At 40.4% G+C, this 72,089-nt stretch overlaps 5 protein-coding genes across 6 annotated transcripts; all 5 read right to left on the reverse strand.

Moving 5' to 3' along the window:
- Positions 1-488: 488 nt before the first annotated feature.
- Positions 489-1,412, reverse strand: LOC101545838 (olfactory receptor 8D1-like). The gene has a single exon (XM_004605134.2). It carries the CDS (start codon positions 1,410-1,412, stop codon positions 489-491), a length of 924 nt encoding a protein of 307 aa, XP_004605191.2.
- Positions 1,413-14,935: 13,523 nt separating this feature from the next.
- LOC129403600 (olfactory receptor 151-like) lies at positions 14,936-15,862 on the reverse strand. Its single transcript, XM_055132895.1, has one exon. It carries the CDS (start codon positions 15,857-15,859, stop codon positions 14,936-14,938), a length of 924 nt encoding a protein of 307 aa, XP_054988870.1. The 5' UTR covers positions 15,860-15,862.
- Positions 15,863-29,467: 13,605 nt separating this feature from the next.
- Positions 29,468-30,391, reverse strand: LOC129403505 (olfactory receptor 151-like). The gene has a single exon (XM_055132193.1). It carries the CDS (start codon positions 30,389-30,391, stop codon positions 29,468-29,470), a length of 924 nt encoding a protein of 307 aa, XP_054988168.1.
- Positions 30,392-43,936: 13,545 nt separating this feature from the next.
- LOC129403506 (olfactory receptor 8D1-like) lies at positions 43,937-44,860 on the reverse strand. The gene has a single exon (XM_055132194.1). The coding sequence runs from the start codon at positions 44,858-44,860 to the stop codon at positions 43,937-43,939; it is 924 nt and encodes a 307-aa protein (XP_054988169.1).
- A 12,894-nt stretch (positions 44,861-57,754) lies between these two features.
- On the reverse strand, positions 57,755-64,094 carry LOC101536821 (olfactory receptor 151-like). 2 transcript variants are annotated; one of them, XM_055132587.1, is made up of 2 exons: positions 64,054-64,094; positions 57,755-58,673 (listed from the first exon to the last, which is right to left on the reverse strand). In XM_055132587.1, exons 1-2 carry the CDS (start codon positions 64,092-64,094, stop codon positions 57,755-57,757), a joined length of 960 nt encoding a protein of 319 aa, XP_054988562.1. The 2 variants fall into 2 exon arrangements, with proteins under 2 accessions (XP_054988562.1, XP_004622269.2); XM_004622212.2 differs by lacking the exon at positions 64,054-64,094 and having other exon boundaries at positions 57,755-58,678.
- Between the last annotated feature and the right edge of the window lie 7,995 nt (positions 64,095-72,089).

A 72,089-nucleotide genomic window follows, 5' to 3' on the forward strand; every position in this document is an offset into this window, starting at 1 on the left:
TTGTGATAGATACTAAGATTTTTAAAATCTATGATTTTTAATACACTTGAGAAAAGGTGTATGTACAATAAATGTAAATGCAAGGAAAATGTAAGGCCTCAGAAAGGACCATCAAATTTCCAATAAACAAATTATTTTAGCATCTAAGGTTAAGCACTAACATAAATCGATCCATAGCTTAATCAGAAGTAAGAGAATATGCTCCATGTTAATGTTTCTTGGAAGACATTTTCAAATAAACCCACTTCACATAATCAATGAACACGGAATAATAACACAATGCAAATGCGTGCTCTATTAACAGCTATGAGATTTTGTGCAATATATCTCAATTACTAAGATCTGATATATGTTCTACAGGAAAAGAAACTAGGGAGCAAATCTTTGATAGAGATACTACTTTAATGTCTTCAAAAAAGAGAGAGCATAATCACAGTATCCTCATAACCTAAAGTGGTTCTGAACTGCAGCAAAGGGGGTTGAGGTCTTTAACTTTTCCCTAATGTGCTTCTCAGCACATTCTTTACATCCTTATTTCTCAAGCTGTAGATCAGGGGATTCAGCATGGGGATCACTGTGGTATAGAACACAGAGGCCACCTGCTCCTGGGCCATGTTGCTGGAGGGTGGCTTAAAATACATAAAGATGACAGAGCCATAAAAGATCCCAACTGCAGTCAGGTGTGAGCCACAGGTAACAAAGGCTTTGGACCTGCTCTCAGCAGAAGAGATCCGAAGAATATTAGCAATAATAAAAACATAAGAGATGATAATGGTCGAGGTTGATATCAGCACGTTGAATCCACCCACATAGAACAACAGAAGCTCATTGACATGGGTGCTGGAGCAGGAAAGCTTCAGAAGAGGGAATATGTCACAGAAGTAATGGCGGATGACATTGTCCCCGCAGAAGGAAAGCTTAGTCATGGCAATTGTGTGCGTTAAACCAACCCATGTCCCCATGGTATAGACCCCAATCACCAACATACTGCACACCTTTGGGGACATGGTGACACTGTACCGCAGAGGATTGCAGATAGCTACATATCTGTCATATGCCATTGCCGTTAACATAAAAAACTCTCCTATAGCAAAAAGACAAAAGAAAAAGAGCTGGGTCATACATGCAGGATAAGAAATAACATTTTTCTCCCATACAAAGTTTCCCAGGAGTTTTGGGGTGACAACTGAGGAATAAAAGAGGTCTAAGAATGACAAATTACCAAGGAAAAAGTACATGGGAGAGTGGAGCTTGGAGTTGAAAGCAATCAGGAGGATCATGCCCAGGTTCCCCACTACAGTGACCCCATAGATGCCTAGAAACAGGAAGAAGAGAGGCAGCTGGAGTTCTGGCCGGTGTGTTAATCCTTCCAGGACAAACTCAGTCACAATGGAGTGATTGCATCTGGTCATTTCCTTCAGGAGACAGGGAATGTGTGACTAGGAAAAAGAGAAACCACAGAAATTAAGAAAGTGCCATTCATTAGACTGATCATATTAAGTAGTGGGACAGAAGAGAAAAGCATGATCATGCAATTGAAACATATATTGTCTAACAAACAAGAGCTGGCCCTTGGGTGCCCTCAAAGAATCTTAGAATTGGAAGCACTAGGCACCTAACAATTACAACTGGGATATCTTAAAGCATAGGCATATCATTGGTCTTGTTATCAAAGATATTTTTTAAAAAGTATTTCTGTGGCTTCATAGAACCATTTTATGTTTAGTTCCTGTTCAGCAAGAACATTTCCTCCAGCAACAAGAGGCCAAGGAGTTAACATATACAAGAAAAGGATGACATCCAGGGAATTTCAGGCCATGATTAACTCTAACTATAGATGGTCTTCAACTTCATAATGTGTTGCTGGATTCCTGGGAGTAGCTGGTTCTCTCTTTTGCTCTTCAGAAAAACTCTTTGACTTCATTAAGTCTAAGATTTTCTCTGACGAGGGCACAAGGAGTAAAAGAAAAAAACAGCTTTCCCCTCTGCTCCACTCTGCCAATAGACAGAACACTGAAACCTCGGTTCTTCTTTTCCGTGGCATTGTGAGGATATAGTTAACAAACGGGGTTGAACGCTGTTATTATATGCTAAGAAGGTTACCTAGATAGGCCATATCACAGGGAAAGACTGGAAAAGAAGACTCAGAATCTGTCTATGGCCTGAACATTATCAAAGTTTTTGCCTTTTTGGCTTTTTCTTTTTTTTTGTAATGTGAGATAGTCTCATACTGCCAAATGGCCCAAGAAGCCCCATAATTCTATTTTGGTCTAGTTTGATTCTTAGTGCTAACATTGCAAGAAAGAAAGAAAGAGAGAAAGAAACAGACACAGAGACAGGAAAAGAGATAGAGACAGAGAGACGAGATAGAGACTGAGAAAGAAACCAAAGGGTGGCATTTGGGAAAGAAGAAGAAATAAAGCCTTGTCTCACCATCTCCAAAGTTGTCTTTCTGCTCCAGCTGTGTCATGCAGTCACTGTGTCTCTTCAGGGAAAGCCCTTCCACTGTGCTTTAAGCTAAAATGAACGAATCTGGACAATCTGTAAGATCTGTTAGAGCACTAAGGTTTAGAGACAATGGATGAATGATTATCTCTTCCCCTTCCATTCTTTTATTCTGTGCCTCCCTTTCTAAGCAAAGGAATACTTGGATGTTTTATTTGCAGGACTTTGGCCTCCAATGAGATGAGTGATCCCAGTATTCTCCAAGTACCCAACATCCAAGAAATATTCTCAGAGGGTCAATTACCCACAGAAGATAAAAAGTAATTATCAAGTTATGTCTGCATCCAAACAAAACACACTCAGAATAAAGGAATTACCAATGTACATGATTTGTACTTGCAAGGAGGAAACATTGGACCGAACATGGTAATGATTTATGTTTGATAGACTGTAAAATGATCAAATGGACAAGCAGAATTTTTATGAGTCAGTTCTCTGTCTATTCAATATAGAGTCCCAGCTTCTGCTCTGTGTTCCTTGAATCATGGCACATTCACAACTTCTCTTAGAATTCTAGCTCTTTTTTCCCCTTTGTTTATATTTTATTCTCTGAATCACCTTGAGATAGAGATATTACAAAGTTGTTCATGATTAGGTTTTAATCATACAATTTTCCAACACCGATCCATTAACCGGTATAATTTCACACCACCAATGTTCTTTTTACAACCACTAAGACAAATTAAGATAAATTCTACTTGGATAATGAGTAATAATGAGTAATGTTCCTAATGAGAACAATTATATATATATAAATAACATATATCCTCTCTCCAGTGTATACTTTTATAGGAGTTGAATTTTATTTAATTTTATTCATACGTTTATTGTGGGGTTGGAGCGATAGCACAAATTAGGGTATTCGCCTTTCACGTGGCTGACCCGTGTTTTATTCCTTTGCCCCTCTCTGAGAGCCCAGCAAGCTACTGAGAGTATCGCGCCCGCACAGCAGAGTCTGGCAAGCTACCAGTGGCATATTGGATATGCCAAAAACAGTAGCAATAAGTCTCATAATGAGACACGTTACTGGTGCCCGCTTGAACAAATTGATGAGCAATGGGATGGCAGTCTATACTTTTATTGTATTAGGAATTTATCTTTCAAATTTATATGTAACTTCTGTAGCTCTATAGTACATTATGGGATAAAATTAGATGCTTTCCTGATAGATCAAGAATGAGATATTAGGAAGTTTAGCCTCTCCAATTCCTTTACCATTATAGTGGTGCTACAGGAAGTTGACATGTGGCTCAGGGTAGAGGATATGTCCCACATGTATGAGGCCCAGAGATGGATCCTTGGTGCCACATGGAAACACAGGTGGGAATTTTAAAAATAAAGAAAAGGATTGAAATTGAGAGGATAGTATCATTTTCTGATCCAAAATGACATGACTGTTTACATAGGAAATTTAAAATCCTTCTGGAACTAAGTTGTCACAGAAATCCTGCAAGATACAATTTTTAGTATACAAAAGTCAATTTATCTCACATTAAAGACTGAGTAAGTGGAAGTTGAACACACAATGCTGTAACCTTAGGCCAACAAACAAAGGAAATTCTTAACTATATAACTGATTTAAAGGTATATGGTCTACATACTGAGTTATAGAATATGACAGAAAAACGCAAAAGAAGTCTATGACAATGTAGAAGCAATCCACGAACATGAGGAGGGAGAGCCAAGGTTGTTCAGGTGGCATTTCTCATGGATGAGTTTTCTATAGATAGATGTCAATACACTTATGGATCCAGTGTGTCCAGAAAAATTTCAACAAGTGCTTTTTTGGATATTTACAAAATATGTAGGAAGTTCTGGGTAAAAGAACATGCAACCACCGAATTCTTGAAATAAAGGAGCAAAGTCAAAAATCTGGTATCCGACCACTTATAGGTCGCTTACACTAGAGCAGTCAGGATGGTCTCTTCTCAGACCATCTGCCTCTGCTGGCATCACGGCTCCTATTCCAGAACAGGGGGTAGAGTATCCCCCGCATTGGGTAAGTCCCAACTGCCTCCAGACTCGACCTGCACCTTGTTCAGGGCCCACACCAGAGCTCATGTGGCCATACAGCAGATTTATTCAACAAAGGACACATTGCTCACAATTATTCTTCCTGCCATTTGGTGAAGATGGGTCAACAATTAAGACTTCACTCTAATTCCACAGCATCTTCCAAAAACGGTGGCTTACAAAGTCTCATCACTATCCCCCAACACAGCAAGAATACTAGAAAAAAAAACACAGAAAAAACACACAGGTAGGAGCACTCCAAATTTAATGCCTGAAGACAGTATCAACAAAGACATGAACACCAGCTACTTCAGTAAATTCTCACGTAATGTCTTTAGTGACACCATGATGAGTGTATGAATGAGTTCAAAGAAATGATAACACAGGTAGTTAGCAGAGCATAAAGCACAAGAGTACAAATTTTTAAAAGAGTAGTACAATTAGAAAGGACATGGTAGAATATGTATATATATGTATGTATAACTGTCATCCTGTTGTTCATCGATTTCATATGCCTCAGAGACCTGAGCCTTACTCAAACAGGATGTGAACACTATTCGGGTTTCCCAAAGAGGAATCAAAAGAGCTATGCTGGGAATATCATGTCTCACTCAAGTGAGAGAAGGAATCCGGAGTTCTGACCTCCATCAACGGTCAAAAATCAGGGACGCTGTCTCGTTTGCCAAGGAAGGCAACAATCATCAGATGGCCCGGATATGTAATGCGATTCAGAAACGACCGCTGGACTAGAGCTGTTACTGACTGGATTCCACGGGATGTCAGAAGATCTCGTGGCCACCCACCAACTAGATGGTCAGATTTCTTCGTCTAATCCTTGAATGAAAGATTTGAGGCTCTTCCTGTTTCTGGAGCAAGCAGATATCATTGGGCTGCACTAGCTCACGACAGGGACAAATGGAGATGTTACTGGCACCCGCTCGAGCAAATCGAAGATCAATGGGACTACATGTGACACAAGTAATAACTGTCATTCCTGTTGCTCATCAATTTGCTCGAGCAGGCACCAGTAAAGTCTCCATTGTGAGACTTGTTACTGTTTTTTGCATATCAAATATGCCATGGATAGCTTGCCAGGCTCTGCCTTTGGGGCGAGACACTCTCAGTTGCTTACCGGGCTCTCTGAGAGGGGCAAAAGAATTTAACCTGCATCGGCCGCATGCAAGGCTAATGCCCTACCCACTGTGCTATCTCTCCAGCCCATATGTATATATATATATATATATATACATATATGTGCATAGATACATAGATATATACATATATATATGAACACTGAACAGAAACTATAAACAACAGAGTAAAAAGGGACCAAGAAGCCCCAATATGAGAGGGAGAAAATGTTCAGGAAGCAGAACATGGAAAATAGTCTGAAAATAACTGAGCAGTATATTAGTGAACTACGCGATGAGTATAAAAGAAGATATGAGTAAGAATCATAAGAGTCCCTGAAACTCAGGAAGACAAATGTGATGAAAAAATAATAGTGAAAGAAATCATCCATATGAATTTCCCAGAGGATTATGGGCACCAACATCTAAGAGTTGAAAGGGTTCCAGTGAAAATAGATCCAATTAGGAAAACTACAGGCAACATTATACTCAAAACGACAAAAATCCAGGGATATAGACAGAATATAGAAAGCATCAAGGTAAAAGAGAAACTTATATACAATTGAAAACCCATACACATAGAGCAGACCTATCATATGAGACTCTCTGAGACAGAACAATGTGCAAAAATATAGTGCAAGAATCCAATAAAATGAACACCTCCAGAAGAATACGCTATCAAGCTGGCTTAGCATTCAGATTTGAAAGTATGACTCAGAGCTTCAAAAAAAAATCACATCATGTTAGAAAATTCACAACTTGAGCCCAATTTTGTAAGAAACTTCCCAACAAGAGCTTTGAATGAGGCACTCACAAATGGTGCATAATCTACTAGATAAAGAAAGCTCAAAAACATGTAGTAATCAATCATCACAAATTGACTAAACGTATTTACTTTCTTATAATTCTGTTTGCCATTCCTTTCCATGGGGCAAGTAATAGGAAATAGAGTTGTTATACTTACCAAGACCTCTGGAACCCAACTGCAACCACGCTCAAGGCCACTCTTCACATACACAAACAAACCTCAACCGTGAAATAACCGGCAGTGGAACCCATGTGTGCGGGACCCAGGTTGAGATCTCCAAGCCTGCTCAGATCAGAACTGGGCCTCCTCCACCCAGATCCTCCATTTTCCAATAGCTATGCAGTCACACCCACAAAATGCCCAGGCACCATGTAATCCCATCTTAGCCAAAATCGAGAGACTATAAAACAAAGCTTCCGGAAGCACAGTACCTCTAATTGTCGTTCTCCCTCTCGGAGAACACGGCAAGCTACAAAAATCATCTTTCCCACAAGACAGAGCCAGGCAAGCTCACCGAGGTGTATTCAATATGCCAAAAATAGTAACAATGATGGGTCTCATTCCCCTAACCATGAAAGAGCCTCCAATGTGGCACTGTTGGGAAAGACGAGTAAAGAGAGGCTGCTAAAATCTCAGGGCTAGGATGAATGGAAACGTTACTGGCGCCCAATCAAGCAAATCAATGATCAATGGGATGGCAGTGATTCAGTGATACAGTGATACTGACCAAGGGATCAGGCTGGAAGGTGGGTGGAAAATGGGACAATGGTAAAGGGGTTGGTGTTGGAACTCTATGCCTGGAACAGATCTATTATAAACAACTTTGTAAATAAGAGTGTCTTTTTTTATTTATTTTTTAATTGAGTCACTGTGAGAACAGTTACTGGACTTTTAGGATCGAGTCTCAGTCATACTATGCTCAAACACCCATCTCTTAACCAGTGCACATGTTCCATCACAAAAATCCCCAGCATACCGCCCCTCCAACTTCCCCTCTGCCTTTGTGGCAGATAATTTCCACTTTAGTCTTTCCTTACTTTGATTCCATTCAATTTTCAACAGAAAACTCACTATCGTTATTTGAAGTTTTTCCTCCAATAGTCAGACCTGTCGGAATGGCATCATTAGATTGTATGTTTTCTATTGTTGGTAACAAAGAGCATATGATGTTGCACGTTCACAAAAGCTGCGCCCAGTTTGGAATTCTGGTATTAAGTCCAAGGTATTTCTGCCAACAGCCAATGCATTCCAAGATTGGTGTCTGTGGCGCTGGGGTCATGGCTGTTCAGGAGTGGAGGAGCTGCTCATGGGCGATCGCTCGGGGTCTCATTTGGGCAGGAAACAGGGCCGGTTCTGCCTCCCCCATCCAAAGACTCCCCATGCATTCCATCCCATCACTGAAAACTCCTACCTCTCTGTCCAATTGATTTTGAATGGTAGCAGTCGCCATGCTGTCACAGGGGGGAAAAGGCCAAGGGTCAGAAACCCTTTCCCTCCTGGGACTGCATGGAGCCGTGGCTTAGTTCAGAGCCTAGGAGTATGTCTGCCAGCAGCTGCTGCATTCTGAGATTGGTTTCTGTGCCTCTGGACGCTCAGGGGTTGCAGAGCCATTCTTGAGCATATTTTTTGTATATCATGAATGGTTACGCAGCCACTTTTGGAGATGTCCCAGTCACGCATACTGGAGCCCTGTTAGTAGAAGCTCAGTGTCGTCAGGGCTCCATCTGGAGAAGGCATGCTGGCTGTACCTTCTCTGAATGGCACCCCAGTGTTGTTGGACCGGTGTGGGTTCCGGAGCATTCTCCGGCTTGCAATGCTTGCCTGCCCGGCAGGGATTTCTCACTCTTGGCTGCTGTGGCAAGATGGCGCCAAGGGTGGGTCATGGGCATGATATCCTGTGGCAGGGGCAATTGGAAACTGGGCCACAGTGTCTTAAGAAAAATATTTACAGAGACAGTCTAGTCTTAAAAAATAATATATGACCAGAGTATAATAGAGGCATAAAATTAATCCATAAAACACTACATGATTATAAAAGAGTAGAGATTATTCAATGGAAAAGAGACAGTTTTTTCAACCAAGTTTTCTAGAATACTGAAAACCCACGTGCAGAAATGAACTGAGTCACAGACTCCACATCTTCATAAAAATTAATTCAGAGACCAGAATTACAACAAGTAAGCATTTTCTTTGCACACAGCCGACGGAGCTTTGATGCCACCCTGCATGTGATCCTCTGAGCTCTGCCAGGAGTCATCCCTGAGCAGAGTGACAAGTTGAGCATGTGCCCCTGAGCATAGAATCACCAGGGATTGTCCAATAGACAAACAAAAATTCCTATCCACCATATCAATGTAAGTGAAAATACAAAAACAAAGGACAGATGCTTGGATGGCCTAAGACAAGAGTCAGAAAACACTGCAGTTGAGATGAGTTCTAGGATGCTGCAACCACCAAGATATGAGATAAATATAAAGACATAAGACTTTTTTCCATGGAAATCTTCTGCTCTTCCCTGAGAAAGACAATATCAAGTAAGCAAAACTATAACTGCAGTGTGGGAGGAAATCTTTACCATACAACTTCTGAGAAAGTACAGGGGTCTAATATACACAATAAAGACAGGGCAATGGAATACTATGCAGCTGTTAGGAGAGATGAAGTCATGAAATTTGCTTATAAATGGATAGACATGGAGAGTAACATGCTAAGTGAAATGAGTCAGAAAGAGAGGGACAGACATAGAAGGAGTGCACTCATCTGTGAAGTATATAATAGCATCACATGATATTGACACCCAAAGACAGTAGAAAAAACAACCAGGAGGATTGCCCCATAGATGGAAGCCGGCTTCATGAGCAGAGGGGAGAAGGCAGATGGAATGAAAAAGGGATTTTTAAGAAAATGATGGCTGGAGGAATCAGTCTTGATGGGAGATGTGTACTGAAAGTATATAATGGACCACACTTCCTCCATCCTCTGAGAAGCCCACGTTCTCTCTTAAGTGCATTACTCCTACTGTTTTTTCTTTTCGACTTATCCCTTCCTCCTTCCCTAAGAAACATATAAATAAAAACCTGTTGCTTCAAAAAAAAAAAAGAAAGTAGATTATGGACCAAACATTAAGATCTCTCAGTGTCTGTGTTGCAAGGCTTAGTGCCCAAAAGCTGAGATAGAGTATGGATAATATTGTCTGCCATGGAGGCAGCGGAGGCTGGGAAAGGGGGTTATACCAGGGATATTGGTGGTGGGGAATGTGCACTGGTGGAGGGATGGGTGTTTGATCATTGTGTGATTATAACCCAAATTTGAGAGCTTGTAACTATCTCACAATGATTCAATTAAAAAAAAAAAAGATGACTACCGTTACAGACATCTCATCAAACATGTGTGGTGCATTCACTGCATGAGCCCAGAGTCCAGAGTGGTGAGCACAAACACCTGCCTGTATTGTGCCCCTTCGGGCAGATTCTGGATTCAGTGCCTGTCCTGTGCCCTGTGCCTTAGTCTATTGCACTGTAGCACTGTCATCCCATTGTTCATGAATTTGCTTGAGTGAAAAACAGTAATGTCTCCATTGTGAGACTTGTTACTGTTTTTGGCATAATCAATACTCCATGGGTAGCTTGCTAGACTCAGCCAAGCAGGCAGGATACCCTCGGTAGCTTACTGCAGTCTCCAGAAGGGATAGAGGAATTGAATCCAGGTCGACCATGTGCAAGGCAAACACCCTACCAGCTGTGCTGTGGCTGGCTGGAGTAATAGCACAGCGGGTGCCTATCCATTAAATGCTACCTCTTAGGGTCATTTAACTTTTTAACTTATGTTGGTTACAAAAACATTTAAAAAGAAAAAAATTGAATGAAGAACTATGAAAGTCATCTCACCAATCATATGGATACATGCGCGCGCACACACACACAAATGATCATACATATAGACAGTCAAATAAACACACAAATACACAAGTGTGGATAGACATGATTTCATTGAAGCAAAGTGACTCAGGTTTATATGGAAAAACTTGCTAAACTTCAGATGAGAGTTTCTAGTGGGGTACAGAGGAGGTCAGCTGGACCCACTATCAACTCTCTGCTGAGTAGATGAGAGACCTGCTGAGACCTACTGTCTCCTGAGAGAGAAGAGATGCTCTTAGGTCTGTCCATTTCTTCTGTGTAGCTTGTTTGCTTTCCTGTTTATCTGAAGAGTTTTAGTTTATTACCAAACTTTCAAAACAGACTCCAAACTGAATACAATCCTCCAGATTAATTCCGGTTGACATAAAACAGAGAATTTTCCTCCCCACAATTTTCAACTTTTTAAAATTTGTTGCAACTACACTGGTTTATGATAAAAGAATCCTAATGTTCTCACCCTGCCACCAAAAGTTATAATAATGTGAGGTAAAGAATGTGTTAAAGTAATAATGGTAAATATTTAACAATCTACATATCAAATCATTGCATTCAGTCATGTCATATATCAACTATATCCTGATAAAGCTAGTATATACATTGAATAACTTGACTTCATAAAAAATTCCATACCTCCTAAAAAATAGAGACAATTTTTTCTTTTTTAAAAATTTTTTAAAGGAATCACCGTGAGGTACAGTTACAGACTTGCAAACTATCGTGCTTATGTTTCAGTCAGGCAATGATCAAGTACCCATCCTTCAACCAGTGCCCATTCTTCACCACCAGTGAATCCCAGTATCTCTCCCACCACCCAACCCTATCCCACCCCAACCACCCCATCTCTGCCGTAGGGCATTCCCTTTTGCTCTCTCTCTCTCGCTCTCTCTCTCTCTCTCCTTTTAGGTGTTGTGTTTGCAACATAGGTATTGAGTGGCCACCATGTTAGGTCTATAGTCTACTTTCAGCTCCCATCTATATTAGGAAAAAAATTTTAAGTGATTTACTGCCATGTGAAAAATACTTTCACATCAGGTATTCTGAATCATTGGCATGCTATTTGGAAAATATATACCCAGAATGTAGAAATAATTTTTGAAATTGATCAATCAAACAAAAAATAAAGTAACCAGAGCAACAGTACAACAGAGAGGGAACTTGCCTTGCTTGTGGTAGACCTGGTTTTGAAATCTGGCATCCCATATGGTCCCCTGTGCACCATCAGGAGGAATTCACAAGTGCAGAGCCAGGGCTAATCCCTGAGTGCTGGGAGGTGTGGCCAAAAAGAGAAAAAAATTCTAAAAATTGATCCGAAATAAAGTCTGAGAACTTTAGTTGAAAAGATCCTTCATTAAAGATACCCATATGACAACTAGACTCAGGCAGAAAGGGTTCTCAAGAATATTGATTTTATTATTTGTTCCATATAAAATTCATACATATATAATTTAGTTGATTATGTTTTTAAAATCACATTAACTCACTAAAATACAAAAGCACAGACTTAAAATTTTGGTGGTGTGTGTGTAGTTTGCTATCAGAAAACTAAAGATGCATGTAGTTTCACTCTTAAAATATACAGTGTGTTGATCATAAGAAAATGATGGCTGCAGGGATCAGTCTGGCTAGGAGTTGTGTGCCAATAGTAGAAAACGGACCAAACATAAGGACCTCTCAGTGTCTGTGTTTCAAGCCATACTGCCCAAAAGTAGAGAGAGTTGGGGAACATTGTCTGCCATAGAGGCAGGGGGAGGGTGGGAAAGTCTGGGCATACCGGGGATATGGGTGGTGGGGAATGTGCACTGGTGGAGGGATTGGTGTTTGATCACTGTGTGATTGCAATTCAAACATTAAAGCTCTTAACTATCTCACAGTGATTCAATATAATTGAAAATACATAAATAGAGAGTGTGAAATATAATTTCTATGATTTTTTAAAATGAAAAAGCATTCATAACAAAAGTTTCTAAAGCAATGCAGAAATGTCAATCTCTTAAATGGTAGGCGAAAGTAAAATCGGGTGGCCACATAATTTTAGTCTGAAGGAATCTAAATTTATACTTCCAATAGGATTCAGAAATTTCGTTCTCATATACTGACTCCTGTGAATATAAGAAAGGAAATAAAAGCAAAAAGGCACAAAACCACAAAAGGAAGGTGGAGCGATAAGATAGCAGGTTGGCTGCTTGCCTTGCATACTGCCAACCTAGGTTGGTTAACAGAATCTCATATGGTCTCCCTAAAAACCTTCAGGAGTAATTCTGATTGAAGAGCCAAAAGTTACTCTTGAACACTGACAAGTGTAATCCAAAAACTAAAAAAAAAAAAAAAAATACCCCTACACGAAAAAAACTTCCACACAGACATTCATACTGTATTTTACATTGCCCCATACTAGAGATAATCCAATGTCCATCACAGCATAAATGAACATATTATGGCTTATTCGTATGTGTACTCAGGAAAAAAAGAATGGCCTACTGATACATGACATGCATGAAAATCAAAATGATTCAATGGGGGAAAATAAACCCACAAAACTAACACATTGTGTATAGTTGAATTAGCAGGAATTCACAGAAGTGAAAGCGATAGCCAGTGACAGGAAACAGGGATATAGTCAGTTGAGATATTGCAAGCAAATGAGGAAAAGTATAGGGTTTCCAGAAAGGCTCACTCAGTTGAATATAGTAGATATTTCCTGATTGTGGGTGGGTGAAAGAATGAAAATACAGATGAGAAACACCATTGGTGAAAACTGTATCTTGACATACGTTTATTTAATAGAAGTCCAAATATTCCTCTTACACATAAACTATTTGCCTAGATATTTAAGATTGTTGGGGCTGGAGCAATAGCACAGCAGGTAGGGCATTAGCCCTGTACACAGCCTACCCGAGTTCGATTTCCAGCATCCCATATAGTCCCCTAGCACCGCCAGGAGTAATTCCTGGGTGGAGAGCCAGGAGTTATACCTGTGTTGGGTGTGACCCAAAAAGAAAAGAAAAAAAAGATTGTCTTACTCATGTAAAGTTGTAACATAACTGTGTGATTTCCAAGAGAGCTGTTAAAAGTTTGCTTCCCTTATTCTTACTGGTTGGTAATGTTGCTGCAGTTGAAATTTTGTGCCAAGCCAGTGGAACTACATGTATGATTGTCTCTATGTGCTTGAGGGGACATGCAGGATATGAAGCAGAATGAGGATATTTTTTTAGTACAAAGTATGTGGTTAAGCCCAAAACATCACTTTCAGAGAGAACTTTAGAAACCCTGAAGAAGTGCCTCTAATAGGCAGAGTCAATTCATCTGATCATTCCTAAGCAAACCGGAAAGCAATGTCTACCAATATCTCTGTCTGTCGAATCACTTTTCTTCACAATGGAGATGTGAAAAACTGCACCTCCAAGAAGTGCTAAAGCTGTGAAGACATTTATCTCTGTAGAGTAGAGTGCCTCTCCATGATCTAAAAGATTATTTTATGTATCCAGGCACACCAGAGTTACAACGAAGGATCGAAAAGAAGGAATCCATAAGCCGAACATGAAATTCACTCCCTGTCCATAAGTAGTAAAGGAGTGTCTTTGAGACCAGAATAACATGGAGATAAACTAAGAAATATGCTCACTGTCTTTTGTGCAAACAGAGGAAGTCAAAAGGACACCAGAACCAAGAGCAGTGTCTCCAAGGCTGAGGACGGAGGCTTTGCATTTGGGAGCACAGGTGCCAGGCATGGCACCCCATGCAGGTATGCCCTCCTCAGAGTGAACGTCAGGGGACGAACTGAGGGAAAAGTATTGCAGGCACAGTCAGAGGTGGAGAAAGAACATAGAGTCTACCACATCCCTACCAGGGTGCCTGAAGAACTGGTTTCTGGGAAATCGCATTATAGAGAAACAGAAGGGAAAAGTGACTAGAGAGGTATTCTGGGGCTGTCCTTAGGAACATGGTAATGTTTACAGTAACTTGAAGTGTGTAAAGAAAAATTATCATTTACAAAACTAATCTCTGAAAACGCAGAACCCTCTATTACGTCAAGCTTTGCAGGAAAAGGGATTCATTTTTCTCAAAATGTGTTAATGGTTTACCTTGGCTACATTAAGATATTTTTTAATCTGTGGTTTTTTCACACTCTAGATAGAAGGTGTATTTCACAAAAAATGTAATGCAGGGAAAATGTAAGGCCTGGAAAAGGACCATCAACTAACCAAGAGACAACAATTTTAGCATCAAAAGTTTAGGACTGACATAATTTGATCCATAGCTTCCTCAAAGGGAATAGAATGTAGTCCATGCTAATTTTTCTTGGAAGTCATTTTCAAATAAACCCACTTCACATAATCAATGAACACAGAATATTAACACAATACAAATGCTTGCTCGACTAACAGCTTTTGTGCAATCTAGCTCAATTACTAAGATCTGATATAAAATTTACAGGGAACAAACCTAGAGAGCAAATCTTTGAAAGAGATTCTAGTTTTATGTATAAAAAAGAGACAGAGCATAATCACAGTATCCCCATAACCTAAGTGATTCTGAACTGCAGCAAAGGGGGGGTGAGGTCTTTACCTTTTCCCTAAGGTGTTTTTCAGTACATTCTTTACATCCTTATTTCTCAAGCTGTAGATCAGGGGATTCAGCATGGGGATCACTGTGGTATAGAACACAGAGGCCACCTGCTCCTGGGCCATGTTGCTGGAGGGTGGCTTAAAATACATAAAGATGATAGAGCCATAAAAGACTCCAACTGCAGTCAGGTGGGACCCACAGGTACCAAAGGCTTTGGACCGGCCCTCAGCGGAAGAGATCCGAAGAATGTTAGCAATAATAAAAACATAAGAGATGATATTGGTCGAGGTTGATATCAGCACGTTGAATCCACCCACATAGAACACCAGAAGCTCATTGACATGGGTGCTGGAGCAGGAAAGCTTCAGAAGAGGGAATATGTCACAGAAGTAATGGTGGATGACATTGTCCCCACAGAAAGAAACCTTAGTCATGGCAATTGTGTGCGTTAAAGCAACCCATGTCCCCATGGTATAGACCCCAATCACCAACATATTGCACACCTTTGGGGACATGGTGACACTGTACCGCAGAGGATTGCAGATAGCTACATATCTGTCATATGCCATTGCCGTTAACATAAAACATTCTCCTACAGCAAAAAGACAAAAGAAAAAGAGCTGGGTCATACATCCAGGATAAGAAATAACATTTTTCTCCAATACAAAGTTTCCCAGGAGTTTGGGGGTAACAACTGAGGAATAAAAGAGGTCTAAGAATGACAAATTACCAAGGAAAAAGTACATGGGAGAGTGGAGCTTGGAGTTGAAAGCGATCAGGAGGATCATGCCCAGGTTCCCCACTACAGTGACCCCATAGATGCCTAGAAACAGGAAGAAGAGAGGCAGCTGGAGTTCTGGCCGGTGTGTTAATCCTTCCAGGACAAACTCAGTCACAGTGGAGTGATTGCACCTGATCATTTCCTTCAGGAGACAGGGGATGTGTGACTAGGAAAAAGAGAAACCACAGAAATTAAGAAAGTGCCGTTCATTAGAATGATGATATTAAGTAGTGGGACAGAAGAGAAAAGCATGATCATGCAACTGAAACATATATTGTCTAACAAACAAGAGCTGGCCCTTGGGTGCCCTCAAAGAATCCTAGAATTGGAAGCACTAGGCACCTAACAATTACAACTGGGATATCTTAAAGCATTGGCATATCATTGGTCTTGTTATCAAGATATATTTTTTAAAAAGTATTTCTGTGGCTTCACAGAACCATTTTATGTTTAGTTCCTGTTCAGCAAGGACATTTCCTCCAGCAACAAGAGACCAAGCAGTTAACATATACAAGAAATGGATGACATCCGGGGAATTTCAGGCCATGACTAACTCTAACTATAGATGGTCTTCAAATTCATAATGTGTTGCTGGATTCCTGGGAGTATCTGGTTCTCTCTTTTGCTCTCCAGAAAAACTCTTTGACTTCATTAAGTGTAAGATTTTCTCTGACGAGGGCACAAGGAGTAAAAAAAAAAAAAGCTTTCCCCTCTGCTCCACTCTGCCAATAGACAGGAAACTGAAACCTCAGTTCTTCTTTTCCGTGGCATTGTGAGGATCTAGTTAACCAACGAGGTTGAATGCTGTTATTATATGCTAAGAAGGTTACCTAGATAGGCAATATCACAGGGAAGGACTGGAAAAGAAGACTCAGAATCTATGGCCTGAACATTTTCAAAGTTTATGGCTTTTTGGCTTTTTCTTTTTTTTGTAATGTGAGATAGTCTCATACTGCCAAATGGCCCAAGAAGCCCCATACTTCTATTTTGGTCTAGTTTGATTCTTAGTGCTAACATTGCAAGAAAGAAAGAAAGAGAGAAAGAAACAGACACAGAGACAGAAAAAGAGATAGAGACAGAGAGACGAGATAGAGACTGAGAAAGAAACCAAAGGGTGGCATTTGGAAAAGAAGAAGATATAAAGCCTTGTCTCACCATCTCCAAAGTTGTGTTTCTGCTCCAGCTGTGTCATGCAGTCACTGTGTCTCTTCAGGGAAAGCCCTTCCACTGTGCTTTAAGCTAAAATGAACGAACCAGGGTTATGTGAAAGATCTGTTAGAGCACTAAGTTTTAGAGACAGTGAATGAATGATTATCTCTTCCCCTTCCATTCTTTTATTCTGTGCCTCCCTTTCTAAGCAAAGGAATACTTGGATGTTTTATTTGCAGGACTTTGGCCTCCAATGAGATGAGTGATCCCATTATTCACCAAGTACCCAACATCCAAGAAATATTCTCAGAGGGTCAATTACCCACAGAAGATAAAAAGTAATTATCAAGTTATGTCTGCATCCAAACAAAACACACTCAGAATAAAGGAATTACCAATGTACATGATTTGTACTTGCAAGGAGGAAACATTGGACCAAACATGGTAATGATTTATGGTTGAATGACTGTAAAATGATCAAATGGACAGGCAGAATTTTTATGAGTCAGTTCTCTGTCTATTCAATATAGAGTCCCAGCGTCTGCTCTGTGTTCCTTGAATCATGGCACATTCACAACTGCTCTTAGAATTCTAGCTCTTTTTTCCCCTTTGTTTATTTTTTATTCTCTGAATCACCTTGAGATAGAGATATTACAAAGTTGTTCATGATTAGGTTTTAATCATACAATGTTCCAACACCGATCCGTTAACTGATATAATTTCACACCACCAATGTTCTTTTTACAACCACTAAGACAAATTAAGATAAATTCTCCTTGGATAATGAGTAGTAATGAGTAACGTTCCTAATGAGAACAATTATATATTTATATATATATATAATATATCCTCTCTCCAATGTATACTTTTATAGGAGTTGAATTTTATTTAATTTTATTCATATGTTTATTGTGGGGCTAGAGCGATAGCACAAATTAGGGTATTCAGCTTTCACGTGGCTGACCCGTGTTTTATTCCTTTGCCCCTCTCTGAGAGCCCAGCAAGCTACTGAGAGTATCGCGCCCGCACAGCAGAGTCTGGCAAGCTACCAGTGGCATAATGGATATGCCAAAAACAGTAGCAATAAGTCTCATAATGAGACACGTTACTGGTGCCTGGTTGAACAAATTGATGAGCAATGGGATGACAGTCTATACTTTTATTGTATTAGGAATTTATCTCTCAAATTTATATGTAACTTCTGTAGCTATATAGTACATTATGGGATAAAATTAGATGCTTTCCTGATAGATCAAGAATGAGATATTAGGAAGTTTAGCCTCTCCACTTCCTTTACCATTATAGTGGTGCTACAGGAAGTTGACATGTGGCTCAGGGTAGAGGATATGTCCCACATGTATGAGGCCCAGAGATGGATCCCTGGTACCACATGGAAACACAGGTGGGAATTTTAAAAATAAATAAAAGGATTGAAATTGAGAGGATAGTAACATTTTCTGATCCAAAATGACATGACTGTTTACATAGGAAATTTAAAATCCTTCTGGAACTAAGTTGTCACAGAAATCCTGCAAGATACAATTTTTAGTATACAAAAGTCAATTTATCTCACATTAAAGACTGAGTAAGTGGAAGTTGAACACACAATGCTGTAACCTTAGGCCAACAAACAAAGGAAATTCTTAACTATATGACTGATTAAAAGGTATATGGTCTACATACTGAGTTATAGAATATGACAGAAAAACGCAAAAGAAGTCTATGACAATGTAGAAGCAATCCACGAACATGAGGAGGGAGAGCCAAGGTTGTTCAGGTGGCATTTCTCATGGATGAGTTTTCAATAGATAGATGTCAATATACTTATGGATCCAGTGTGTCCAGAAAAATTTCAACAAGTGCTTTTTTGGATATTTACAAAATATGTAGGAAGTTCTGGGTAAAAGAACATGCAACCACCTAATTCTTGAAATAAAGGAGCAAAGTCAAAAATCTGGTATCCTACCACTTATAGAGCAGTCAGGATGGTCTCTTCTCAGACCATCTGCCTCCGCTGGCATCACGGCTCCTATTCCAGAACAGGGGGTAGAGTATCCCCCGCATTGGGTAAGTCCCAACTGCCTCCAGACCCGACCTGCACCTTGTTCAGGGCCCACACCAGAGCTCATGTGGCCATACGCAGATTTATTCAACAAAGGACATGTTGCTCACAATTATTCTTCCTGCCATTTGGTGAAGATGGGTCAACAACTAAGACTTCACTCTAATTCCACAGCATCTTCCAAAAACGGTGGCTTACAAAGTCTCATCACTATCCCCCAACACAGCAAGAATACTAGAAAAAAAAACACAGAAAAAACACACAGGTAGGAGCACTCCAAATTTAATGCGAGAAGACAGTATCAACAAAGACATGAACACCAGCTATGTCAGTAAATTCTCACGTGATGTCTTTAGTGACACCATGATGAGTGTATGAATGAGTTCAAAGAAATGATAACACAGGTAGTTAGCAGAGCATAAAGCACAAGAGTACAAATTTTTAAAATAGTAGTACAATTAGAAAGGACATGGTAGAATATATATATATATATGTATGTATAACTGTCATCCTGTTGCTCATCGATTTGATATGCCTCAGAGACCTGGGCCTTATGCAAACAGGATGTGAACGCTATTCGGGTTTCCCAAAGAGGAATCAAAAGAGCTATGCTGGGAATATCATGTCTCACTCAAGTGAGAGAAGGAATCCGGAGTTCTGACCTCCATCAACGGTCAAAAATCAGGGACGCTGTCTAGTTTGCCAAGGAAGGCAACAAAATTAGATGGCCCGGATACGTAATGCGATTCAGAAACGACCGCTGGACTAGAGCTGTTACTGACCGGATTCCACGGGATGTCAGATGATCTCATGGCCACCAAACAACTAGATGGTCAGATTTCTTCGTCAAATCCTTGAATGAAAGATTTGAGGCTCTTCCTGTTCCTGGAGCAAGCAGATATCATTGGGCTGCACTAGCTCGCAACAGGGACAAATGGAGATGTTACTGGCACCCGCTCGAGCAAATCGAAGATCAATGGGACTACAAGTGACACAAGTAATAACTGTCATCCTGTTGCTCATCAATTTGCTCGAGCAGGCACCAGTAAAGGCTCCATTGTGAGACTTGTTACTGTTTTGGGCATATCAAATATGCCATGGGTAGCTTGCCAGGCTCTGCCTTTCGGGCGGGACACTCTCAGTTGCTTACCGGGCTCTCTGAGAGGGGCAAAAGAATTGAACCTGCATCGGCCACGTGCAAGGCTAATGCCCTACCCACTGTGCTTTCTCTCCAGCCTATATATATATATATATATATATATATATATATATATACATATATATAATATATGCATAGATACATAGATATATACATATATATATGAACACTGAACAGAAACTATAAACAACAGAGTAAAAAGGGACCCAGAAGCCCCAATCCCAATATGAGAGGGAGAAAATGTTCAGGAAGCAGAAGGTGGAAAATACTCTGAAAATATGTGAGCAGTATACTAGTGAAGTACGCGATGAGTATAAAAGAAGATATGAGTAAGAATCATGAGTCCCTGAAAATCAGGAAGACAAATGTGATGAAAAAATAATAGTGAAAGAAATCATCCATATGAATTTCCCAGAGGATTATGGGCACCAACATCTAAGAGTCGAAAGTGTTCCAGTGAAAATAGATCCAATTTGGAAAACTACAGGCAACATTATACTCAAAACGACAAAAATCAAGGGATAGAGACAGAATATAGAAAGCATCAAGGTAAAAGAGAAACTTATATCCAAATGAAAACCCATACACATACAACAGACCTATCATATGAGATTCTCTGAGACAAACAATGTGGAAAAATATAGTGCAAAAATCCAATAAAATGAACACCTCCAGAAGAATACTCTATCAAGCTGGCTTAGCATTCAGATTTGTAAGTATGACTCAGAGCTTCAAAAAAATCACAACATGTTAGAAAATTCACAACCTTGACACCAATTTTGTAAGAAACTTCCCAACATGAGCTTTGAGTGAGGCACTCACAAATGGTGCATAATCTACTAGATAAAGAAAGCTCAAAAACATGTAGTAATCAATCATCACAAATTGACTAAACGTATTTACTTTCTTATAATTCTGTTTGCCATTCCTTTCCATGGGGCAAGTAATAGGAAATAGAGTTGTTATACTGACCAAGACCTCTGGAACCCAGCCGAAACCACGCTCAAGGCCACTCTCCACATACACAAACAAATCTCAACCGTGAAATAAGCGGCAGTGGAACCCATGTGTGCGGGACCCAGGTTGAGATCTCCAAGCCTGCTCAGATCAGAACTGGGCCTCCTCCACCCAGACCCTTCATTTTCCAGTAGCTATTCAGTCACACCCACAAAATGCCCAAGCACAGTGTAATCCCATCTTAGCCAAAATCGAGAGACTATAAAACAAAGCTTCCAGAAGCACAGTACCTCTAATTGTCAGTTCTCCCTCTCGGAGAACACGGCAAGCTACAAAAATCATCCTTCCCACAAGACAGAGCCAGGCAGGCTCACCGTGGTGTATATCTCATTGCCCTGCCCCTGAAAGAGCCTCCAATGCGGCACTGTTGGGAAAGACGAGTAAAGAGAGGCTGCTAAAATCTCAGGGCTAGGATGAATGGAAACGTTACTTGCGCCCAATCAAGCAAATCAATGATCAATGGGATGGCAGTGATTCAGTGATACAGTGATACTGACCAAGGGATCAGGCTGGAAGGTGGGTGGAAAATGGGACAATGGTAATGGGGTTGGTGTTGGAACTCTATGCCTGGAACAGATCTATTATGAACAACTTTGTAAATAAGCGTTTTTTTTATAATTTATTTTTTAATTCAGTCACTGTGAGAACAGTTACAGGACTTTTATGATCGAGTCTCAGTCATACTATGCTCAAACACCCATCTCTTCACCAGTGCACATGTTCCATCACAAAAATCCCCAGCATACCGCCCCTCCAACTTCCCCTCTGCCTTTGTGGCAGATAATTTCCACTTTACTCTTTCCTTACTTTGATTCCATTCAATTTTCAACAGAAAACTCACTATCATTATTTGAAGTTTTTCCTCCAACAGTCAGACCTGTCGGAATGGCATCATTAGATTGTATGTTTTCTATTGTTGGTAACAAAGAGCATATGATGTTGCACGTTCACAAAAAGCTGCCGCCCAGTTTGGAATTCTGGTATTAAGTCCAAGGTATTTCTGCCAACAGCCAATGCATTCCAAGATTGGTGTCTGTGGCGCTGGGGTCATGGCTGTTCAGGAGTGGAGGAGCTGCTCACGGGCGATCGCTCAGGGTCTCATTTGGGCAGGAAACAGGGCCGGTTCTGCCTCCCCCATCCAAAGATTCCCCATGCATTCCATCCCATCACTGCATCCTCCTACCTCTCTATCCAATTTGTTTTGAATGATAGCAGTCGCCATGCTGTCACAGGGGGGAAAAGGCCAAGGGACAGAAACCCTTTCCCTCCTGAGACTGCATGGAGCCGTGGCTTAGTTCAGAGCCTAGGAGTATATCTGCCAGCAGCTGCTGCATTCTGAGATTGGTTTCTGTGCCTCTGGACGCTCAGGGGTTGCGGAGCCATTCTTGAACATATTTTTTGTATATCAGGAATGGTTGCGCAGCCACTTTTGGAGATACTAACACGCATACTGGAGCCGTGTTAGTAGACGCTCAGTGTCGTCGGGGCTCCATCTGGAGAAGGCATGCTGGCTGTACCTTCTCTGAATGGCACCCCGGTGTTGTTGGACCGGTGTGGGTTCCGGAGCTTTCTCTGGCTTGCGATGCTTGCTTGCCCGGCAGGGATTTCTCGCTCTTGGCTGCTGTGGCAAGATGGTGCCAAGGGTGGGTCATGGGCATGATATCCTGTGGCAGGGGCAATTGGAAACTGGGCCACAGTGTCTTAAGAAAAATATTTACAGAGACAGTCTAGTCTTAAAAAATAATATATGACCAGAGTATAATAGAGGCATAAAAATTAATACATAAAACACTACATGATTATAAAAGAGTAGAGATTATTCAATGGAAAAGAGACAGTATTTTCAACCAAGTTTTATAGAATACTGAAAACCCACGTGCAGAAATGAACTGAGTCACAGACTCCACATCTTCATAAAAATTAATTCAGAGGCCAGAATTACAAGTAAGCATTTTCTTTGCACACATCGATGGAACTTTGATGCCAGCCCTGCATGTGATCCACTGAGCTCTGCCAGGAGTTATCCCTGAGCACAGAACCTCAAGTTGAGCATGTGCCCCTGAGCACAGAGTCACCAGGGATTGTCCAATAGACAAAGAAAAATTCCTATCCACCATATAAATGTTAGTGAAAATACAAAAACACAGAACAGAAGCTTGGATGGCCTAAGACAAGAGTCAGTAAAAACTGCAGTTGAGATGAGTTCTAGGATGTGGCAACCACCAAGTTATGAGATAAATATAAAGACATTAGACTTTATTCCATGGAAATCTTCTGCTCTTCCCTGAGAAAGACAATATCAAGTAAGCAAAACTATAACTGCAGTGTGGGAGGAAATCTTTACCATACAACTTCTGAGAAAGTACAGGGGTCTGATATACACAATAAAGACAGGGCAATGGAATACTATGTATACTATGCAGCTGTTAGGAGAGATGAAGTCATGAAATTTGCTTATAAATGGATAGACATAAAGAGTAACATGCTAAGTGAAATGAGTCAGAAAGAGAGGGACAGACATAGAAGGAGTGCATTTATCTGTGAAGTATATAATAGCATCACATGATGTTGACACCCAAAGACAGTAGAAAAAAACAACCAGGAGGATTGCCCCATAGCTGGAAGCCTGCTTCATGAGCAGAGTGGAGAAGGCAGATGGAATAAAAAAGGGATTTTTAAAAAAATGATGGCTGGAGGAATCAGTCTTGATGGGAGATGTGTACTGAAAGTATATAATGGACCAGGCTTCCTCCATCCTCTGAGAAGCCCACGTTGTCTCTTAAGTGCGTTACTCCTACTGTTTTTTCATTTCCACTTATCTCTTCCTCCTTCCCTCAGAAACCTATAAATAAAAACCTGTTACTTCAAAAAAAAAACCAAAGTAGATTATGGACCGAACATTAAGATCTCTCGATCTCTCAGTGTCTGTGTTGCAAGGCTTAGTGCCCAAAAGCTGAGATAGAGTATGGGTAATATTGTCTGCCATGGAGGCAGGGGAGGGTGGGAAAGGGGGGTATACCAGGGATATTGGTGATGGGGAATGTGCACTGGTGGAGGGATGGGTGTTTGTTCATTGTGTGATTATAACCCAAATTTGAGAGCTTGTAACTATCTCACAATAATTCAATTTAAAAAAAAAAAAGATGACTACCATTATAGACATCTCATCAACCATGTGTGGTGCATTCACTGCATGAGCCCAGAGTGGTGAGCACAAACACCTGCCTATATTCTGCCCCTTCTGACAGATACTGGATTCAGTGCCTGTCCTGTGCCCTGTGCCTTAGTCTATTGCACTGTAGCACTGTCATCCCATTGTTCATGAATTTGCTTGAGTGAAAAACAGTAACGTCTCCATTGTGAGACTTGTTACTGTTTTTGGCATAATCAATACTCCATGGGTAGCTTGCTAGACTCAGCCAAGTGGGCGGGATACCCTCGGTAGCTTGCTGCAGTCTCCAGAAGTGACAGAGGAATTGAATCCAGGTCGACCATGTGCAAGGCAAACACTCTACCAGCTGTGCTGTGGCTGGCTGGAGTAATAAAAGAGTGGGTGCCTTAGTCTATCCATAAAAATGCTACCTCTTAGGGTCATTTAACTTTTTAACTTATGTTGGTTTCAAAAACTATTAAAAAGAAAAATATTGAATGAAGAACTATGAAAGTCATCTCACCAATCATATGGATACATGCGCGCGCACACACACACAAATGATCATACATAGAGACAGTCAAATCAACACACAAATACACAAGTGTGGATAGACATGATTTCATTTAAATGGTCATAAGGAAGCCTTCATGAACAAAAAATAGTATTCATGAGAAGCAAAGTGACTCAAGTTTATATGGAAAAACTTGCTAAACTTCAGATGAGATTTTTCTAGTGAAGTACAGAGGAGGTCAGCTGGACCCACTATCAACTCTCTGCTGAGTAGATGAGGGACCTGCTGAGACCTGCTGTCTCCTGAGAGAGAAGAGATGCTCTTAGGTCTGTCCATTTCTTCTGTGTAGCGTGTTTGCTTTCCTGTTTTTCTGAAGAGTTTTAGTTTATTATCAAATTTTCAAAACAGACTCCAAACCGAATACAATCCTCCAGATTAATTCCGGTTGACATAAACAGAGAATTTTCCTCCCCATAATTTTCAACTTTTTAAAATTTGTTGCAACTACACTGGTTTATGATAAAAGAATCCTAATGTTCTCACCCTGCCACCAAAAGTTATAATAATGTGAGGTAAAGAATGTGTTAAAGTAATAATGGTAAATATTTAACAATCTACATATCAAATCATTGCATTCAGTCATGTCATATATCAATTGTATCCTGATAAAGCTAGTATATACATTGAATAACTTGACTTCATAAAAAATTCCATACCTCCTAAAAAATAGAGAAAATTTTTTTTTAATTTTTTTAAAGGAATCACCGTGAGGTACAGTTACAGACTTGCAAACTATCGTGCTTATGTTTCAGTCAGGCAATGATCAAGTACCCATCCTTCAACCAGTGCCCATTCTTCACCACCAATGAATCCCAGTATGTCCCGCACCACCCAACCCTATCCCACCCCAACCACCCCATCTCCGTGGTAGGGCATTCCCTTTTGCTCTCTCTCTCTCTCTCTCTCTCTCTCTCTCTCTCTCTCTGTCTCTCTCTCTCTCTCTCTCTCTCTCTCTCTCTCCTTTTAGGTGTTGTGTTTGCAACATAGGTATTGAGTGGCCACCATTTTAGGTCTATAGTCTACTTTCAGCTCCCATCTATATTAGGAAAAAAATTTTAAGTGATTTACTGCCATGGGAAAAATACTTCCACATCAGGTATTCTGAATCACTGGCATGCTATTAGGAAAATGTATACCCAGAATGTAGAAAGAATTTTTGAAATTGATCAATCAAACAAAAAATAAAATAACCAGAGCAACAGTACAACAGAGAGGGAACTTGCCTTGCTTGTGGTAGACCTGGCTTTGAAATCCGGCATCCCATATGGTCTCCTGTGCACCATCAGGAGGAATTCACAAGTGCAGAGCCAGGGCTAATCCCTGAGTGCTGGGAGGTGTGGCCAAAAAGAGAAAAAAATTCTAAAAATTGATCAGAAATAAAGTCTGAGAACTTTAGTTGAAAAGATTCTTCATCAAAGATACTCATGTGACTACTAGACTCAGGCAGAAAAGGTTCTCAAGAATACTGATTTTATTATTCGTTCCATATAAAATTCATACATATATAATTTAGTTGATTATGTTTTTAAAATCACATTAACTCACTAAAATACAAAAGCACAGACTTAAAACTTCTGTGGTGTGTGTGTGTAGTGTGCTATCAGAAAACTAAAGATGCATGTAGTTTCACTCTTAAAATATACAGTGTGTTGATCATAAGAAAATGATGGCTGGAGGGATCAGTCTGGCTAGGAGATGTGTGCCAAAAGTAGAAAACGGACCAAACATAAGGACCTCTCAGTGTCTGTGTTTCAAGCCATACTGCCCAAAAGTAGAGAGAGTTGGGGAACATTGTCTGCCATAGAGGCAGGGGGAGGGTGGGAAAGGCTGGGCATACCTGGGATATGGGTGGTGGGGAATGTGCACTGGTGGAGGGATTGGTGTTTGATCACTGTGTGATTGTAACTCAAACATGAAAGCTCTTAACTATCTCACAGTGATTCAATATACTTGAAAATACATAAATACAGAGTGTGAAATATAATTTCTATGATTTTTTAAAATGGAAAAAGCATTCACAACAAAAGTTTCTAAAGCAATACAGAAATGTCAATCTCTTAAATGGTAGGTGAAAATAAAATCGGGTGGTCACATAATTTTAGTCTGAAGGAATCTAAATTTATACTTCCAATAGGATTCAGAAATTTCATTCTCATATACTGACTCTTGTGAATATAAGAAAGGAAATAAAAGCAAAAAGGCACAAAACCACAAAAGGAGGGTGGAGCGAAAAGATAGCAGTTGGGCCATTTGCCTTGCATACTCCCAACCTTGGTTGGTTCCCCAGAATCTCATATGGTCCCCCTAAAAACCTCCAGGAGTAATTCCGAGTGCAGAGCCAAAATTTACTCCTGAACACTGACAAGTGTAATCCAAAAACTAAAAAAAAAAAAAAAAATACCCCTACACGAAAAAAACTTCCACACAGACATTCATACTGTATTTTACATAGCCCCATACTAGAAATAATCCAATGTCCATAACAGCATAAATGAACATATTATGGCTTATTCGTATGTGTACTCAGGAAAAAAAGAATGGCCTACTGATACCTGACATGCACGAAAATCAAAATAATTAAATGGGGGAAAATAAACACACAAAACTAACACATTGTGTATAGTTGAATTAGCAGGAATTCACAGAAGTGAAAGCGATAGCCAGTGACAGGAAACAGGGATATAGTCAGTTGAGATATTGCAAGCAAATGAGGAAAAGTATAGGGTTTCCAGAAAGGCTCACTCAGTTGAATATAGTAGATATTTCCTGATTGTGGGTGGGTGAAAGAATGAAAATACAGATGAGAAACACCATTGGTGAAAACTGTATCTTGACATACGTTTATTTAATAGAAGTCCAAATATTCCTCTTACACATAAACTATTTGCCTAGATATTTAAGATTGTTGGGGCTGGAGCAATAGCACAGCAGGTAGGGCATTAGCCTTGTACACAGCCTACCCGAGTTCGATTTCCAGCATCCCATATAGTCCCCTAGCACCGCCAGGAGTAATTCCTGAGTGGAGAGCCAGGAGTTATCCCTGTGTTGGGTGTGACCCAAAAAGAAAAGAAAAAAAAGATTGTCTTACTCATGTAAAGTTGTAACATAACTGTGTGATTTCCAAGAGAGCTGTTAAAAGTTTGCTTCCCTTATTCTTACTGGTTGGTAATGTTGCTGCAGTTGAAATTTTGTGCCAACCCCAGTGGAACTACATGTATGATTGTCTCTATGTGCTTGAGGGGAAATGCAGGATATGGGGCAGAATGAGGATTTTTTTTTTAGTACAAAGTATGTGGTTAAGCCCAAAACATCAATTTCAGAGAGAACTTTAGAAACCCTGAAGAAGTGCCACTAATAGGCAGAGTCAATTCATCTGATCATTCCTAAGCAAACCGGAAAGCAATGTCTACCAATATCTCTGTCTGTCGAATCACTTTTCTTCACAATGGAGATGTGAAAAACTGCACCTCCAAGAAGTGCTAAAGCTGTGAAGACATTTATCTCTGTAGAGTAGAGTGCCTCTCCATGATCTAAAAGATTATTTTATGTATCCAGGCACACCAGAGCTACAACGAAGGATCGAAAAGAAGGAATCCATAAGCCGAACATGAAATTCACTCCCTGTCCATAAGTAGTAAAGGAGTATCTTTGAGACCAGAATAACATGGAGATAAACTAAGAAATATGCTCACTGTCTTTTGTGCCAACAGAGGAAGTCAAAAGGACACCAGAACCAAGAGCAGTGTCTCCAAGGCTGAGGACGGAGGCTTTGCATTTGGGAGCACAGGTGCCAGGCATGGCACCCCATGCAGGTATGCCCTCCTCAGTGTGAACGTCAGGGGACGAACTGAGGGAAAAGTATTGCAGGCACAGTCAGAGGTGGGGAAAGAACATAGAGTCTACCACATCCCTACCAGGGTGCCTGAAGAACGGGTTTCTGGGAAATCGCATTATAGAAAAAACAGAAGGGAAAAGTGACTAGAGAGGTATTCTGGGGCTGTCCTTAGGAACATGTTAATGTTTACAGTAACTTGAAGTGTGTAAAGAAAAATTATCATTTACAAAACTAATCTCTGAAAACGCAGAACCCTCTATAACCTCAAGCTTTGCAGGAAAAGGGATTCATTTTTCACAAAATCTGTTAATGGTTTACCTTGGTTACATTAAGATTTTTTTTTAATCTGTGGTTTTTTCACACTCTAGATAGAAGGTGTATTTCACAAAAAAATGTAAGGCAGGGAAAATGTAAGGCCTGCAAAAGGACCATCAACTAACCAAGAGACAACAATTTTAGCATCAAAAGTTTAGGACTGACATAATTCAATACATAGCTTCCTCAAAGTGAATAGAATGTAGTCCATGCTAATTTTTCTTGGAAGTCATTTTCAAATAAACCCACTTCACATAATCAATGAACACAGAATATTAACACAATACAAATGCTTGCTCGACTAACAGCTTTTGTGCAATCTAGCTAAATTACTAAGATCTGATATAAGATTTACAGGGAACAAACCTAGAGAGCAAATCTTTGAAAGATATTCTAGTTTTATGTATAAAAAAGAGACAGAGCATAATCACAGTATCCCCATAACCTAAGTGATTCTGAACTGCAGCAAAGGGGGGGTGAGGTCTTTACCTTTTCCTGAAGGTGTTTCTCAATACATTCTTTACATCCTTATTTCTCAAGCTGTAGATCAGGGGATTCAGCATGGGGATCACTGTGGTATAGAACACAGAGGCCACCTGCTCCTGGGCCATGTTGCTGGAGGGTGGCTTAAAATACATAAAGATGATAGAGCCATAAAAGACTCCAACTGCAGTCAGGTGGGACCCACAGGTACCAAAGGCTTTGAACCTGCCCTCAGCAGAAGAGATCCGAAGAATATTCGCAATAATAAAAGCATAAGAGATGATAATGGTCGAGGTTGATATCAGCACGTTGAATCCACCCACATAGAACACCAGAAGCTCATTGACATGGGTGCTGGAGCAGGAAAGCTTTAGAAGAGGGAATATGTCACAGAAGTAATGGTGGATGACATTGTCCCCACAGAAAGAAACCTTAGTCATGGCAATTGTGTGCGTTAAAGCAACCCATGTCCCCATGGTATAGACCCCAATCACCAACATATTGCACACCTTTGGGGACATGGTGACACTGTACAGCAGAGGATTGCAGATAGCTACATATCTGTCATATGCCATTGCCGTTAACATAAAACATTCTCCTATAGCAAAAAGACAAAAGAAAAAGAGCTGGGTCATACATCCAGGATAAGAAATAACATTTTTCTCCAATACAAAGTTTCCCAGGAGTTTGGGGGTAACAACTGAGGAATAAAAGAGGTCTAAGAATGACAAATTACCAAGGAAAAAGTACATGGGAGACTGGAGCTTGGAGTTGAAAGCGATCAGGAGGATCATGCCCAGGTTCCCCACTACAGTGACCCCATAGATGCCTAGAAACAAGAAGAAGAGAGGCAGCTGGAGTTCTGGCCGGTGTGTTAATCCTTCCAGGACAAACTCAGTCACAGTGGAGTGATTGCATCTGGTCATTTCCTTCAGGAGACAGGGAATGTGTGACTAGGAAAAAGAGAAACCACAAAAATTAAGAAAGTGCCGTTCACAAGACTGATGATATTAAGTATTGGGATGGAAGAGAGAAGCATGATCATGCAGTTGAAACATATATTGTCTAACAAACAAGAGCTGGCCCTTGGGTGCCCTCAAAGAATCCTAGAATTGGAAGCACTAGGCACCTAACAATTACAACTGGGATATCTTAAAGCATTGGCATATCATTGGTCTTGTTATCAAGATATATTTTTTAAAAAGTATTTCTGTGGCTTCACAGAACCATTTTATGTTTAGTTCCTGTTCAGCAAGGACATTTCCTCCAGCAACAAGAGACCAAGGAGTTAACATATACAAGAAAAGGATGACATCCAGGGAATTTCAGGCCATGACTAACTCTAACTATAGATGGTCTTCAACTTCATATGTGTTGCTGGATTCCTGGGAGTAGCTGGTTCTCTCTTTTGCTCTTCAGAAAAACTCTTTGACTTCATCAAGTCTAAGATTTTCTCTGATGAAGGCACAAGGAGTAAAAAAAAAAAAAACAGCTTTCCCCTCTGCTCCACTCTGTCAATAGACAGAACACTGAAACCTCGGTTCTTCTTTTCCGTGGCATTGTGAGGATCTAGTTAACCAACGAGGTTGAATGCTGTTATTATACGCTAAGAAGGTTACCTAGATAGGCAATATCACAGGGAAAGACTGGAAAAGAAGACTCAGAATCTGTCTATGGCCTGAACATTTTCAAAGTTTATGGCTTTTTGGCTTTTTTTTTTTTTGTAATGTGAGATAGGCTCATACTGCCAAATGGCCCAGCTTTTTCTGCCCCATACTGCTATTTTGGTCTAGTGTGATTCTTAGTGCTAACATTGCAAGAAAGAAAGAAAGAGAGAGAGAAACAGACACAGAGACAGAAAAAGAGATAGAGACAGAGAGACGAGATAGAGTCAGAGAAAGAAACCAAAGGGTGGCAATTGGAAAAGAAGAACAAATAAAGCCTTGTCTCACCATCTCCAAAGTTGTTTTTCTGCTCCAGCTGTGTCATGCAGTCACTGTGTCTCTTCAGGGAAAGCCCTTCCACTGTGCTTTAAGCTAAAATGAACGAACCAGGGTTATGTGAAAGATCTGTTAGAGCACTAAAGTTTAGAGACGATGGATGAATGATTATCTCTTCCCCTTCCATTCTTTTATTCTGTGCCTCCCTTTCTAAGCAAAGGAATACTTGGATGTTTTATTTGCAGGACTTTAGCCTCCAATGAGATGAGTGATCCCATATTCTCCAAGTACCCAACATCCAAGAAATATTCTCAGAGGGTCAATTACCCACAGAAGATAAAAAGTAATTATCAAGTTATGTCTGCATCCAAACAAAACACACTCAGAATAAAGGAATTACCAATGTACATGATTTGTACTTGCAAGGAGGAAACATTGGACCAAACATGGTAATGATTTATGTTTGAATGACTGTAAAATGATCAAATGGACAGGCAGAATTTTTATGAGTCAGTTCTCTGTCTATTCAATATAGAGTCCCAGCCTCTGCTCTGTGTTCCTTGAATCATGGCACATTCACAACTGCTCTTAGAATTCTAGCTCTTTTTCCCCTTTGTTTATTTTTTATTCTCTGAATCACCTTGAGATAGAGATATTACAAAGTTGTTCATGATTAGGTTTTAATCATACAATGTTCCAACACCGATCCGTTAACTGATATAATTTCACACCACCAATGTTCTTTTTACAACCACTAAGACAAATTAAGATAAATTCTCCTTGGATAATGAGTAATAATGAGTAACGTTCCTAATGAGAACAATTATATATTTATATATATATAATATATATCCTCTCTCCAATGTATACTTTTATAGGAGTTGAATTTTATTTAATTTTATTCATATGTTTATTGTGGGGCTAGAGCGATAGCACAAATTAGGGTATTCAGCTTTCACGTGGCTGACCCGTGTTTTATTCCTTTGCCCCTCTCTGAGAGCCCAGCAAGCTACTGAGAGTATCGCGCCCGCACAGCAGAGTCTGGCAAGCTACCAGTGGCATAATGGATATGCCAAAACCACTAGCAATAAGTCTCAAAATGAGACACGTTACTGGTGCCTGGTTGAACAAATTGATGAGCAATGGGATGACAGTCTATACTTTTATTGTATTAGGAATTTATCTCTCAAATTTATATGTAACTTCTGTAGCTATATAGTACATTATGGGATAAAATTAGATGCTTTCCTGATAGATCAAGAATGAGATATTAGGAAGTTTAGCCTCTCCACTTCCTTTACCATTATAGTGGTGCTACAGGAAGTTGACATGTGGCTCAGGGTAGAGGATATGTCCCACATGTATGAGGCCCAGAGATGGATCCCTGGTACCACATGGAAACACAGGTGGGAATTTTAAAAATAAATAAAAGGATTGAAATTGAGAGGATAGTATCTTTTTCTGATCCAAAATGACATGACTGTTTACATAGGAAATTTAAAATCCTTCTGGAACTAAGTTGTCACAGAAATCCTGCAAGATACAATTTTTAGTATACAAAAGTCAATTTATCTCACATTAAAGACTGAGTAAGTGGAAGTTGAACACACAATGCTGTAACCTTAGGCCAACAAACAAAGGAAATTCTTAACTATATGACTGATTAAAAGGTATATGGTCTACATACTGAGTTATAGAATATGACAGAAAAACGCAAAAGAAGTCTATGACAATGTAGAAGCAATCCACGAACATGAGGAGGGAGAGCCAAGGTTGTTCAGGTGGCATTTCTCATGGATGAGTTTTCAATAGATAGATGTCAATATACTTATGGATCCAGTGTGTCCAGAAAAATTTCAACAAGTGCTTTTTTGGATATTTACAAAATATGTAGGAAGTTCTGGGTAAAAGAGCATGCAACCACCGAATTCTTGAAATAAAGAAGCAAAGTCAAAAATCTGGTATCCTACCACTTATAGAGCAGTCAGGATGGTCTCTTCTCAGACCATCTGCCTCCGCTGGCATCACGGCTCCTATTCCAGAACAGGGGGTAGAGTATCCCCCGCATTGGGTAAGTCCCAACTGCCTCCATACCCGACCTGCACCTTGTTCAGGCCCACACCAGAGCTCATGTGGCCATACGCAGATTTATTCAACAAAGGACACATTGCTCACAATTATTCTTCCTGCCATTTGGTGAAGATGGGTCAACAACTAAGACTTCACTCTAATTCCACAGCATCTTCCAAAAACGGTGGCTTACAAAGTCTCATCACTATCCCCCAACACAGCAAGAATACTAGAAAAAAAAAACACAGAAAAAACACACAGGTAGGAGCACTCCAAATTTAATGTGAGAAGACAGTATCAACAAAGACATGAACACCAGCTATGTCAGTAAATTCTCACGTGATGTCTTTAGTGACACCATGATGAGTGTATGAATGAGTTCAAAGAAATGATAACACAGGTAGTTAGCAGAGCATAAAGCACAAGAGTACAAATTTTTAAAATAGTAGTACAATTAGAAAGGACATGGTAGAATATATATATATATATGTATGTATAACTGTCATCCTGTTGCTCATCGATTTGATATGCCTCAGAGACCTGGGCCTTACGCAAACAGGATGTGAACGCTATTCGGGTTTCCCAAAGAGGAATCAAAAGAGCTATGCTGGGAATATCATGTCTCACTCAAGTGAGAGAAGGAATCCGGAGTTCTGACCTCCATCAACGGTCAAAAATCAGGGACGCTGTCTCGTTTGCCAAGGAAGGCAACAAAAATTAGATGGCCCGGATACGTAATGCGATTCAGAAACGACCGCTGGACTAGAGCTGTTACTGACTGGATTCCAGGGGATGTCAGACGATCTCGTGGCCACCCACCAACTAGATGGTCAGATTTCTTCGTCTAATCCTTGAATGAAAGATTTGAGGCTCTTCCTCTTCCTGGAGCAAGCAGATATCATTGGGCTGCACTAGCTCGCGACAGGGACAAATGGAGATGTTACTGGCACCCGCTCGAGCAAATCGAAGATCAATGGGACTACAAGTGACACAAGTAATAACTGTCATCCTGTTGCTCATCAATTTGCTCGAGCAGGCACCAGTAAAGGCTCCATTGTGAGACTTGTTACTGTTTTTGGCATATCAAATATGCCATGGGTAGCTTGCCAGGCTCTGCCTTTCGGTCGAGACACTCTCAGTTGCTTACCGGGCTCTACGAGAGAGGCAAAAGAATTGAACCTGCATCGGCCTCATGCAAGGCTAATGCCCTAACCACTGTGCTTTCTCTCCAGCCCATATATATATATATATATATATATATATATATATATATATATATGCATAGATACATAGATATATACATATATATATGAACACTGAACAGAATCTATAAACAACAGAGTAAAAAGGGACCAAGAAGCCCCAATCCCAATATGAGAGGGAGAAAATGTTCAGGAAGCAGGAGGTGGAAAATAGTCTGAAAATAGGTGACCAGTATACTAGTGAAGTACGCGATGGGTATAAAAGAAGATATGAGTAAGAATCATGAGTCCCTGAAAATCAGGAAGACAAATGTGATGAAAAAATAATAGTGAAAGAAATCATCCATATGAATTTCCCAGATGATTATGGGCACCAACATCTAAGAGTCGAAAGTGTTCCAGTGAAAATAGATCCAATTAGGAAAACTACAGGCAACATTATACTCAAAACGACAAAAATCAAGGGATAGAGACAGAATATAGAAAGCATCAAGGTAAAAGAGAAACTTATATCCAAATGAAAACCCATACACATACAGCAGACCTATCATATGAGACTCTCTGAGACAATGTGGAAAAATATAGTGCAAAAATCCAATAAAATGAACATCTCCAAAAGAATACTCTATCAAGCTGGCTTAGCATTCAGATTTGAAAGTATGACTCAGAGCTTCAAAAAAATCACAACATGTTAGAAAATTCACAACCTTGACTCCAATTTTGTAAGAAACTTCCCAACATGAGCTTTGAGTGAGGCACTCACAAATGGTGCATAATCTACTAAATAAAGAAAGCTCAAAAACATGTAGTAATCAATCATCATAAATTGACTAAACGTATTTACTTTCTTATAATTCTGTTTGCCATTCCTTTCCATGGGGCAAGTAATAGGAAATAGAGTTGTTATACTGACCAAGACCTCTGGAACCCAGCCACAACCACGCTCAAGGCCACTCTCCACATACACAAACAAACCTCAACCGTGAAATAACCGGCAGTGGAACACATGTGTGTGGGACCCAGGTTGAGATCTCCAAGCCTGCTCAGATCAGAACTGGGCCTCCTCCACACAGACCCTTCATTTTCCAGTAGCTATTCAGTCACACCCACAAAATGCCCAAGCACAGTGTAATCCCATCTTAGCCAAAACCGAGAGACTATAAAACAAAGCTTCCGGAAGCACAGTACCTCTAATTGTCAGTTCTCCCTCTCGGAGAACACGGCAAGCTACAAAAATCATCCTTCCTACAAGACAGAGCCAGGCAGGCTCACCGTGGTGTATATCTCATTGCCCTGCCCCTGAAAGAGCCTCCAATGCGGCACTGTTGGGAAAGACGAGTAAAGAGAGGCTGCTAAAATCTCAGGGCTAGGATGAATGGAAACGTTACTGGCGCCCAATCAAGCAAATCAATGATCAATGGGATGGCAGTGATTCAGTGATACAGTGATACTGACCAAGGGATCAGGCTGGAAGGTGGGTGGAAAATGGGACAATGGTAATGGGGTTGGTGTTGGAACTCTATGCCTTGAACAGATCTATTATGAACAACTTTGTAAATAAGTGTTTTTTTTATAATTTATTTTTTAATTGAGTCACTGTGAGAACAGTTACAGGACTTTTATGATCGAGTCTCAGTCATACTATGCTCATACACCCATCTCTTCACCAGTGCACATGTTCCATCACAAAAATCCCCAGCATACCGCCCCTCCAACTTCCCCTCTGCCTTTGTGGCAGATAATTTCCACTTTACTCTTTCCTTACTTTGATTCCATTCAATTTTCAACAGAAAACTCATTATCATTATTTGAAGTTTTTCCTCCAACAGTCAGACCTGTCGGAATGGCATCATTAGATTGTATGTTTTCTATTGTTGGTAACAAAGAGCATATGATGTTGCATGTTCACAAAAGCTGCCGCCCAGTTTGGAATTCTGGTATTAAGTCCAAGGTATTTCTGCCAACAGCCAATGCATTCCAAGATTGGTGTCTGTGGCGCTGGGGTCATGGCTGTTCAGGAGTGGAGGAGCTATTCTTGGGCGATCGCTCGGGGTCTCATTTGGGCAGGAAACAGGGCCGGTTCTGCCTCCCCCATCCAAAGATTCCCCATGCATTCCATCCCATCACTGCAAACTCCTACCTCTCTATCCAATTGGTTTTGAATGGTAGCAGTCGCCATGCTGTCACAGGGGGGGAAAGGCCAAGGGACAGAAACCCTTTCCCTCCTGAGACTGCATGGAGCCGTGGCTTAGTTCAGAGCCTAGGAGTATGTCTGCCAGCAGCTGCTGCATTTTGAGATTGGTTTCTGTGCCTCTGGACGCTCAGGGGTTGCGGAGCCATTCTTGAATATATTTTTTGTATATCAGGAATGGTTGCGCAGCCACTTTTGGAGATGTCCCAGTCACGCATACTGGAGCCCTGTTAGTAGAAGCTCAGTGTCGTCGGGGCTCCATCAGGAGAAGGCATGCTGGCTTTACCTTCTCTGAATGGCACCCCGGTGTTGTTGGACCGGTGTGGGTTCCGGACCATTCTCTGGCTTGCGATGCTTGCCTGCCCGGCAGGGATTTCTCACTCTTGGCTGCTGTGGCAAGATGGTGCCAGAGTGGTTCATGGGCATAATATCCTGTGGCAGGGGCAATTGGAAACTGGGCCACAGTGTCTTAAGAAAAATATTTACAGAGACAGTCTAGTCTTAAAAAATAATATATGACCAGAGTATAATAGAGGCATAAAATTAATCCATAAAACACTACATGATTATAAAAGAGTAGAGATTATTCAATGGAAAAGAGACAGTATTTTCAACCAAGTTTTATAGAATACTGAAAACCCACGTGCAGAAATGAACTGAGTCACAGACTCCACATCTTCATAAAAATTAATTCAGAGACCAGAATTACAACAAGTAAGCATTTTCTTTGCACACAGCCGACGGAGCTTTGATGCCAGCCCTGCATGTGATCCTCTGAGCTCTGCCAGGAGTCATCCCTGAGCAGAGTGACAAGTTGAGCATGTGCCCCTGAGCATAGAATCACCAGGGATTGTCCAATAGACAAACAAAAATTCCTATCCACCATATCAATGTAAGTGAAAATACAAAAACACAGGACAGATGCTTGGATGGCCTAAGACAAGAGTCAGAAAACACTGCAGTTGAGATGAGTTCTAGGATGTGGCAACCACCAAGTTATGAGATAAATATAAAGACATTAGACTTTATTCCATGGAAATCTTCTGCTCTTCCCTGAGAAAGACAATATCAAGTAAGCAAAACTATAACTGCAGTGTGGAGGAAATCTTTACCATACAAATTCTGAGAAAGTACAGGGTTCTGATATACACAATAAAGACAGGGCAATGGAATACTATGCAGCTGTTAGGAGAGATGAAGTCATGAAATTTGCTTATAAATGGATAGACATGGAGAGTAATATGCTAAGTGAAATGAGTCAGAAAGAGAGGGACAGACATAGAAGGAGTGCACTCATCTGTGAAGTATATAATAGCATCACATGATGTTGACACCCAAAGACAGTAGAAAAAACAACCAGGAGGATTGCCCCATAGATGGAAGCCTGCTTCATGAGCAGAGGGGAGAAGGCAGATGGAATGAAAAAGGGATTGCTAAGAAAATGATGGCTGGAGGAACCAGTCTTGATGGGAGATGTGTACTGAAAGTATATAATGGACCAGGCTTCCTCCATCCTCTGAGAAGCCCACGTTCTCTCTTAAGTGCGTTACTCCTACTGTTTTTTCTTTTCCACTTATCCCTTCCTCCTTCCCTCAGAAACCTATAAATAAAAACCTGTTACATCAAAAAGAAAGTAGATTATGGACCAAACATGAAGATCTCTCAGTGTCTGTGTTGCAAGGCTTAGTGCCCAAAAGCTTAGATAGAGTATGGATAATATTGTCTGCCATGGAGGCAGGGGAGGCTGGGAAAGGGGGGGTATACCAGAGATCTTGATGGTGGGGAATGTGCACTGGTGGAGGTATTGGTGTTTGATCATTGTGTGATTATAACCCAAATTTGAGAGCTTTTAACTCTCTCACAATGATTCAATTAAAAAAAAAAAGATGACTACCGTTACAGACATCTCATCAAACATGTGCGGTGCATTCACTGGATGAGCCCAGAGTGGTGAGCACAAACACCTGCCTGTATTTTGCCCCTTCGGGCAGATTCTGGATTCAGTGCCTGTCCTGTGCCCTGTGCCTTAGTCTATTGCACTGTAGCACTGTCATCCCATTGTTCATGAATTTGCTTGAGTGAAAAACAGTAATGTCTCCATTGTGAGACTTGTTACTGTTTTTGGCATAATCAATACTCCATGGGTAGCTTGCTAGACTCAGCCAAGTGGGCGGGATACCCTCGGTAGCTTGCTGCAGTCTCCAGAAGTGACAGAGGAATTGAATCCAGGTCGACCATGTGCAAGGCAAACACCCTACCAGCTGTGCTGTGGCTGGCTGCAGTAATAAAAGAGTGGGTGCCTTAGTCTATCCATAAAAATGCTACCTCTTAGGGTCATTTAACTGTTTAACTCATGTTGGTTTCAAAAACAATTAAAAAGAAAAATATTGAATGAAGAACTATGAAAGTCATCTCACCAATCATATGGATACATGCGCGCGCACACACACACAAATGATCACACATATAGACAGTCAAATAAACACACAAATACACAAGTGTGGATAGACATGATTTCATTGAAGCAAAGTGACTCAGGTTTATATGGAAAAACTTGCTAAACTTCAGATGAGATTTTCTAGTGAATTACAGAGGAGGTCAGCTGGACCCACTATCAACTCTCTGCTGAGTAGATGAGAGACCTGCTGAGACTACTGTCTCCTGAGAGAGAAGAGATGCTCTTAGGTCTGTCCATTTCTTTTGTGTAGCTTGTTTGCTTTCCTGTTTTGCTGAAGAGTTTTAGTTTATTATCAAACTTTCAAAACAGACTCCAAACTGAAAACAATCCTCCAGATTAATTCCGGTTGACATAAAACAGAGAATTTTCCTCCCCATAATTTTCAAATTTTAAAATTTATTGCAAGCACACTGGTTTATGATAAAAGAGTCTCAATGTTCTCACCCTGCCACCAAAAGTTATAATAATGTGAGGCAAAGAATGTGTTAAAGTAATAATGGTAAATATTTAACAATCTACATATCAAATCATTGCATTCAGTCATGTCATATATCAACTATATCCTGATAAAGCTAGTATATACATTGAATAACTTGACTTCATAACAAATTCCATACCTCCTAAAAAATAGAGACAATTTTTTCTTTTTTAAAAATTTTTTAAAGGAATCACAGTGAGGTACAGTTACAGACTTGCAAACAATCGTGCTTATGTTTCAGTCAGGCAATGATCAAGTACCCATCCTTCAACCAGTGCCCATTCTTCACCACCAATGAATCCCAGTATCTCTCCCACCACCCAACCCTATCCCACCCCAACCACCCCATCTCTGCGGTAGGGCATTCACTTTTGCGCTCTCTCTCTCTCTCTCTCTCTCTCTCTCTCTCTCTCTCTCTCTCTCTCTCTCTCTCTCTCTCTCTCTCTCTCTCTCTCTCTCCTTTTAGGTGTTGTGTTTGCAACATAGGTATTGAGTGGCCACCATTTTAGGTCTATAGTCTACTTTCAGCTCCCATCTATATTAGGAAAAAAATTTTAAGTGATTTACTGCCATGGGAAAAATACTTCCACATCAGGTATTCTGAATCATTGGCATGCTATTAGGAAAATGTATACCAAGAATGTAGAAAGAATTTTTAAAATTGATCAATCAAACAAAAAATAAAGTAACCAGAGCAACAGTACAACAGAGAGGGAACTTGCCTTGCTTGTGGTAGACCTGGCTTTGAAATCCGGCATCCCATGTGGTCCCCTGTGCACCATCAGGAGGAATTCACAAGTGCAGAGCCAGGGCTATCCCTGAGTGCTGTTAGGTGTGGCCAAAAAGAGAAAAAAAATTCTAAAAATTGATCAGAAATAAAGTCTGAGAACTTTAGATGAAAAGATCCTTCATTAAAGATACCCATATGACTACTAGACTCAGGCAGAAAAGGTTCTCAAGAATATTGATTTTATTATTTGTTCCATATAAAATTCATACATATATAATTTAGTTGATTATGTTTTTAAAATCACATTAACTCACTAAAATACAAAAGCACAGACTTAAAACTTTGGTGGAGTGTGTGTAGTGTGCTATCAGAAAATTAAAGATGCATGTAGTTTCACTCTTAAAATATACAGTGTGTTGATCATAAGAAAATGATGGCTGGAGGGATCAGTCTGGCTAGGAGATGTGTGCCAAAAGTAGAAAACGGACCAAACATAAGGACCTCTCAGTGTCTGTGTTGCAAGCCATACTGCCCAAAATTAGAGAGAGTTGGGGAACATTGTCTGCCATGGAGGCAGGGGGAGGGTGGGAAAGGCTGGGCATACCTGGGATATGGGTGGTGGGGAATGTGCACTGGTGGAGGGATGGCTGTTTGTTCACTATGTGATTGTAACTCAAACATGAAAGCTTGTAACTATCTCACGGTAATTCAATAAAATTGAAAATACATAAATACAGAGTGTGAAATATAATTTCTATGATTTTTTAAAATGGAAAAAGCGTTCACAACAAAAGTTTCTAAAGCAATGCAGAAATGTCAATCTCTTAAATGGTAGGCGAAAGTAAAATCGGGTGGCCACATAATTTTAGTCTGAAGGAATCTAAATTTATACTTGCAATAGGAATCAGAAATTTCATTCTCATATACTGACTCTTGTGAATACAAGAAAGGAAATAAAAGCAAAAAGGCACAAAACCACAAGAGGAGGGTGGACCGAAAAGATAGCAGTTGGGCCGTTTGCCTTGCCTACTGCCAACCTAGGTTGGTTCCCCAGAATCTCATATGGTCTCCCTAAAAACCTCCAGGAGTAATTCTGATTGAAGAGTCAAAAGTTACTCTTGAACACTGACAAGTGTAATCCAAAAACTAAAAAAAAAAAAAAAACATACCCTTACACGAAAAAAACTTCCACACACATTCATACTGTATTTTACATAGCCCCATACTAGAAATAATGCAATGTCCATCACAGCATAAATGAACATATTATGGCTTATTCGTATGTGTACTCAGGAAAACAAGAATGGCCTACTGATACATGACATGCATGAAAATCAAAATGATTAAATGGGGGAAAATAAACCCACAAAACTAACACATTGTGTATAATTGAATTAGCAGGAATTCACAGAAGTGAAAGCGATAGCCAGTGACAGGAAACAGGGATATAGTCAGTTGAGATATTGCAAGCAAATGAGGAAAAGTATAGGGTTTCCAGAAAGGCTCACTCAGTTGAATATAGTAGATATTTCCTGATTGTGGGTGGGTGAAAGAATGAAAATACAGATGAGAAACACCATTGGTGAAAACTATATCTTGACATACGTTTATTTAATAGAAGTCTAAATATTCCTCTTACACAAAAACTATTTGCCTAGATATTTAAGATTGTTGGGGCTGGAACAATAGCACAGCAGGTAGGGCATTAACCCTGTACACAGCCTACCCGAGTTCGATTTCCAGCATCCCATATAGTCCCCTAGCACCGCCAGGAGTAATTCCTGGGTGGAGAGCCAGGAGTTATCCCTGTGTTGGGTGTGACCCAAAAAGAAAAGAAAAAAATGATTGTCTTACTCATGTAAAGTTGTAACATAACTGTGTGATTTCCAAGAGAGCTGTTAAAAGTTTGCTTCCCTTATTCTTACTGGTTGGTAATGTTGCTGCAGTTGAAATTTTGTGCCAACCCCAGTGGAACTACATGTATGATTGTCTCTATGTGCTTGAGGGGACATGCAGGATATGAAGCAGAATGAGGATTTTTTTTTTAGTACAAAGTATGTGGTTAAGCCCAAAACATCACTTTCAGAGAGAACTTTAGAATCCCTCACGAAGTGCCTCTAATAGGTGGAGTCAATCCATCTGATCATTCCTAAGCAAACCGGAAAGCAATGTCTACCAATATCTCTGTCTGTCGAATCACTTTTCTTCACAATGGAGATGTGAAAAACTGCACCTCCAAGAAGTGCTAAAGCTGTGAAGACATTTATCTCTGTAGAGTAGAGTGCCTCTCCATGATCTAAAAGATTATTTTATGTATCCAGGCACACCAGAGCTACAACGAAGGATCGAAAAGAAGGAATCCATAAGCCGAACATGAAATTCACTCCCTGTCCATAAGTAGTAAAGGAGTATCTTTGAGACCAGAATAACATGGAGATAAACTAAGAAATATGCTCACTGTCTTTTGTGCCAACAGAGGAAGTCAAAAGGACACCAGAACCAAGAGCAGTGTCTCCAAGGCTGAGGACGGAGGCTTTGCATTTGGGAGCACAGGTGCCAGGCATGGCACCCCATGCAGGTATGCCCTCCTCAGAGTGAACGTCAGAGAACGAACTGAGGGAAAAGTATTGCAGGCACAGTCAGAGGTGGGGAAAGAACATAGAGTCTACCACATCCCTACCAGGGTGCCTGAAGAACGGGTTTCTGGAAATCGCATTATAGAGACAGAAGGGAAAAGTGACTAGAGGGGTATTCTGGGGCTGTCCTTAGAAACATGTTAATGTTTACAGTAACTTGAAGTGTGTAAGAAAAATTATCATTTACAAAGCTAATCTCTGAGAACGCAGAACCCTCTATTACCTCAAGCTTTGCAGGAAAAGGGCTTCATTTTTCACAAAATGTGTTAATGGTTTACCTTGGTTACATTAAGATTTTTTTTAATTTGTGGTTTTTTCTCACTCTAGAGAGAAAGTGTATTTCACAAAAAATGTAATGCAGAGAAAATATAAGGCCTGGAAAAGGACCATCAAATAACCAAGAGACAACAATTTTAGCATCAAAAGTTTAGGACTGACATAATTCAATACATAGCTTCCTCAAAAGGAATAGAATGTAGTCCATGCTAATTTTTCTTGGGAGTCATTTTCAAATAAACCCAACTCACATAATCAATGAACACAGAATATTAACACAATACAAATGCTTGCTCGACTAACAGCTATGAGCTTTTGTGCAATCTAGCTCAATTACTAAGATCTGATATAAGATTTACAGGGAACAAACCTAGAGAGCAAATATTTGAAAGAGATTCTAGTTTCATGTATAAAAAAGAGAGAGAGAGCATAATCACAGTATCCCCATAACCTAAGTGATTCTTAACTGCAGCAAAGGGGGGTGAGGTCTTTACCTTTTCCTGAAGGTGTTTCTCAGTACATTCTTTACATCCTTATTTCTCAAGCTGTAGATCAGGGGATTCAGCATGGGGATCACTGTGGTATAGAACACAGAGGCCACCTGCTCCTGGGCCATGTTGCTGGAGGGTGGCTTAAAATACATAAAGATGATAGAACCATAAAGGACCCCAACGGCAGTCAGGTGTGAGCCACAGGTACCAAAAGCTTTGGACCTGCTCTCAGCGGAAGAGATCCGAAGAATGTTAGCAATAATAAAAACATAAGAGATGATAATAGTCAAGGTTGATGTCAGCACATTGAATCCACCCACATAGATCACCAGCAGCTCATTGACATGGGTGCTGGAGCAGGAAAGCTTTAGAAGAGGGAGTATGTCACAGAAGTAATGGTGGATGACATTGTCCCCACAGAAAGAAACCTTAGTCATGGCAATTGTGTGTGTTAAAGAACCCCATGTCCCCATGGTATAGACTCCAATCACCAACATATTGCACACCTTTGGGGACATGGTGACACTGTACCGCAGAGGATTGCAGATAGCTACATATCTGTCATATGCCATTGCCGTTAACATAAAAAACTCTCCTATAGCAAAAAGACAAAAGAAAAAGAGCTGGGTCATACATGCAGGATAAGAAATAAAATTTTTCTCCCATATGAAGGTTCCCAGGAGTTTTGGGGTAACAACTGAGGAATAAAAGAGGTCTAAGAATGACAAATTACCAAGGAAAAAGTACATGGGAGAGTGGAGCTTGGAGTTGAAAGCGATCAGGAGGATCATGCCCAGGTTCCCCACTACAGTGACCCCATAGATGCCTAGAAACAGGAAGAAGAGAGGCAGCTGGAGTTCTGGCCGGTGTGTTAATCCTTCCAGGACAAACTCAGTCACAGTGGAGTGATTGCATCTGCTCATTTCCTTCAGGAGACAGGGAATGTGTGACTAGGAAAAAGAGAAACCACAAAAATTAAGAAAGTGCCATTCATAAGACTGATGATATTAAGTAGTGGGATGGAAGAGAAAATCATGATCATGCAGTTGAAACATATATTGTCTAACAAACAAGTGTAGGCCTTTGGGTACCCTCAAAGAATCCTAGAATTGGAAGCACTAGGCACCTAACAATTACAACTGGGATGTCTTAAAGCATTGGCATATCACTGGTCTTGTTATCAAAGACATATTTTTTAAAAAATATTTCTGTGGCTTCATAGAACCATTTTATGTTTGGTTCATGTTCAGCAAAGACATTTCCTCCAGCAACAAGAGGCCAAGGAATTCACATATACAAGACAAGGGTGACATCCAGGGAATTTCAGGCCATTACTAACTCTAACTATAGATGGTCTTCAACTTCATATGTGTTGCTGGATTCCTGGGAGAAGCTGGTTCTCTCTTTTGCTCTTCAGAAAAACTCTTTGACTTCATCAAGTCTAAGATTTTCTCTGACGAAGGCACAAGGAGTAAAAAAAAAAAAAAACAGCTTTCCCCTCTGCTCCACTCTGCCAATAGACAGGAAACTGAAACCTCAGTTCTTCTTTTCCGTGACATTGTGAGGATATAGTCAACCAATGAGGTTGAACGCTGTTATTATACACTAAGAAGATTACCTAGATAGGCCATATCACCGGGAAGGACTGGAAGAGAAGACTCAGAATCTGTCTATGGCCTGAACATTTTCAAAGTTTATGGCTTTTCGGCTTTTTCTTTTTTTTGTAATGTGAGATAGGCTCATACTGCCAAATGGCCCAGCTTTTTCTGCCCCGTACTGCTATTCTGGTCTAGTGTGATCCTCAGTGCTAACATTGCAAGAGAGAAAGAAAGAGAGAGAGAGAGAGAGAAACAGACACAGAGACAGAAAAAGAGATAGAGACAGAGAGACAAGATAGAGACTGAGAAAGAAACAAAAGGGTCGCAATTGGAAAAGAAGAAGAAACAAAGCCTTGTCTCACCATCTCCAAAGTTGTGTTTCTGCTCCAGCTGTGTCATGCAGTCGCTGTGTCTCTTCAGGGAAAGCCCTTCCACTGTGCTTTAAGCTAAAATGAACAAATCTGGATAATCTGTAAGATCTGTTAGAGCACTAAGGTTTAGAGACAATGGATGAATGATTATCTCTTCCCCTTCCATTCTTTTATTCTGTGCCTCCCTTTCTAAGCAAAGGAATACTTGGATGTTTTATTTGCAGGACTTTAGCCTCCAATGATATCAGTGATCCCAGTATTCTCCAAGTACCCAACATCCAAGAAATGTTCCCAGAGGGTCAATTACCCACAGAAGATAAAAAGCAATTATCAAGTCATGTCTGCACCCAAACAAAAACACACTCAGAATAAAGGAATTACCAATGTACATGATTTGTACTTTCAAGGAAGAAACATTGGACAGAACATGGTAATGACTTGTGTCTGAATGACTAGAAAATGATCAAATGGACAGGCAGAATTTTTATGAGTCAGTTCTCTGTCTATTCAATATATAGTCCCAGCCTCTGCTCTGTGTTCCTTGAATCATGGCACATTCACATCTGCTCTTAGAATTCTAGTTCTTTTTTCCCCTTTGTTTATTTTTTATTCACTGAATTATCTTGAGATAGAGATATTAGAAAGTTGTTCATGGTTAGGTTTTAATCATACAATGTTCCAACACCGATCAGTTAACCGGTATAATTTCACACCACCAATGTTCTTTTTACAACCACTAAGACAAATTAAGATAAATTCTCCTTGGATAATGAGTAACGTTCCTAATGAGAACAATTACATATATATATATAAATAAAATATATCCTCTCTCCAATGTATACTTTTATAGGAGTTGAATTTTATTTAATTTTATTCATATGTTTATTGTGGGGCTGGAGCGATAGCACAAATTAGGGTGTTTGCCTTTCACGTGGCTGACCCGTGTTCGATTTCTCTGCCCCTCTTGGAGAGCCCAGCAAGCTACCAAGAGTATCGCGCCCTCACGGCAGAGCCTGGCAGGCTACCCATGGCGTATTGGATATGCCAAAAACAGTAGCAATAAGTCTCATAATGAGACACGTTACTGGTGCCCGTTTGAACAAATCGATGAGCAATGGAATGACAGTCTATACTTTTATTGCATTAGAAATTTATCTCCCAAATTCATATGTCACTTTTGTAGCTCTATAGTACTTTATGGGATAAAATTACATGCTTTCTTGACAGATCAAGAATGATCAAGAATGTCTCTTCTCAGACCATCTGCCTCAGCTGGCATCACTGCTCCTATTCCAGAACAGGGGGCAGAGTATCCCCTGCATAGGGTAAGATCCAACAGCCTCCAGACTCAACCTGCACCTTGTTAAGGGTCCACACCACAGCTCATGTGGCCGTATGGCAGATTTATTCAACAAAGGACATGTTGCTCACAATTATTCTTCCTGTCACTTGGTGAAGATGGGCCAACAATTAAGACTTCACTCTAATCCCACAGCATCTTCCAAAAACGGTGTTACAAAGTCTCATCACTATCCCCCAACACAGCAAGAATACTAGAAAAAAAAACACAGAAAAAACACACAGGTAGGAGCACTCCAAATTTAATGTGTGAAGACAGTATCACCAAAGACATGAACACCAGCTACTTCAGTAAATTCTCATGTAATGTCTTTAGTGACACCATGATGAGTGTATGAATAAGCTCAAAGAAATGATAACACAGGTAGTTAGCAGATCATAAAGCAGAAGAGTCAAAATTTTAAAAATAGTAGTACAATTAGAAAGGACAAGAAGAACATGGTAGAATCTGTATATATTTGTATGTATAACTGTCATCCTGTTGCTCATCAATTTGATATGCCTCAGAGACCTGAGCCTTATGCAAACAGGATGAGAACGCTATTCGGGTTTCCCAAAGAGGAATCAAAAGAGCTATGCTGGGAATATCATGTCTCACTCAAGTGAGAGAAGGAATCCGAAGTTCTGACCTCCATCAACGGTCAAAAATCAGGGACGCTGTCTCGTTTGCCAAGGAAGGCAACAAAAATCAGATGGCCTGGATATGTAATGCGATTCAGAAACGACCGCTGGACTAGAGCTGTTACTGACTGGATTCCACGGGATGTCAGAAGATCTCATGGCTGCCCACCAACTAGGTGGTCAGATTTCTTCGTCAAATCCTTGAATGAAAGATTTGAGGCTCTTCCTGTTCCTGGAGCAAGCAGATATCATTGGGCTGCACTAGCTCACGACAGGGACAAATGGAGATGTTACTGGCACCCGCTCGAGCAAATCGAAGATCAATGGGACTACAAGTGACACAAGTAATGACTTCATCCTGTTGCTCATCAATTTGCTCGAGCAGGCACCAGTAAAGTCTCCATTGTGAGACTTGTTACTGTTTTTGGCATATCATATATGCCATGGGTAGCTTGCCAGGCTCTGCCTTTCGGTCGAGACACTCTCAGTTGCTTACCGGGCTCTCCGAGAAGGGCGAAAGAATTTAACCTGCATCGGCCGCGTGCAAGGCTAATGCCCTACCCACTGTGCTTTCTCTCCAGCCCATATATATATATATATATATATATATATATATAATTATGTGCATAGATACATAGATATATACATATATATATGAACACTGAACAGAAACTATAAACAACAGAGTAAAAAGGGACCAAGAAGCCCCAATATGAGAGGAGAAAATGTTCAGGAAGCAGAAGGTGGAAAATAGTCTGAAAATAACTGACCAGTATACTAGTGAACTACGCGATGAGTATAAAAGAAGATATGAGTAAGAATCATAAGAGTCCCTGAAAATAAGGAAGACAAATGTGATGAAAAAATAATAGTGAAAGAAATCATCCATATGAATTTCCCAGAGGATTATGGGCACCAACATCTAAGAGTCGAAAGGGTTCCAGTGAAAATAGATCCAATTTGGAAAACTACAGGCAACATTATACTCAAAACGACAAAAATCAAGGGATAGAGACAGAATATAGAAAGCATCAAGGTAAAAGAGAAACTTATATCCAAATGAAAACCCATACACATAGAGCAGACCTATCATATGAGACTCTCTGAGACAGAACAATGTGGAAAAATATAGTGCAAAAATCTAATAAAATGAACACCTCCAGAAGAATACTCTATCAAGCTGGCTTAGCATTCAGATTTAAAAGTATGACTCAGAGATTTAAAAAAAAAATCACAACATGTTAGAAAATTCACAGCCTTGAGACCAATTTTGTAAGAAACTTCCCAACATGAGCTTTGAGTGAGGCACTCACAAATGGTGCATAATCTACTAGATAAAGAAAGCTCAAAAACATGTAGTAATCAATCATCACAAATTGACTAAACGTATTTACTTTCTTATAATTCTGTTTGCCATTCCTTTCCATGGGGCAAGTAATAGGAAATAGAGTTGTTATACTGACCAAGACCTCTGGAACCCAGCTGCAACCACGCTCAAGGCCACTCTCCACATACACAAACAAACCTCAACCGTGAAATAACCGGCAGTGGAACACATGTGTGCGGGACCCAGGTAGAGATCTCCCAGACTGCTCATATCAGAACTGGGCCTCCTCCACCCAGATCCTCCATTTTCCAGTAGCTATGCAGTCACACCCACAAAATGCCCAGGCACCGTGTAATCCCATCTTAGCCAAAATCGAGAGACTATAAAACAAAGCTTCCGGAAGTGCAGTACCTCTAATTGTCAGTTCTCCCTCTCGGAGAACACGGCAAGCTACAAAAATCATCCTTCCCACAAGACAGAGCCAGGCAGGCTCACCGTGGTGTATTCAATATGCCAAAAATAGTAACAATGATGGGTCTCATTCCGCTAACCCTGAAAGAGCCTCCAATGCGGCACTGTTGGGAAAGACGAGTAAAGAGAGGCTACTAAAATCTCAGGGCTACGATGAATGGAAACGTTACTTGCGCCCAATCAAGCAAATCAATGATCAATGGGATGGCAGTGATTCAGTGATACAGTGATACTACCAAGGGATCAGGCTGGAAGGTGTGTGGAAAATGGGACAATGGTAATGGGGTTGGTGTTGGAACTCTATGCCTGGAACAGATCTATTATAAACAACTTTGTAAATAACAGTGTTTTTTTTTTTATTTTTTGAGTCACTGTGAGAACAGTTACTGGACTTTTAGGATCGAGTCTCAGTCATACTATGCTCAAACACCCATCTCTTCACCAGTGCACATGTTCCATCACAAAAATCCCCAGCATACTGCCCCTCCAACTTCCCCTCTGCCTTTGTGGCAGATAATTTCCACTTTACTCTATTCTTACTTTGATTCCATTCAATTTTCAACAGAAAACTCACTATCATTATTTGAAGTTTTTCCTCCAACAGTCAGACATGTCGGAATGGCATCATTAGATTGTATGTTTTCTATTGTTGGTAACAAAGAACATATGATGTTGCACGTTCACAAAAGCGGCCGCCCAGTTTTGGAATTCTGGTATTAAGTCCAAAGGTATTTCTGCCAACAGCCAATGCATTCCAAGATTGGTTTCTGTAGCACTGGGGTCATGGCTGTTCAGGAGTGGAGGAGCTGCTCACGGGCGATCGCTCGAGGTCTCATTTGGGCAGGAAACAGGACCGGTTCTGCCTCCCCCATCCAAAGATTCCCCATGCATTCCATCCCATCACTGCAAACTCCTACCTCTCTGTCCAATTGGTTTTGAATGGTAGCAGTCGCCACGCTGTCACAGGGGGGAAAAGGCCAAGGGACAGAAACCCTTTCCCTCCTGGGACTGCATGGAGCCGTGGCTTAGTTCAGAGCCTAGGAGTATATCTGCCAGCAGCTGCTGCATTCTGAGATTGGTTTCTGTGCCTCTGGACGCTCAGGGGTTGCAGAGCCATTCTTGAGCATATTTTTTGTATATCAGGAATGGTTGCGCAGCCACTTTTGGAGATATCCCAATCACGCATACTGGAGCCGTGTTAGTAGAAGCTCAGTGTCGTCGGGGCTCCATCTGGAGAAGGCATGCTGGCTGTACCTTCTCTGAATGGCACCCCAGTGTTGTTGGACCGGTGTGGGTTCCGGAGCTTTCTCTGGCTTGCGAAGTTTGCCTGCCCGGCAGGGATTTCTCACTCTTGGCTGCTGTGGCAAGATGGCGACAAGGGTGGGTCATGGGCATGATATCCTGTGGCAGGGGCAATTGGAAACTGGGCCACAGTGTCTTAAGAAAAATATTTATAGAGACAGTCTAGTCTTAAAAAATAATATATGACCAGAGTACAATAGAGACATAAAATAAATCCATAAAACACTACATGATTATAAAAGAGTAGAGATTATTCAATGGAAAAGAGACAGTATTTTCAACCAAGTTTTCTAGAATACTGAAAACCCACGTGCAGAAATGAACTGAGTCACAGACTCCACATCTTCATAAAAATTAATTCAGGGACCAGAATTACAACAAGTTAGCATTTTCTTTGCACACAGCCGACGGAGCTTTGATGCCAGCCCTGCATGTGATCCTCTGAGCTCTGCCAGGAGTCATCCCTGAGCACAGAGCCTCAAGTTGAGCATGTGCCCCTGAGCATAGAGTCACCAGGGATTGTCCAATAGACAAACAAAAATTCCTATCCACCATATCAATGCAAGTGAAAATACAAAAACACAGGACAGATGCTTGGATGGCCTAAGACAAGAGTCAGAAAAAACTGCAGTTGAGATGAGTTCTAGGATGCTGCAACCACCAAGTTATGAGATAAATATAAAGACATTAGACTTTTTTCCATGGAAATATTCTTCTTTCCATGAGAAAGACAATGTCAAGGAAACAAAACTATAACCTCAGTGTGGGAGGAAATCTTTACCATACAACTTCTGAGAAAGAACGGGGTTCTGATATACACAATAAAGACAGGGCAATGGAATACTATGCAGCTGTTAGGAGTGATGAAGGCATGAAATTTGCTTATAAATGGATAGACATGGAGAGTATCATGCTAAGTGAAATGAGTCAGAAAGAGAGGGACAGACATAGAAGGACTGCACTCTTTTGTGAAGATTATAATAGCATCACATGATGTTGACACCCAAAGACAGTAGAAAAAACAACCAGGAGGATTGCCCCATAGCTGGAAGCCTGCTTCATGAGTGGAAGGGAGAGGCAGATGGAAAAAAAGGGATTGCTAAGAAAATGATAGCTGGAGGAATCAGTCTTGATGGGAGATATGTACTGAAAGTATATAATGGACCACGCTTCCTCCATCCTGTGAGAAGCCCACGTTCTCTCTTAAGTGCGTTACTCCTACTGTTTTTTCTTTTCCACTTATCCCTTCCTCCTTCCCTAAGAAACCTATAAATAAAAACCTGTTACATCAAAAAGAAAGTAGATTATGGACCAAACATGATGACCTCTCAGTGTCTGCGTTGCAAGGCTTAATGCCCAAAAGCTGAGATAGAGTATGGGGAATATTATCTGCCATGGAGGCAGGGGGAGGGTGGGAAAGGGGGGGTATACCAGGGATATTAGTGATGGGGAATGTGCACTGGTGGAGGGATAAGTGCTTGATCATTGTATGATTATAACCCAAATTTGAGAGCTTGTAACTATCTCACAATGATTCTCATCAACCATGTGTGGGGCATTCACTGCATGAGCCCAGAGTGGTGAGCACAAACACCTGCCTGTATTTTGCCCCTTCGGGCAGATTCTGGATTCAGTGCCTGTCCTGACCTGTGCCCTGTGCCTTAGTCTATTGCACTGTAGCACTGTCATCCCATTGTTCATGAATTTGCTTGAGTGAAAAACAGTAACGTCTCCATTGTGAGACTTGTTACTGTTTTTGGCATACTCAATACTCCACGGGTAGCTTGCTAGACTCAGCCAAGCAGGCAGGATACCCTCGGTAGCTTACTGCAGTCTCCAGAAGGGACAGAGGAATTGAACCCAGGTCGACCAGGTGCAAGGCAAACACCCTACCCGCTGTGCTATGGCTGGCCGAAGTAATAGCACAGCGGGTGCCTTAGTCTATCCATAAAAAACGCTACCTCTTAGGGTCATTTAACTTTTAAATTTATGTTGGTTACAAAAACATTTAAAAAGAAAAAAATTGAAAGAAGAACTATGAAAGTCATCTCACCAATCATATGGATACATGACTGCGCACACACACACAAATGATCATACATAGAGACAGTCAAATAAACACACAAATACACAAGTGTGGATAGACATGATTTTATTTAAATGGTCATAAGGAAGCCTTCATGAAGGAAAAATAGTATACATGAGTAGCAAAGTGACTCAAGTTTATATGGAAAAACTTGCTAAACTTCAGATGAGATTTTCTAGTGAAGTACAGAGGAGGTCAGCCTGACCCACTATCAACTCTCTGCTGAGTAGATGAGAGACCTGCTGAGACCTACTGTCTCCTGAGAGAGAAGAGATGCTCTTAGGTCTGTCCACTTCTTTTGTGTAGCTTGTTTGCTTTCCTGTTTTGCTGAAGAGTTTTAGTTTATCATCAAACTTTCAAAACAGACTCCAAACTGAAAACAATCCTCCAGATTAATTCCGGTTGACATAAAACAGAGAATTTTCCTCCCCATAATTTTCAACTTTTTAAAATTTATTGTAACTACACTGGTTTATGATAAAAGGGTCTCAATTTTCTCACGCTGCCACCAAAAGTTATAATAATGTGAGGCAAAGAATGTGTTAAAGTAATAATATTAAATATTTAACAATCTACATATCAAATCATTGCATTCAGTCATGTCATATATCAATTGTATCCTGATAAAGCTAGTATATACATTGAATAACTTGACTTCATAAAAAATTCCATAGCTCTTAAAAAATAGGGAAAATTTTTTCTTTTTTAAAAAAATTTTTTAAAGGAATCACCGTGAGGTACAGTTACAGACTTGCAAACTATCGTGCTTATGTTTCAGTCAGGCAATGATCAAGTACCCATCCTTCAACCAGTGCCCATTCTTCACCACCAATGAATCCCAGTATCTCTCCCACCACTCAACCCTATCCCACCCCAACCACCCCATCTCTGCGGTAGGGCATTCCCTTTTGCTCTCTCTCTCTCTCTCTCTCTCTCTCTCTCTCTCTCTCTCTCTCTCTCTCTCTCTCTCTCTCTCTCTCTCTATCTCCTTTTAGGTGTTGTGTTTGCAACATAGGTATTGAGTGGCCACCATGTTAGGTCTATAGTCTACTTTCAGCTCCCATCTATATTAGGAAAAAAATTTTAAGTGATTTACTGCTATGGGAAAAATACTTCCACATCAGGTATTCATTATCATTGGCATGCTATTAGGAAAATATATACCCAGAATGTAGAAAGAATTTTTAAAATTGGTCAATCAAACAAAAAATAAAGTAACCAGAGCAACAGTACAACAGAGAGGGAACTTGCCTTGCTTGTGGTAGACCTGGTTTTGAAATCTGGCATCCCATATGGTCCCCTGTGCACCATCAGGAGGAATTCACAAGTGCAGAGCCAGGGCTAATTCCTGAGTGCTGGGAGGTGTGGCCAAAAAGAGAAAAAAATTCTAAAAATTGATCAGAAATAAAGTCTGAGAACTTTAGTTGAAAAGATTCTTCATCAAAGATACTCATGTGACTACTAGACTCAGGCAGAAAAGGTTCTCAAGAATACTGATTTTATTATTTGTTCCATATAAAATTCATGCATATATAATTTAGTTGATTATGTTTTTAAAATCACATTAACTCACTAAAATACAAAAGCACAGACTTAAAACTTTGGTGGAGTGTGTGTAGTGTGCTATCAGATAATTAAAGATGCATGTAGTTTCACTCTTAAAATATACAGTGTGTTGATCATAAGAAAATGATGGCTGGAATGATTAGTCTGGCTAGGAGATGTGTGCCAAAAGTAGAAAACAGACCAAACATAAGGACCTCTCAGTGTCTGTGTTGCAAGCCATACTGCCCAAAAGTAGAGAGAGTTGTGGAATATTTTCTGCCATGGAGGCAGGGGGAGGGTGGGAAAGGCTGGGCATACCGAGGATATGGGTGGTGGGGAATGTGCACTGGTGGAGGGATGGGTGTTTGATTACTGTGTGATTGTAACTCAAACATGAAAGCTTTTAACTATCTCACAGTGATTCAATATAATTGAAAATACATAAATACATTGTGTGAAACATAATTTCTATGATTTTTAAAAATGGAAAAAGCGATCACAACAAAAGTTTCTAAAGCAATGCAGAAATGTCAATCTCTTAAATGGTAGGCTGAATGTAAAATCGGGTGGCCACATAATTTTAGTCTGAAGGAATCTAAATTTATACTTCCGATAGGATTCAGAAATTTTATTCTCATATACTGACTCTTGTTATTATAAGAAAGGAAATAAAAGCATAAAGGCACAAAACCACAAAACGGGGGTTGAGCAATAAGATAGCAGGATAGCCATTTGACTTGCATACTGCCAACCTAGGTTGTTTCCCCAGCATCTTATATCATATCGCTGAGAATTTCCAGGAGTAATTCCGAGTGCAGAGCCAAAAGTTACTCCTGAACACTGACAATTGTAATCTAAAAACTAACAAAGAAAAAAACCCTATGCAAAAAAACATTCACACGGACAATCATAATGTATTTTATATAGCCCCATACTAGAAATAATCCAATGTCCATCACAGCATAAATGAACACATCATAGCTTATTCCTAAGTGTACATAGGAATACTACCTCAGAAAAAAAAAGAATGGACTACTGATACATGACATGCATGAAAATCAAAATAATTACATGGGGGAAAATAAACCCACAAAACCAATACATTGTATATAATTGTATTAATAGGAATTCATAGAAGTGAAATCAATAGCAAGTGACAGGAAACACAGGGGTCTAGTCAGTAGAGATATTGCAAGCAAATGAGGAAAAGTATAGGGTTTCCAGAAAGGCTCACTCAGTTGAATATAGCAGATATTTCCTGATTGTGGGTGGGTGAAAGAATGAAAATACTGATGAGAAACAACATTGATGAAAACTGTATCTTGACATATGTTTATTGAATAGTAGTCCAAATATTCCTCTTACACATAAACTATTTGTCTAGCTATTTAAGATTGTAGGGGCTGGAGCAATAGCACAGCAGGTAGGGCATTACCCGTGCACACAGCCGACCCGGGTTGATTCCCAGCATCCCATAAGTCCCCTAGCACCACGAGGAGTAATTCCTGAGTGCAGAGCCAGTAGTAATCCCTGTGTTGGGTGTGACCCAAAAAGAAAAAAAAAGACTGTCTTCCTCATGGAAAGTTCTAACATAACTGTGTGATTTCCAAGAGAGCTGTTAAAAGGTTGTTGCCCTTATTCTTACTGGTTGGTAATGCTGCTGTTGATGTTTTGTGCCACACCCAGTGGAACTACATGTACAATGGTCTCTCTTGCTTGAGGGGACATGCAGGTTATGGGGCAAAATGAGGATTTTTTGAATACAAAGCATATGGTTGAGCCCAAAACATCAATTTCAGATAAAACTCTGGAATACCTGAAGAAGTGCCTCAAATAGGTAGAGTCAATCCATCTGATCATTCCTAAGCAAACGGGAAAGCACTGTCTACTAATATCTCTGTCTGTCAATCACACCATAGATTTACTCCCTTTCCTTCACAATGGAGATGTGAAAACCTGCACCCTCCAAGAAGTGCTAAAGCTGTGAAGACATTTATCTCTGTAGAGTAGAGTGCCTCTCCATGATCTACAAGGTTATTTTATGTATCCAGGCACACCAGAGCTACACTGAAGGATGAAAAAGAAGAAATCCATAAGCTGAACATGAAATTCATTCCCTGTCCATAAGTTGCAAAGGAGTATCTTTAAGACCAGAATAACATGGAGATAAACTAAGAAAAATGCTCACTGTCTTTTGTGCCAACTGAGGAAGTCGAAAGAACACCAGAACCAAGAGCAGTGTCTCCAAGGCGGAAGACGGAGGCTTTGCATTTGGGAGCACAGGTACCATGTGTGGCACCCCATGCAGGTATGCCCTCCTCAGAATGAACATCAGAGAATGAACAGAGGGAAAAGCAATGCAGGCACAGTCAGAGGTGGGGAAAGAACATAAAGTCTACCACATCCTTAGCCAGGGTGCCCGTGGAAAAGGTTTCTGGGAAACACCATCTACAGAGACACAGAAGGGGAAAGTGACTAGAGGGGAATTCTGCAGCTGTCCTTAGGAACATGTTAATGTACACAATAACTTGATGATTCTCAGGAAAAACTATCACTTACAAAGCTAAACTCTGAAAATGCAAAACTCTCTGCTACCTCAAGCTTTGCAGGAAAAATATTTCATTTCTGGAAAAGATTCTCAGTGGCTTATCTTGTGTTAGATATTAAGATTTTTTAAAATCTGTGATTTTTTCACACTCTTAAGAGGTGTATTTCACAAAAAAATGTAAATGAAGGGAAAATGTAAGGCCTGTAAAAGGACTATCAAATCACCAAGAGACAACTATTTTCACGTCTAAAGTTAAGGACTGACATAATTTGATCCATAGCTTCCTAAAAGGGAATAGAATGTGGTCCATGCTAATATTTCTTGGAAGACATTTTCAAATAAACCCACTCACATAATCAATGAACACAGAATATTAACACAATGCAAATGCTTGCTCTACGAACAGCTTTGAGATTTTGTGCAATCTATCTCAATTACTAAGATCTGATATATGTTTTACAGGGATCAAAACTAAAGAGCAAATCTTTGAAAGGGATCTAGTTTTATGTCTTCAAAAAAGACAGAGCATATTCACAATATCCCCATAACCTTAAGCAGTTCTGTGCTGCAGCAAAGGGGGGTAAGACCTTTACCTTTTCCCTAAAGTGTTTCTCAGTACATTCTTTACATCCTTATTTCTCAAACTGTAGATCAGGGGATTCAGCATGGGGATCACTGTGGTATAGAACACAGAGGCCACCTGCTCCTGGGCCATGTTGCTGGAGGATGGCCTAAAATACATAAAGACGATAGAGCCATAAAAGACTCCAACTGCAGTCAGGTGGGAGCCACAGGTACCAAAAGCTTTGGACCTGCCCTCAGCAGAAGAGATCCGAAGAATGTTAGCAATAATAAAAACATAAGAGATGATAATAGGTGAAGTTGATGTCAGCACATTGAATCCACCCACATAGAACACCAGAAGCTCATTGACATGGGTGCTGGAGCAGGAAAGCTTTAGAAGAGGGAGTATGTCACAGAAGTAATGGTGGATGACATTGTCCCCACAGAAGGAAAGCTTAGTCATGGCAATTGTGTGGGCTAAAGCACCCCATGTCCCCATGGTATAGACCCAAATCACCAACATATTGCACACCTTTGGGGACATGGTGACATTGTACAGCAGAGGATTGCAGATAGCTACATATCTGTCATATGCCATTGCAGTTAACATAAAACATTCTCCTATAGTAAAAACACAAAAGAAATAGAGTTGGGTCATACATCCAGGATAAGAAATAACATTTTTCTCCCATACAAAGGTTCCTAGGAGTTTGGGGGTAACAACGGAGGAATAAAAGAAATCTAAAAATGACAAATTACCAAGGAAAAAGTACATGGGAGAGTGGAGCTTGGAGTTGAAAGCGATCAGGAGGATCATGCCCAGGTTCCCCACTACAGTGACCCCATAGATGCCTAGAAACAGGAAGAAGAGAGGCAGCTGGAGTTCTGGCCGGTGTGTTAATCCTTCCAGGACAAACTCAGTCACAATGGAGTGATTGCACCTGGTCATTTCCTTCAGGAGACAGGGAATGTGTGACTAGGAAAAAGAGAAAACACAGAAATTAAGAAAGTACCATTCATTACTCTGATGATAATATTAAGTAGTGGGACAGAAGAAAAAAGCATGATCATGCAGTTGAAACATATATTGTCTGACAAACAAGAGCTGGCCCCTGGATGCCCTCAAAGATTACTAGTATTGGAACAACTAGGCACCTATCAATTACAACTGGGATGATATCTTAAAGCATTGGCATATTATTGGTCTTGCAATCAAAGATTTATTTTAAAAAAGTATTTCATTGGCTTCATAGAACCATTGTGTATTTGGTTCCTGTTCAGCAAGAACATTTCCTCCAGCAACAAGAGGCCAAGGAATTCACATATACAAGAAAAGGATGATATCCAGCAAAGTCAGGCCATGACTAACACTAACTTTAGGTGGTCTTCAACTGTGTTCTGAGTTGCCCTAATTCTGGGAGTAGCTGGTTCTCTCTCTTCTCTTTAGAAAATAATCTTTGACTGCATTAAGAGTATAATTTTCTCTGATGAAATCACAAGGAGTAAAAAAAGACAGCTTACCCTCTGCTCCACTCTGCCAACAGAAAAGAAGCTGAAACCTCAGTTCTTTTCTGTGGCATTGTGAGGATCTGATCAACCAACGAGGTTGAACGCTGTTATTATAGGCTAAGAAGTTTACCTAGATAGGCCACATCACAGGGAAGGACTGGAAAAGAAGACTCAGAATCTGTCTATGGCCTGAACATTTTCAAAGTTTATGGCTTTTTCTTTTTTTGTAATGTGAAATAGTCTCACACTATCTGCCAAATGGCCCAGCGTTTTCTGCCCCATACTGCTGTTTTGGTCTAGTGTGATCCTCAGTACTAACATTGCAAGAGAGAGAGAGAGAGAGAGAAAGAAACAGAGACAGAAACAGAGAGAGAGACAGAGACAGAGGGACAGACAGAGATATAGAAACAGAGATGAGATAGAGACAGAGAAAGAAATCATAGGGTGGCAAGTGGAAAAGAAGAAGAAACAAAGCCTTGTCTCACCATCTCCAAAGTTGTGTTTCTGCTCCAGCTGTGTCATGCAGTCACTGTGTCTCTTCAGGGAAAGCCCTTCCACTGTGCTTTAAGCTAAAATGAATGAACCTGGGTAATCTGTAAAATCTGTTACAGCACTAAGGTTTAGAGACAATGGATGAATGATTATCTCTTCCCCTTCCATTCCTTTATCCTGTGCTCCCTTTCTAAGCAAGGGAATACTTTGATGTTTTATTTGCAGGACTTTGGCCTCCAATGAGATGAGTGATCCCAGTATTCTCCAAGTACCCAACATCCAAGAAATATTCTCAGAGGGTCAATTCCCCACAGAAGGTAAAAAGCAATTTCAAGTTATGTCTGCATCCAAACAGAAATACACTCAGAATAAAGGAATTACCAATGTACATGATTTGTACTTGCAAGGAGAAAACATTGGACAGAACATGGTAATGACTTATGTCTGGAATGATCGGAAAATAATCAAATGGACAGGCAAAATTTTTATGAGGCTATTCTCCATCTATTCAATATATAGTCCCAGCCTCTGTGCTGTGTTCTTTGAATCATGGCACATTCACAATTGCTCTTAGATTTCTAGTTCTTTTTTCCCCCTCTGCTTTTTTTTTTTTTACTGAATCACCTTGAGATAGAGATATTACAAAGTTGTTTATGGTTAGGTTTTAATTATACAATGTTCTAACTCCCATCCCTTAACCCGTATAATTTCACAACACCAATGTTCTTTTTACCACCCCTAAGACCAATTACTATCTGGCACCATGTAATCCCATCAATGGCCAACATCCAGAGACTATAAAACTTAGCTCCTGGAACCAACATCTAATAGTCTTGTTCTCCTTCCTGGAGAAACTGACAAGCTACCAAGAGTCTATTGCCTGCATGAGAGAGCCTTGCAATCGCCCCATGGCTTATTCATATCCCAAATACAGTAAAAGATATATACATACCTCTTGGAGAGCGTGGCAAGTTACTGAGAGTATCCTGCCCGCACGGCAGAGCCTGGTAAGCTACCTGTGACATATTCAATATGCCAAAAGCAGTAACCATAGGTCTCATTCTCTTGACCCTGAAAGAGCCTCCAATCATTGGGAAGACAAGTAAGGAAAGGCTGCTAAAATCTCGGGACTGAGTGTAATAGAGATGTTACTGGTGCCCGCTCGACTAAATCAATGAACAATGGGATTGCAGTGATACAGTGACAGTGAAGACCAATTAAGATAAATTCTCCTAGGATACTGAGTAAGGTTTCTGATCACTTGTATCACTTGTCATCTGTTGATCTCCAATTTTCTCGAGCATGCACCAGTAATGTTGCCATTTGTCCCTGTCCAGTGCAGTGCGGCCCAATGATATCTGCTTGCTCCAGGAACAGGAAGAGCCTCACATCATTCATTCAGGGATTTGATGAAGAAATCTGACCATCTAGTTGGTGGGCGGCCACGCGGTCTTCTGACATCCTGCGGAATCCAGTCGGTAACAGCTCTAGTCCAGCGGTCGTCTCTGAATCGCATTACATGACTAGCCCATCTGATTTTTGATGCCTTGGCAAATGAGACAGAGTGCCTGATTCTTGACCATCGACAGAGGTCAGAATTCCCGATTCCTTCTCTCACTTGAGTGAGATGTGATACTCCTAGCATAGTTCTTCCGATTCTTCTTTGGGATACCTGAATAATGTTCTCATCCCGTTTGCGTAGGGCCCAGGACTCTGAGGCGTATGTTAGTGCAGGAAGAATAGTAGAATCAAAAATATGTGTCTGGAGTCTGATGTTCTTTGTCCTCTTAGCCAATTCTTCGATGATCTTGATGCCATTCCACGCTGCTCTCTTTCTCTTGCGCAGTTCTGGCCCCAAGTCATTCCTCATGTTGAGTTCTCGACCCAGGTGCGCATACCTGCTACATTCAGAGATGTTTGTTCAATTGAGAGCAAATGGAGCTTCAGGGATTAGTTCATTTTTCATGAACAATTGTCTTTAATGAGAACAAATATATCTAAATAAAATGTCTCTCTCTCCTCTGTATACTTTTATTGGATTTGAATAATAGTAGGATGGTATTACTTTGTCCTCTCCCCCCCTCACCATGAGTAGCTTGTCCAGGTTTTTCCCAGAGTTTAGGCTTACCCCAGTCTCACCCATCAAGGTGTTCCCGAATCTCTCCCATCCCTTTATTTAGCTATAATCATTTCTCTACGCTCTCTTCCCCAAAACAGTTAATCCGCGGCTTTCCCTTAATCTGACTCTGCTCATTTGTAAGGTCAGACCTTCCTAGGACACTGAATATTATAACATTGCTTTTCTGCCCTATTTTTGCCTTTTGAATAATTTACTTTAAAGCAATGTCTTTTTTGTATAGACACAAGAAGACAATATTATGTGTTTGTAACTTGGGCCTTAATTGGCTTCGAATATTATTCCCTCCCGGGCATCTGCTTTCTCCACTTAAGCCTCAGTTGTCCTCAGTTCCTAGCACCCCAAAAGCAGGGTCCCAACAAGGGACGGGACTGATCCAGGGCAAGCGGTGAGTTATGTGCTACCCTAGCATCGAGATGGGTCTGGCCAAAGAGCCTAATTCTTAACTATAACTTAAGAGCTTGATCATAGACAAATGCTGTCATGATCCAAAAGTAATGATGAAACTAGGACCCTGCTAGGGATAGGAAAGACTGATCTGGCCTGAGCACTGTCGTCTGAGATCGAGACGGCCCCTGGAGGGCAATTCTATAAGCTTTAATGCATTTCTTATTGTGTCCATACAAAATGATTAATATTATAAATTCTTAAATGTTTGCTGGCTGAGGAGAGGAGAAACACACTCATGGGACTCCACCCTTGGGTGGATCCTCCTGTTGAAAGAGAGTCAGTCCTAGGAGAAGCATCCCCTAAGGGAAAGGAACCTCAACCCTATTGATTGTGACCACACCTATGTGTACACCCCAACCCCCTCATGCTGGGGAGATTTAACTAGGCTGTAAGAGTAGGTTGGGGGGCGAGATCCACAGATCCAGAGAGAGATCCGAAGCCGGGAGAGAAAGAGGGAGAGAGAATGAAATAAACTGATCGAGCAACCAGTTTGGCCTTCTTCCTTCCCTCGCCTGCCCTTGACCGACAGCCACACACAGGGGTTCCAAGGCACCGAACGTGGGCGGTGAGACAGAGCCACCAGAGAGCCCACTAGTGCACGCGCCCCTCGGCGTGCTTTAGTTTTTTACAGTATTAGAAATTTATCTCCGAAATTTACATGTAACTTCTGTAGTTCTATATTACATTATGAAATAAATTTTGATGCTTTCCTGATAAGATACAGAAATAGATATTAGGAAGTTTAGCCTCTCCACTTCCTTTACCATTATAGTGGTGCTACAGAAAGTTGACGTGTGGCTCAGGGTAGAGGATATGTCCCACATGTATGAGGCCCAGAGATGGATCCCTGGTACCACATGGAAACACATGTGGGTTCATTTCTTTTGTGTAGCTTGTTTGCTTTCCTGTTACACTGAGGAGTTTTATTTTATTATCAAACTTACAAAACAGGCTCCAAACTGAAAACAATTCTCCAGATCAATTCCGGTTGGTATAAAATAAAGAAGTTTCCCTCATAAGTTTCAACTTTTTTAAATTTATTGCAACTACACTGGTTTATGATAAAAGAGTCCTAATGTTCTCATCCTGACCTCCAAGAGTGTTAATAATGTGAGGTAAAGAATGTGTTAAAGTAATAATGATAAATATTTAAAAATCTACATATCAAATCATTGCATTTATTCATGTCATCTATCAATTGTATCCTGATAAGGCCAGTATATACATTAAATAACTTGACTTCATGAAAATACCATAGCTCTTAAAAAACAGGAAAATTTTTTTCTTTTTAAAATTTTTTTTGTATTTTTTTTATTGAATCACCGTTTTGAAAGTTACAAAGCTTTCAGGCTCAAGTCTCAGTTACATAATGCTCCAACACCCATCCCTTCACCAGTGCATATATTCCACCACCAAGAACCACCATGAACCTCCCCCCCACCCCCGCCCGCCCTCCAGCCCCCCCCTCTTTACTTTGATTACATACAAACAATAAAACTCACTATTATTGTTTGTAGTTTCCCCCCCTGAGTCGGACCTGCTGGAAAAGAAGCATTTGATAATTTGTTTTCCATTGCTGAGAATGAGGAGATATGAGGTCGTGTGGCCACAGTAGCGGCCGTGAGGTTCTAGATTTCTATATTTTAGTATTTTAGTGACTAAGTCCAGAGGGCTTTCTGCCAGAGGTTGCATTATTGCTAGCTCGTACCTCTCTGCTACTTTATATTCCACATAATAGTGCGATCTTTCTGTGTCTGTCTCTTTCTTTCTGACTCATTTCACTCAACATGATACTTTCCATGTTGATCCACGTATATGCAAATTTCATGACTTCATGCTTTCTAGCAGCTGCATAGTATTTCATTGTGTAGAAGTACCAAAGTTTTTTTAGCCAGTCATCTGTTCTCGGGCATTTGGTTTTTTTCCAGATTCTAGCTATTGTAAATTGTGCTGAGATAAACATACAGGTGCAGATGTCATTTTGACTATACTTTTTTGCTTCTCCGGGGTATATTCCCAGGAGTGGTATTGCTGGGTCAAATGGAAGCTCAATTTCTAATTTTTTGAGAATCGACCATATTGTTTTCCAAAAGGGCTGGACCAGTTGACATTCCCACCAGCAGTGTAGGAGGGTTCCTTTCTCCCCACATCCATGTCAACAGCGATTGTTTTTGTTCTTTTGGATGTGAGCCAGTCTCTGTGGCATGAGGTGGTATCTCATTGTTGTTTTGATCAGCATCTCCCTGATGATTAGTGATGAAGAGCATTTTTTCATGTGTCTTTTAGCCATTCGTATTTCTTCCTTGAGAAAGTTTCTGTTCATTTCTTCGCCCCATTTTTTGATGGGGTTGAGAACTACAAGCCAATATCCCTGATGAACACGGATGTGAAGATTCTCAACAAAATACTAGCAAATAGAATCCAACAACTCATTTAAAAAATCATACATCACGATCAAGTAGGATTCATCCCGGGGATGCAACGATGGTTTAACATTCAGAAATCGATCAACATTATCCATCACATCAACAAAAGTAAAAATAAAAACCATACAATCATTTCAATAGATGGAGAGAAAGCATTTGACAAGATCCAACACCCATTTATGATGAAAACTCTCACCAAAATAGGCTTACAAGGAACTTTCTTCAAGAAAAGTCAAAGTCATCTACCAAAAACCCATGGCAAGCATTATCCTCAGTGGAGGTACACTAAAGGCCTTATCTCTAAAGATTACTAAAGATCAGGGACAAGACAAAGATGCCCACTCTCACCACTTCTGTTCAACATAGTACTGGAAGTACTTGCAATAGCAATTAGGCAATAAAAATACATTAAGGGTATACAGATAGGAAAGGAAGAAATCAAGCTCTCACTATTTGCAGATGACATGATTCTATACATACAGAATCCTAAAACCTCCACTAAGAAACTCCTAGAAACAATAGACTTGTACAGCAAAGTTGCAGGCTATAAAATCAATACCCAAAAATCCTTAGCCTTCCTATATGCAAATAGCGAGTCAGAGGAAAGTGGCATTAAAAAAAAAATCCCATTCACAATTGTGCCCCAGAAGATCAAGTACCTAGGAATCAGCCTAACTAAGGAAGTAAAGGATCTCTACAAGTAAAACTACAAAACAATACTCAATGAAATAAAAGAGGACACGCGGAAATGGAAACATATTCCCTGCTCATGGATAGGAAGACTTAACATTGTCAAAATGGCGATACTCCCCAAAACACTATACAGATTCAATGCGATCCCTATAAGAATACCTATGGCATTCTTCAAAGAAATGGATCAAACACTCCTGAAATTCATATGGAAAAATAAGCGCCCACGAATAGCTAAAGCAGTACTTGGGGAAAAGACGATGGGAAGCATCACCCTCCCCAACTTCAAACTTTACTAAAAAGCAGTAACAATTAAAACAGTATGGTACTGGAACAAAGGCAGAGCTGCTGATCATTGGAACATAGTGGAATATCCCTATATGCAATCCAAAATATATGATCATCTGACCCTTGATAAGGGGGCAAGAAATGTGAAATGGAACAAGGAAAGCCTCTTTAACAAATGGTGCTGGCATAACTGGACAGCCACGTGCAAAAACATGGGCTTAGACATCGACTTAACACCATGCACAGAAGTCATATCAAAATGGATTAAAGACCTCAACATCAGACCACAATCCATAAGGTACATCAAAGACAAGATCGGAAATACTGTACATGATATTGAAGCCAAAGGTATCTTCAAAGATGACACAGAACTAAGTAATCAAGTAAAAACAGAGATAAACAAATGGGACTATATTAAACTAAAAAGCTTCTGCACCGCAAAAGACACAGTGACCAGATTTCAAAGGCGATCTACAGAATGGGAAAGGATATTCACCCAATACCCATCTGATAAACGGTTGATATCAAGGGTATATAAAGCACTGGTTGACCTCTACAAAAAGAAAACATCCAACCCCATTAATTTTTTTTTTAATGAATCACCATGCGGTACAGTTACAGACTTACAAACTATCGTGCTTATGTTTCAGTCATGCAATGATCAAGTACCCATCCTTCAACCAGTGCCCATTCTTCACCACCAATGAATCCCAGTATGTCTCCCACCACCCAACCCTATCCCACCCCAACCACCCCGACTCTGCGGTAGGGGCATTCCCTTTTGCTCTCTCTCTCCTTTTAGGTGTTGTTGTTTGCAATATAGGTAATGAGTGGCCATCATGTTTGGTCTATATTCTACTTTCAGCTCCCATCGAATTTAGGAAAAAAATTTTAAATTATTTACTGCCATGGGAAAAATACTTCCATATCAGGTATTCTGAATCATTGGCATGCTATTAGGAAATTATATACTCAGAATGTAGAAAGAATTTTCAAAATTGATCAATCAAACAGAAAATAAAGTAACCAGAGCAACAGTACAACGAAAGGGAACTTGCCTTTCATGTGGTAGAGCTGGTTTTGATCCCCAGCATCCCATACAGACCCCTGTGCACTATCAGGAGGAATCCCATGTATAGAGCCAGGACTAATCCTTGAGTGCTGGCATGTGTGACCCAAAAGAGGAAAAAAATTCTCAAAATTAATCAACAATAAATTCTGAGAACTTTAGTTGTAAAGATTCTTCATCAAAGATACCCATATGACTACTAGACCCAGGCGGAAAAGGTTCTCAAGAATATTGATTTTATTATTTGTTACATATAAAATTCATACATATATAATTTAGTTGATTATGTTGTTCTTTTTTAATTTTTTTATTTTATTTTTTTTGCTAGTGAATCACCATGAGTTACAGTTACAAACTTGTGGACTTTCATGTTTGCATTTTGTTCATATCCCTCCACCAGTACCCAGTCCCCTACACCAATGTTCCCAGTATCCCTCCCACCCTCCCACCCCATCCCCCCACCCCACCCTACCTCTGTGGCAGGGCATTCCCCCTTGTTCTCTCTCTCTCTCTCCTTTCGGGTGCTGTGGTTTGCAACAGAGGCACTACATGGCCATCGTGTTTGGTCCATATTTTATTTTCAGAGTGCATCTCCCATCCCGTGCGGGTCCTCAAACCACACTTTACCTGGTGTTCCCTTCTCTATGCGAGCTTTCCCTTCCTCCAGCATGTGGGGCCAGCTTCCAAGACTTGGAGACAACCTCCTGGTAATTATCTCTACTATTCTTGGGTGTTAGTCTCCTATTCTGTTATTTAATTTTATATTCCACAGATGAGTGCAATCTTTCTATGTCTGTCTCTCTCTTACTGAATCATTTCACTTAGCATTATACTTTCCATGTTGATCCACTTATATGCAAATTTCATGACTTGGTCTTTTCTAACAGCAGCATAGTATTCCATTGTGTAGATATACCAAGTTTCTTTAACCAGTTATCCGTTCTCGGGCACTCAGGTTTCTTCCAGATTCTGGCTATTGCAAACAGTGCTGCAATGAACATTCGAGTGCAGATGTCATTTTGACTGTACATTTTTGCCTCTCCCGGGTATATTCCCAGAAGTGGTATTGCTGGGTCAAATGGAAGCTCAATATCTAATATTTTGAGGAGCGACCATACTGTTTTCCAAAAGGGCTGAACCAGTCGGCATTCCCACCAGCAGGGAGAGTCTCTTTTTCCCCACATCCACGCCAACAGTGGTTTCTTTTGTTCTTTTGGATGTGTGCCATTCTCTGTGGTGTGAGGTGGTATCTCATAGTTGTTTTGATCTGCATCATTCTGATGATTAGTGATGAAGAGCATTTTTTCATGTGCCATTTTGCCATTTGTATTTCTTCCTTGAGAAAGTTTTTGTTCATTTCCATCCCCCATTTTTTGATGGGGTTGGAAGTTTTCTTCTTGTAGATTCCAACCAGTGCCTTGTATATCCTTGATATCAGCCCCTTATCTGATGGGTATTGGGTAAATATCCTTTCCCTTTCTGTATATTGCCTTTGTATTTTGGTCACTGTATCTTTTGCAGTGCAGAAGCTTCTTAGTTTAATATAGCATTATACAGATTCAATGCGATCCCTATAAGGATATCCATGATATTCCACAAAGAAATTGGTCAAACACTCCTGAAATTCATATGCAAAAATAAACGCCCACGAATGGCTAAAGCAATTCTTGGGAAAAAAGACGTTGGGAGGCAACACCTTGCCCAACTTCAAACTTTACTACAAAGTAGTAACAATTAAAACAGCATGGTACTGTTTGGGTACATGGGGAAAAGGCAGAGCTTCCAATCAATGGAACAGGGTGGAATATCCTTACATGCAACTCAAAATATATGATCATCTGATCTTGGATAAGGAAGCAAGAAATGTGAAGTGGAACAAGGAAAGCCTCTTCAACAAATGGTGCTGGCATAACTGGACAACCACGTGCAAAAAAAAATGGGCTTAGACCTCAACCTAACATCCTGCACAAAAATAAGATCAAAATGGATTAAAGACCTCAACATCAGACCACAATCTGTAAGGTACATTGAAGACAAGGTTGGAAATACCGTACATGATATTGAAGCCAAAGGTATCTTCAAAGATGACACGGAACTAAGCAATCAAGTAGAAACAGAAATAAACAGATGGGACCACATTTAATTATGTTTTTAAAAATCACATTAACTTACTAAACAACAAAAGTACAGACTTAAAATTGTGGTGGTGTGTGTATGGTGTGCTGTCAGAAAACTAAAGATGCATGTAGTTTCACTCTTAAAATATACAGTGTGTTGATCATAAGAATATGGTGACTGGAGGAATCAGTCAGGATGGGAGATGTGTGCCGAAAGTTGAAAACGGACCAAACATAAGGATCTCTCAGTGTCTGTGTTGCAAGCCATAATTCCCAAAAGTAGAGAGAGAGTATGGGGAATATTGCCTGCCATAGATATTGGCGGTGGGGAATGTGCACTGGTGGAGGGATGGGTGTTTGATCACTGTGTAATTGTAACTCAAACATGAAAACTTGTAACTATCTCATGGTCATTCAATAAAATTGAAAATACATAAATACAGTGTGTGACATAATTTCTATAATTTTTAAAATGGAAAAATGATCACAACAAAAGTTTCTAAAGAAATGCAGAAATGTCAATCTCTCAAATGGTAGGTGAAAGTAAAATCGGGTGGCCACATAATTTTAGTCTGAAGGAATCTAAATTTATACTTCCAATAGGAATCAGAAATTCCATTCTCATATACTGACTCTTGTGAATATAAGAAAGGAAATAAAAGCATAAATGCACAAAACCACAAAAGGGGGGGGTGGAGCGATAAGATAGCAGGTTGTCCATTTGCCTTGCATACTGCCAACCTACGTTGTTTCCCCAGCATCTCATATGGTCCCCCTGAGAGGCTCCAGGAGTAATTCCGAGTGCAGAGCCAAAAGTTATGCCTGAACACTGACAAGTGTAAACCAAAAACTAGAGCAAACAAACAAACCTATGCAAAAAACTTGCACACAGATGCTCATACTGTATTTTATATGGCCCCATACTAGAAATAATCCAATGTCCATCACAGCATAAATAAACATATTATGGTTTATTTATACATGTGTACATAGGAGGAATACTACCTCAGAATAAAAAAAGAATGGCCTACTGATACATGACATGCATGAAAATCAAAATAATTACATGGGGGAAAAGAAACCCACAAAACTAACACATTGTGTATAATTGGATTAGCAGGAGTTCATAGAAGTGAAGCAGTAGCCAGTGACAGGAAACACATGGTATAGTCAGTAGAGATATTGCAAGCAAAAGATGAAAATTATAGGGTTTCCAGAGAGGATCACTTTAGTTGAATATAGTAGATATTTCCTGATTGTGGGTTCGTAAAAGAAAGAAAATACAGATGAGACACACCATCGATGAAAACTGTACCTTGACACATGTTTATTTTATAGTACTCTAAATATTCCTCTTACACAGAAACTATTTGTCTAGCTATTTAAGATTGTAGTGGCTGAGGCAATACACACTGGGTAGGGCTTTAGCCTTGAACACAGCCTACCCGGGTTTGATTCCCAGCATCCCATATAGTCCCCTGAGCACCAGCACCGCCAGGAGTATTTCCTGAGTGTAGAGCCAGGAGTAATCCCTGTGTTGGGTGTGACACAAAAAGAAAAGGAAAAATGAAAGACTGTCTTACTCATGAAAAGTTCTAATATAACTGTGTGATTTCCAAGAGAGCTGTTAAAAGTTTGCTGCCATAGGGTAACATAGCCTCAGGTAGTTTAGGTTTATTGGATTACTCCCATCACAATGCTTCCTCTGTGTTTATTTGTAGCTTCTTTCTTAGTGTTCTGTTGATTTGTAAATATTGTTTTTCTCTTCTCCTTGAGTCCTTTGCATAGTTTATTCAGAACAATGTCCTTTTTGTATGGAGACAGGAAGACTTAGCAAATGCTATGCTTTTGTAACCTGGGAGTCATTTGACTCTACATGATATTTTCCTCCTGGGCATCTGTTCTCTTGACTTAAGCCTCAGGTGCCCTTTCTTCCGAGCACCCCCAAAAGCAGGGTCCCGAAGAGGGACAGTATGAACCCAGGGGAAGCGGTGTGTTGTATGCTACCCTGGCATCGAAATGGGCCTGGCCAAAGTGTCTAATGCTTAACTGTAAGTTAAGAGCATGTTCATGGACAAATGCTGTCATGATCCAAACAGTGATAACTAGATTTGGACCCTGCTAGGGTGAGGAATGATTAATCTGGCCTGAGTACTGAGTCTGTGGCAAGATGTTGCCAGGAGAGCTGCCTTGCAAGCCTCAATGTATCTCTTGCTATGTCCATACAAAAGTAACTAATATTAAGATGTTGATGAGTGTCTGGAATAAGGAGAGGAGAAAAAACCCTTAAGAGGTATTTTGCCTACTGGCAATCAGGAAGGGCTTTGGAATGCCCCTAGGTTGTGTTCCCTTTGAACCTGACAGCCATCAGGAAGGGATTTCTTATGTTGGTTTTGCTATCTGGCTGGGTGTAGCCTAGAGGGCAAGGTGGGAGAGACAAGTAGGGAGAGAGACAGAGAGACAAGGGATCCAGAGATGAAGAAGTAGATCCAGAGAGAGGATGGAGCTGGGAGTGCAGGAGATGAGAATGATGGAAGATTGAAAAACACGGTAACTAATAAGCAACCAGTTTGATCCTCGTTCTTCCTTCGCCTGTCCTTAAACAACGGCCATCCTGATCTAACCCATACACAGTGGTTCCAGAGCACCAAACGCAGGTGGTGAGACAGAGCCGCACAGAGAGCCTGCGAATGCTCACGCCCTTTGGCGTGCTTTAGTTTTTTACAGCTACCCTTATTCTTCCTGGTTGGTGATGCTGCTGCTAGCAATGTTTTATGCCAGACACAGTGGAACTACAGGTACGAGGGTCTCTCTGTGCTTGAGGAGACATGCAGGATATTGAGCAGAACAAGGATATTTTTGAAAACAAAGTATGTTGTTGAGCCCAAAACATCAATTTCAGAGAGAACTCTGGAATCCCTGAAGAAATGCCTCTAATAGGTAGAGTTTAGAAGCATCAATCCATCTGCTCATTTCTATGCAAAACGTGAAAGCAATGTCTACCAATTTCTCTGACTGTCGAATCACATCAGAGATTTACTCCCTTTTCTTCACAATGGAGATGTGAAAACCTGCACCCTCCAAGAAGTGCTAAAGCTGTGAAGACATTTATCTCTGTAGAGTAGAGTGCCTCTCCATGATCTAAAAGATCATTTTATGTATCCTGGCACACGAGACACTGA

Source organism: Sorex araneus, chromosome 3 (assembly GCF_027595985.1).
Source record: "Sorex araneus isolate mSorAra2 chromosome 3, mSorAra2.pri, whole genome shotgun sequence".
Lineage (NCBI taxonomy): Eukaryota > Metazoa > Chordata > Mammalia > Eulipotyphla > Soricidae > Sorex > Sorex araneus.

Excerpts from the sequence above, each read along its gene's own strand:
- LOC101545838 (XM_004605134.2), bottom strand. The coding sequence starts at position 1,412 with ATGACCAGATGCAATCACTCCATTGTGACTGAGTTTGTCCTGGAAGGA.
- LOC129403600 (XM_055132895.1), bottom strand. The coding sequence starts at position 15,859 with ATGATCAGGTGCAATCACTCCACTGTGACTGAGTTTGTCCTGGAAGGA.
- LOC129403505 (XM_055132193.1), bottom strand. The coding sequence starts at position 30,391 with ATGACCAGATGCAATCACTCCACTGTGACTGAGTTTGTCCTGGAAGGA.
- LOC129403506 (XM_055132194.1), bottom strand. The coding sequence starts at position 44,860 with ATGAGCAGATGCAATCACTCCACTGTGACTGAGTTTGTCCTGGAAGGA.
- LOC101536821 (XM_055132587.1), bottom strand. The coding sequence starts at position 64,094 with ATGAGTCAGAAAGAAAGAGACAGACACAGAAAGATCGCACT. Across the intron at positions 58,674-64,053 it reads AGACACAGAAAGATCGCACT|CAGGTGCAATCACTCCATTG; the intron begins ATTATGTGGAAT and ends GAAGGAAATGAC.